This window comes from Drosophila ananassae, assembly GCF_017639315.1.
Source record: "Drosophila ananassae strain 14024-0371.13 chromosome 4 unlocalized genomic scaffold, ASM1763931v2 tig00000240, whole genome shotgun sequence".
NCBI classification, from domain to species: Eukaryota; Metazoa; Arthropoda; class Insecta; order Diptera; family Drosophilidae; genus Drosophila; species Drosophila ananassae.
Window position 1 is genome coordinate 479,197 of NW_025319046.1, and position 72,089 is coordinate 551,285.

The window sequence follows — 72,089 nt, forward strand, 5'->3', positions numbered from 1 at the left end:
TTAGCGGGATCTATGCTTTGAGATACCGCGAATGAATCGCGGTATGACGTGTTGAAACAATCCGATAAGGTAAACCTCGTCATCCCGCTACTTGTTAGCGGGATCTCCGCGGCGGTATGACGTGTTAGCTATAGAAGGAGTGCGTTGTTATTCAAATAATGATTATGCAACAGATCTGTTGAATTGAGCAGGAGTTCTTATTTGCTTTTTGCGCACCGACTACTTGTGTCTCAGTGCTTGGTGTTATCAATTCCCATCCTTCATTCTTTGCTTCACAAGCATTCCAATATTGAGCCAATTCCTTATTATTTTTTACAGAATCTGGCATTTTTTCATGAGGTTTTTTTTCCAATGTATGCTTAATTAGAATCTTACAGCAATCTTTGCATTCAATTGACTTCTCTGCATCATATAATTCAGTAACACAATCTAAAGCGGTATTTCCACCGTAGTGTTCATGTGGGCTATCACTTACCCCCGCTTCTATGAGAGCCTTTAACACATCTGGAGAACGCGTCAAAGCGCAGGCATGTAAATATCCTTTCTCATTTTGCACGTTAGCCCCTGCTTTTATTAAAACTTGCGCTAGATTTGGTAAAGCGTGAGGCTTGTGATTAATAGCAATAGAAAAAAGACTATCTACTGGAAAGCCATCATAGTCTTTCAAATCAAATTTGTGATTAATATCAAAACCTTTTTTTTCCCAAGAAGCATATAAATATTCATAATAGTTTTCTTTGCTTGAAGTTCGCATTCCACTTTCTAGCCTTTCTTTTATTTTTTTTATTATATTACTAGTATCTAAATCGTTATCTTCATCCACTTTGTACAACACATTATACAAAACACTATAAAGCCAAGTTTCTCTATTCATTATAATTTATACCTTAAAACTATTAATATACACTTATGTAGTATATAAACTCTAAATAACATTTTGCAAAATATTAATTGTTAGATAACATAATCAAAGTTTTTATCTTACATTCACCATGGTTAGAGCTATACAAATAAAAAAAACTGGGGGACCAGAAGTATTAGAATTTGTAGATAAGAGTGTAGGTGAGCCAAAAGGCGAGGAAGTCTTAGTGCGTCACACAACTATCGGCTTAAATCGTTATGATTTAGAGCACAGAAAAGGTACACGCAAAATTAAAAATTTACCATCAGTGCTTGGAGTGGAAGCAGTGGGAGTTATTGAAAAGCTTGGTAAAAAAATCAGTGATGGGTTGAAGGTCGGAGATAGAGTTGGATATTGCACAGCTCCTCCAGGGGCATATTGTGAAAAGCGCATTATACACCAGAAATATCTGATAAAAATTCCAGATGACATATCTGATGAAGTTGCTGCTGCAGTGCTGTTTAAAGGTATGACAGCTCACTATTTAGTTAATCAATCTTATAAAGTTAGGCCTGGTGCTTTCGTGCTAGTTCATGGGGCTAATGGTGGCTTAGGACAAATAATATGCCAATGGGCAAAGGATAAAAAAGGTGTAGTGATAGGTTCTGTAAGCTCTGATGAAAAAATGAAGATAGCTTTACAAAGTGGCTGCACATACGCAATAAACTACAATGATAAAGACTTCGTTTCTAAAATTATGGAGATTACGCAAAACAGAGGAGTAGGTGCAGTATATGACCCCATAGGTTACGCTACAAGCAAGCTCTCTTTTGAATCTTTAGGCAGGTTCGGCATATACGTTTCCTATGGGCAGATATCAGGTAACGCTCCTATTAGTTTTTCTTTACTTAGTTCACGTTCATTATTTGCAACTGGAACCTTAATATATCATTATAAGCATGATAGATTCACATTAGTGCTTACCACAATGGAAATCTTCGAGATGATAAGAAAAAAACTTTTAACTGTACGGATCAATAAAAAATATAAATTTGATGAAATAATTCAAGCACATCGTGATATGGAAAATAGAAAAACGAGTGGGTTAAATATTATTAAAATCTCTCAAATAAATTAATAGTTAAAATTAACCATTCATTAAATTATATCAACTAGAATTTCACATATTTAATTCTCCTTTTGGGGGAATTAAAAGCATATAGCTAAACTGACTTAGATTTACCGACAACCGTCATCCCGCTACGTGTTAGCGGAATCTGTAAAAGACAAGATTTGATCTGACAGACAAGAATTAACTGACAGAAGAATTGAGGTAGTCAAAACTAATATCAGGCTCTTGTGTAATGCTACTAATATTTTTCTGAAAAGCAATATATTTGCTATCAAGAAAAGTTTGCATAGGCGTTTTGCCATAGCAATATTTACCCGAGTGAGGTCTTGTCTCATTATAAGAACGCAACCAATGATCAACATCAATCTGTAGATCTTCCAAAGAACTGTAGATTTTCTTTCTAAAGATGATATTGTAACACTCATCTTGCATGGTTCTATGAAACCTTTCACATATGCCATTAGTCTGTGGAGAGTTGGCTTTAGTTCTAGAATGATCGATGTTTTCTATGCCCAAATAAAGCTGATAAGCGTGATTTTCGGGCTTGCCACAGTACTCCGTACCCCTATCAGTTAAAATGCGTAATAATGGAATTTTCTGCTCATCAAAAAATGGAATAACTCTATCGTTGAGAAGATCTGCAGCTGTAATAGCTGTTCTGTCCGTGTAAAGTTTAACCATTGCAACTCTGGAATAAGTATCAACAAAAGTTTGCTGATAAATGCGCCCTATACCTTTGATATTGCCCACATAATAGGTATCTTGAGAACCCAAATAACCTGGATGTTGCGTCTCAATTTCACCATGAGCTTCCCTTTGTTCTTTCACTTTTTCTAAAGCTGCAAGTTGTTCTTCAGTTAAAATGATTCCGTCTTGAGCTACTTTTGTCTCTAGTGCTTTAAGTCTCTTTTTGAGAGTTTCAAGGTCATTTCTTAGCCATACAGACCTTACTCCTCCCTGAGAAATTATTATACCTCTTTTTCTCAGTTCATTTGCAGCTCTTTCTTGCCCATATGCTGGAAATTCTGTTGCTATACCAATCACTGCTCTTTCTATATCGTCGGAAACTCTGTTTGCTAATAGCGGTTTTTTCTTACTTATTTCATGTAATGCTTCCTCTCCTCCATTTTCATATAACTCCTTAAAGCGATAAAATGTATCTCTTGAGTATCCCATCACTTTGCATGCTTGAGACACATTTCCTAGTTGTTTTGCTAGTTCTCTAGCTTTGGTTTTAATATTTTTGTCTGTATTGTACTCATATCTAACACTCCTTTATTTTTATTATTTTTAACTTACTTTTTTAAAGTGTCAGGTCAAGTCTTATTTAATACATCTAAATCCGATAGAGCATTGTTGGCACACCATCAAAAGTTGCCTCAGACCTCTAATGCATCAATGTACAGACTTACACCTTTTAGTTGGTAATACCATTTTAGACGTTTATCATTCGTTTTAGAAAATACTATAGTTGAAATAGCGCAGTTACTCACCCCATAAATTTGGTGCTCTCTTTCAATCAAAGGTGTCTTGCTGCTTGAAATGTTTTCTTTGTAAAAATTTGGCTTATCTTTATATCATCTCATTCAAACAGCATTAACATAACTTATGCCTTTTTTGGATGTAGAAATTTTCTAGGAATTGTCTTTTTGAATTCTATGGTATTTTGTTTAACATTGAAACAAGAGGCCAGTGTCACGCACTGGCATGACACCCATTTGTTCCTATAGTTGTCTTTTCTCGTCTACCTTATTTTGCCACTCTGCTGAACAGATACATAAAGAAAGTGGAAAATTGGACATTCTCAACTCGGCTCCTGCAGATTAAAAATTAAGTTGAATAAAAATTGGATTTGACGCAGTTTTTTCCCATAGTTTAAGAAATTAAAAGTTTAACGATTAGAATTATAATTACAAACCACAATAAAAAATAGACTTTTCCATTTGATTTATTTTTAATTTGGATGTTTTCTAATTTTTTATCAGCTATTAGGTTCAATTTTTCTATAAGGCTAAATATCCCTTGGATTGTTTTTACAGGATAAGAACTTCTAATTTTTTCCCTATACCCTATTTTACTTTCATGTTGACTGCTTATCCACGCTTCAACTACTTTCCACATATTGATTTCTGGGTAGATCTTTCTACATGTCCCTTCCAGTAAAATCATAGTTTTCTGCAGCAATAACAATTGTGTTTGAACTTTCATATCAAAATCACCAGTTATTTTTAATAGCTGAGCAAGTAAACTAGCAAATGAAATCTTCTGTATAGGCTGCCCAATAATGGGTTCACCTATTGCCCTGCAAGCTGTGACAAAATTTCTATGCTGTGATGAAACGTAACCAGCTTTAAAGTGCATTTTTGCAACGTGATCATAATCCCGATTTAAAAAGCCTTTGAGTATCTCTATAACGTAATAGCATGTCTCACGATCTATTCTACCCATGATTCCACAATCCAGAGCAATAATATTGTTATTACTATCAACCATTAGATTTCCAGGATGCATATCAGCATGAAAAAAACAATCCCTGTATACCTGATTACAAAACGATTCTATAAGATTGATAGCTATTTGCTTATGATTATTCAGTTTTTCAACTTCGTATATTGGCGTTGCTTCTATCCATTCTAATGTTAAAACCTTTTTTGCAGTTCTATTCCAATCTATTTCAGGTACATAAAAACCTCTGTCATTTTTTGTGTTTTCCTTTAGTTCCGAAGAGTGAGCAGCTTCAAAACGTAGATCTAACTCTAATCGGCAAATTTCAGCAAAAGTTTTAACTAATTCAATTGGCCTCAGCCTTTTTGATTGTTCGCTAAATTTTTCTGCAATTTCTGCAAGCCAAGAAAGCATTTTTATATCTCTTGAGAATGTTTTCTCAATATTTGGCCTTAAAACCTTCACAGCAACTTCCTTACCCTCAGTTGTAACCGCTCTATGCACCTGAGAAATCGATGCTGCTGCAATTGGCTTTTCAGAAAAGCTTGAAAAAATGTCGCTCAATTTACAATTAAACTCACTTTCTATAGTTTTAACTGCTATTTTATGTGAAAATGATGGCAATCTATCACATATCAATAACAAGTTATTTGTTATATCTTCATTTAAAACATCAGTACGTGATGAGATAGACTGCCCAAACTTAATGAACACCGGACCTAATTTTTCAAGAGCACACTTTAGCTTGTGGCCTTGTATTTTATTTATTGATTTTTTTGATGGTGGAAGTAAATAAGGTAATATATTGTAACGCGTCAGCACCGTAGTTATGTGCAGAAGACGCAGAATATTTTGAATCATTTCGCTGCGTAACTGCTAAATATTTCATTTAGGGTTCTATTTTTCATAATCTCATCAGGCTTGCCTTGGCAATAGATAGTATTATTTATACAAATTATGTAATCTGAGGATGGTAGAGCAGAGTTAAGATCATGAGAAGTCATAAGAATCGATACCAATCGTTTTTTTGCTATTTTATTTATAATATCATAAAATTTAGCCCGCGCGTTAATATCCATTGCACTAACTGGTTCATCTAGAATGATCAAGTCAGGCTCTGCAATTAAACAACGTGCAAGTAGCAATAATTGTGTTTGCCCTGCAGAAATTTCTAACACTTGATTCTTCAAAATGTTACCGATACCAACCAACTCTATCGTTTCTGTAATAATGGATTGATTTTTCTTTAGTCTTTTCAAGGAGCTATTTAAAAGGAAATATTCAACTGTTATTGGCATCAAATTACTAATACTAAAATTTTGCGGCATATAGCCAATTTTTATGTTGTCAGCAAATACGATATTACCGGTACAGCTTTTATTTATGCCAGCAATTGCTTTCACTAAAGAGGTTTTACCTCCACCATTTGGACCAAGTATTGTAATTATGTCTCCTCTTTCCATGAACATATTGATATTGTCAAGGATTCTTTTACCATCATATGCGAGAGCAAGATTTTCTATTTTTAGAACACGATTATTGACATTATTCAATTTATTGACAAAATTTAACTTCTTCTCAACGTTTATATGAGACATTTACTGACTTTTTTTCTATTACTTTCATTTACACTATACTATAATATCGCCTTTTCATCCAATTTAAAAGTTGTAGCTACAATCAAACCTATCCACTCACTTGTAGCTTCTATTACAGAAGGGATTTTAGAACCGGAATTGCTTGGCTATGCAACATCTGCGCATAATTATATATTAAAGCCATCTGATGCGAGTAATTTAGAATCAAGTGACGTTATATTTTATGTTGACGATAACTTAGAGACGTTTGTTCAAACTTTCGCCAAAAATAATAAAGAACTAGTGCAATTGTCAAAGGCAATCAACCTACTTCCTACTCGGCCACATTCATTTTCTAGAAAAATTACTCACATTAAAGATGAAAAAGATTTACACATTTGGCTGAGTCCCGAAAATGCAAAGAGCATGATACTTTCTGTAAGTGCAACATTGTCTAACATAGATAAAGAAAATTCCCATCGATACAACTCTAATGCAACAAAAGCTATAAAAAAAATAGACCAAGAAGTAAAAGAAATTATGAAAGAACTGAATGATTTTAAAAATCAAAAATATATCGTCACTCACGATGCTTATCAATATTTTGAAAAATATTTTGGTTTAAATCACCCAAGTGCCATTCTTTCCATAGAAGAGGATTCTTACATAGGTATGAGGAGTTTAATGAAGCTAAAAAAGATAATGAAGGAAGAAAACGTTAAATGTATATTTGCTCATTCACAGGAAGACAGCATAAAGCCTAATGCTCTTTCTAATGACGCAAAAATGGTAGTTCTTGATCCTATTGGATCAGACATAGAGCCTGGAAAAGATGCATATCTAGCTATAATCAATAACATTGCACAAAATTTTAAGTCTTGTTTTGTTGAGTAATAAGTTCCCTTTTAGCTTACTGTTTTATTGTTCTGCATTTATTTGTCCTTTACATATTATGCAGGTTTAGAATTATGCTTTATTCTTACGTTTATGTCTTGGCCCAATACAATCAATAAGTTAAGCAAGTATTCTAAGGAGAACCCTTCGATTTTTGACCTATTGATTTGAGATACTTTAGGTTGATCAATCTTTAGAGCGTTTGCTGCTTTTTTCTGTGTTGTGTACTTCTTACTCATTAATTGTGCAATGACCTTTATTAATTTCAGTTTTGTATCTTTCACATCCCCCAACTCTATTATTATAGGATAACTTAATTGTAAATTTTGCATAATAATAAAATCCCTTATAAAAAAATTACTTTAGTTTTTCTTCTTTAAATAATACATGCCTTCTGACTACTGGGTCATACTTCCTAAACTCCAGTTTTTTGGTAAGCTTTTTTGGATTACGCTTTTTTACATAAAAATAACCTGTTGATTTTTCTTCACCAGTTTTTGTTGTCTTGATTGCAGTGCTAACTAACTTAACGAGCAAAGAAGCATTTTTTTTCGCCATACTTATAATGATATAATAAATTCTATGCGAGTTTATTACGCAAAACACTAAAAGTCAACCGAATAATGCAGATCGTAAAATTCTTGACAATCAACAGTGCATTAAGTAGCATGAAGTTAACTTCAGAATGAAAAGCAAACGGTAAATAAGTGGTAAATAGTGGTAAAAGGTTATTATTGATAGAAAATTCCACCTGTTCTAATGAGGTAAGAGTTGCCTTGTCAGTTAATAATAAGGTTGTAGAATTTGAACAAGAATTCAAGGAAAAAAAACAATTAAGAGGTAATATATACGTTGCTTATATAAAGCGTATAGAGCCTTCTTTGCAAGCCGTATTTATCGAATATGGAAAAAATAAGCAAGGTTTTTTGTCTTTTTCCGAGATATCTCTAGATTACTTCAATATTCCAGAAAAAGAAAAGGAAACTATCTTTGAGAGCTACTCAAATGACGATTATACAGAAAAAGGGAACGATACCATAGCAAATGTCTCTTCAGATTCTGCAGCTAGTAAGAATGTCAACGAGTCAGGTAGTGGTTTTGTAAGAGAGGTACCTTTATATAAAAAATAAAAATTACAAGATGTTATTTCAGTAAATCAAAAAGTATTGGTTCAGCTAACTAAAGAGGAACGAGGCAATAAAGGAGCTTCATTTACAACATACATAACTTTAGTGGGTAGATACTGTGTTTTCATGCCAAATTCCATGAGTAAAGGTGGAGTGTCTCGCAGAATTGAAGATGCTAATGTCAGAAAGCAGTTAAAGGAGATACTGAGTTCAATAAACTTGCCAAAAAGGTCAGGTTTAATAGTAAGAACTGTTGGTTCAGGAAAAAATAAGAAAGAAATTGAGCAGGATTACAATTACTTATCCTCATTATGGCAGAGCATTCAAAAAAATGCCTTCTCTGTAAACGTTCCATCATTAATTTACAATGAAGCAGATGTAATTATGAGATCTGTTCGTGATTTTTGTAGCGATGGTATAGAAGTTATAGTGTCTGGAAAGGAAGCTTTTGAGGCAGTTAGGCAATATGCTAACAATGCACTAAAAGGTAGTAAGTTGCGCTATAGATTGTATAGAGGTTATGCTCCGATCTTTACTTACTACGGAATCGAAGATCAAATTTCTGAGTTATATAGCAATAGAGTAGAATTGCCATCTGGTGGGTCTTTGATAATAACTTTAACTGAGGCGTTTGTTTCAATAGACGTAAATTCAGGAAAGATGACAGGAGAAGATAGCATAGAAGAAACAGCTTATAGAACCAACATGGAAGCAGTACCTGAAATATCAAGACAGGTGAATCTTAGGGGCCTATCAGGATTAATAGTAGTCGATTTTATTGATATGTTGAAATATCAGTATTGCAGAGCTGTTGAGTCTGCTATAAAGCAAGCGTTTAAAGATGATAAAGCTAAAGTTCAATTTAGCTACATAAATGACTTTGGTTTAATGGTATTTTCAAGACAAAGAATTAAACCAAACATACAAGAAATTAATACTACAGAGTGTTTACACTGCAAAGGTACTGGAAGAGTAAAATCAAACGAAGTAATTGTTTCATCAATACTAAGGGATTTACAACATATTGCTAACAAGAATCGAAATAAGTCTTTTGATTTAGTAGCACACAGTGCAGTTATAGCGCACATTTTTAATAACAAACGCAATACAGTTTCTACAATCGAAAAAGAGTTTAATATTACATTGAACGTTAGTATTGATAACAGTTTAGATGTAAATACATTTGTTTTAAAACAAGGAGATGATGTTAATTTAAACGGTTATAAGCCATTACAGAACTCTGGATACCAAATTGGGGATAGCAGCAATGAAGAAGCTGATAATTCAAATAAACTACGAGGCAATTTTTGGCTGACTAAGTGGCTTTCGCGCCTTTTAAGTTCTAATAACTAATTAGAAACCTAAATTGGGCTTGTAATTAATGAGCCCTATACTTATATATTCTTATATCAGATAATATTTACAATGGGGTACTCATTATGGGAAGAGCAATAGGCATAGATCTCGGAACAACAAATTCTTGTGTTGCAATAATGCAGGGCAAGGATACAAAGGTAATAGAAAATAAAGAAGGGGCAAGAACTACTCCATCTATAGTTGCATTGACTTCTTCAGGAGAAAGGTTGATTGGTGCTCCAGCAAAAAGGCAAGCAACCACCAATGCAAGTAATACCTTTTTTGCTACTAAGAGATTAATAGGCCGTCAATATAGTGATCCTGAGATGAAAAATCTAAGTGTACCATACAAAGTATTTGCAGCAAAAAGTGGTGATGCATGGGTTAAAACAACTGATAATAAAGAATATTCTCCTAGTCAAATTGGTGCATTTATACTACAAAACATGAAAGAGGCAGCAGAAGCTTATCTTGGAGAGGAAGTAAAAGATGCTGTGATAACAGTGCCAGCATACTTCAACGACTCTCAACGTCAAGCAACAAAAGATGCAGGAAAAATTGCCGGATTAAATGTACTCAGAATAGTAAATGAACCGACTGCTGCAGCACTTGCTTATGGTCTTGATAAGAAACATGGGCACACAATAGTAGTATATGACCTTGGTGGTGGTACATTTGACGTTTCAATACTTGAAATAGGTGATGGAGTTTTCGAAGTGAAAGCAACAAACGGTGATACCCATCTTGGAGGTGAAGACTTTGATAATGGAGTAGTGAGTTATTTACTAGATGAATTCAAGAAAAGTAATGGCATTGATTTGAAAAATGATCCAATGGCTATGCAAAGAATCAAAGAAGCTGCTGAAAAAGCGAAAATTGAATTATCAAGTGCAATGGAAACGGAAATAAATCTACCGTTTATTACAGCTGATGCAAGTGGTCCAAAACACTTAAATATGAAATTAACGAGAGCAAAACTTGAAAGCTTAGTGAATGATTTAATCGAAAGAACTATGGCTCCTTGTAAAAAAGCTCTTGAGGATGCTGGTTTATCTGCTAGTCAAATTGGCGAAGTGGTTCTTGTTGGTGGCATGACTCGTATGCCAAAAGTCATAGAGAAAGTTAAAGAATTCTTTGGCAAAGATCCACATAGAGGAGTTAACCCTGATGAAGTTGTAGCAATTGGAGCTGCAATACAGGCGGGGATCATTCAAGGTGATGTAAGAGATGTGTTACTACTTGATGTGACCCCACTTTCTCTTGGTATTGAAACTCTAGGAGGAGTATTCACTCCACTTATTGAGCGTAATACTACAATTCCTACTAAAAAATCTCAGGTGTTTTCAACTGCAGAAGATAACCAAACAGCTGTTACAATTAAGGTGCATCAGGGTGAAAGAAAACTGGCAGTTGATAATAAGCTACTCGGTCAGTTTAGTTTGGAAGGGATACCTCCTGCTCCGCGCGGAAGGCCACAAATTGAAGTGACATTTGATATAGATGCAAATGGAATAGCACACGTTTCTGCAAAAGATAAAGCTACTGGAAAAGAGCAAAAAATACGCATTCAATCTTCAGGTGGTTTATCTGATGATGAAATAAATCGCATGGTAAAAGAAGCTGAAGAAAAAGCGCAAGAAGATGAAAAGCGCAAAAAGTTTATTGAAGTGAAGAATCAAGCGGATAGCTTAGTCCATTCTACAGAAAAGTCTCTGACAGAGTATGGTGATAAAGTTTCACCAGAAGATAGATCTGCTATTGAAAATGCAGTTAACGAATTAAAAGAAGTTAGTAAATCTGATAACATTGATGACGCTGATTCAATACAGCAGAAAGTCACTAATCTTTCTCAATTATCTATGAAACTTGGAGAAGCTATGTATCAAGCATCTCAACAAAATAGTGCTGAAAATGGCTTTTCATCAGAAGGAAATCCAAATGATAAAGAGGAAAAAGTAGTAGATTCTGATTATCAAGACATAGATAATAAAGAAGAGAATAAGTAATTGCGATTGTCATCCAAGTAGCTGATACTGGGATGACAAGAGGAGCATATTGTTGCTTAAAGAAACCATTATGGATATTATTAAAACGATAGAAGAAAAGATACACGATTCGATAGATGTAATTGATATCAACATTATCGATGAATCAGCAAAGCATGCTGATCATTATTTTGCTTCATCTTCAACACTACCTTCACATATCAAGCTAATATTGATATCTGACAGCTTTATCGGAATGAACACTCTCAAAAGGCATAAATTGATCTATGAATTATTAAAGAGTGAGATAGAGCTAATACATGCAATTTCTCTTCACTTGTATACGCAAAACGAGTACAATTTAAAAAATAAATAATAAAAATGTGAAGGAAGAGTCTTTATTAGTTAAAGCAGGAAGAAAATTTAAGGACTATAAAGGTTCTATGAACCCGCCAGTTTATCATTCTTCTACCATATTATTCCCTACTTACAAGGACTACTTAAATGCAGCAAATGGAGAAAGTATATACGATGTAATCAACGATGATGTTGCAAGAGATTACAGCTATAGTAATGTTGGTACTCCCACTGTTCATTATTTTTCAAATGCACTGGCTGAAATTGAAGGGAGTGGACAAGCGCTTATTTTTCCTTCCGGACTATTTGCACTTACTTTTGCTATTTTGACTTTCACTAAAGCAGGTTCTCATGTTTTAATTCAGGATAACAGTTATTACCGACTCAAGAGATTTGCCGAAAATGAGTTACCAAACAGGGGAATAGAAGTAACTTTTTATGATCCAACACAGGATATAACTGATTTAATTCAGAGTAATACTTCATTGATAATGATCGAGACTCCTGGTTCTGTAACGTTTGAGATTTCGAATATAGAGCATATAGTAAAAGTTGCTAAAGAACGTGGAATCGTAACCGTTTGCGACAATTCATGGGCCACTCCTTTGTTATTTAAGCCGCTTGATTATGGAATTGATGTTGCACTATATGCGGTAACAAAGTATCTAGCCGGTCACTCAGATTTATTGATGGGGACTATGATTGCTGAAGGTGAAATTTTTAAATTGCTTTATGAGAGCTATAAAAATTATGGAGTAACCATTCAATCGCACGACTGTTATCTTGCACATAGGGGACTAAGAACACTGCACACACGTATGAAAAAGTACCAAAATACAGCAATGGAAGTGGCAAAGTGGCTAGAAGCACAGCAAAAAGTTAGAAAGGTTTTATATCCAGCACTTCCCTCCCATCCTCAACACGAATTATGGAAAAGTTACTTTAAAGGAGCAAGCGGCGTATTCAGTATAGTATTGGGTAGAGAATATTCATGTGAAGAACTAAGCTGCATGGTTGATCACATGAAAATTTTTGGTATCGGTGCTTCTTGGGGAGGGTGCGACAGTTTGATATTACCAATAGATCGTAGATCTATGTCAAGATCTGTAATGAATTCAGATTATGGTGGAAGTTTTATACGGATATTTTGTGGACTGGAAGATCCTGAAGATTTAATCTTTGACCTTAATGACGCACTAAAAAGGTTACCATGTTTAGACTTTCAAAACGATGAAGTAGGACATGAAACTGAGAGAATTACTGCATAACATTATTGATGTTAACTTTGATATTGAAATCAAAGGCGTCACATGTAATCCCAAGAAAATCAAGGAAGGTTATCTTTTTGTTTGTGTGTCAGAAAGGGATAGGATTTACATAGATCAGATATTATCTTGTGGAGCTAAAGCGATAATTGCAAGTGATTGCATAACAGAAGCTTTAAGCCTTGGTATCATTCCAACGCGTGATGCTGGAATCTGTATCTTCCACCCAAACCCTCAAGAAATATACAGCGAAATAGTCAGCAGGTTTTATCAATTCAAACAGCCAAAATATGTTGCTGCTGTAACAGGCACAAATGGCAAGACTTCAGTAGTAGAATTTTGCCGCCAGATCTGGCAAAACTCTGGCTATAATGCTGCGTCTATTGGAACACTTGGAACATGCATCAATAATGGCAGAAAAGGTAATAGCAACAGCCTTACCACTCCAGGTGCAGAAGACCTTTACGCAACATTGCGTGGTATAAGTGTAGAACACTTAGTGTTGGAATCATCAAGTCATGGGATTGATCAATACAGAATCCATGGATTAAAGTTGAGTGCTGCAGCTTTTACTAATTTCTCGCAAGATCATTTAGATTACCATAAAAGTCTTGGTGGATATTTAGAAACTAAAAAAAGGTTATTTTACGAAGTATTACCAGAAGGAAAAACAGCGATTTTAAATGCGGATATAGATGAATACGGCGCATTGCTTAAAATAGCTGAAAAACGCAGTAATAAAGTTGTGACTTATGGAAAAAAAGGCTCTGATATTACTTTATTAGAGCAAACATCAACCCCTAATGGTCAACATCTTACAGTAAAAATTGATAACCAAATTTACAATACATTTTTCCCAGTTTTAGGAAAATTTCAAGCATATAATCTGCTATGTGCAATTGGTATATCTGGATTAAATTACAGAGAAATATGCGTAGAAAAACTCGTTTCTCCACCAGGAAGAATGGAAAAAGTGAAACCTTTTGCATTCGTGGATTACGCTCATACTCCAAGTGCGCTTAAACAAGCCCTATTGTCTTTAAAATGGCATATCAACAAAAAAATAATTCTAGTTTTTGGATGCGGTGGAAATCGCGATCAGACGAAACGTTCAGAAATGGGCAAAATAGCACAAATGTATGCAGATAAAGTAATAATTACACAGGCCAACAGCAAAAAATCTCCACGCATAATTTCACCTGCTGCATAACCTTTAAGCTCCCCTGAACCAAAGTCCAGAACAAACATAGGTTCTATCACCCACCGTTTCCGCGGTACACCGAAGAGAAGAAATTGATCAAATTTTACCATATATTGAATTATGTAGGCCGTGTAATGGCGATGACCATCATAGTTTCCAGTACATATCATTTTTGAAATGTATGTGTACCAACTAAAATTCAAAAATGGTATCTAGCAGCTACCATATCTTTGGAATACTCATCCAAAGTTGAAATCTCAGATTTTCTACGTTAATTTTTGGTCTTCTATGATTTTTCCCCAAACATTTTTCTATGGAAGATTTTTATTTTCTTATTGAAGTCAGTAGATCATACCATGTTTTAATTTTGGATTTAAGGGATAACTCGAAATAATTTTATTGAATTTATTATAGGTGGTTCAACAATATTTTCTTCATTTAAATTGGAGTTTTTAATCTCATATTTTCAAAAAGTCATGGCTATCTACAACTTCTGTAAAGCTTTACTAAACAAGCTGAACCTGCAATAGATACGTTTTGAATATAGAAACAGTTTTAGATAGCCATGACTTTTTGAAAATATGAGATTAAAAACTCCAATTTAAATGAAGAAAATATTGTTGAACCACCTATAATAAATTCAATAAAATTATTTCGAGTTATCCCTTAAATCCAAAATTAAAACATGGTATGATCTACTGACTTCAATAAGAAAATAAAAATCTTCCATAGAAAAATGTTTGGGGAAAAATCATAGAAGACCAAAAATTAACGTAGAAAATCTGAGATTTCAACTTTGGATGAGTATTCCAAAGATATGGTAGCTGCTAGATACCATTTTTGAATTTTAGTTGGTACACATACATTTCAAAAATGTTATGTACTGGAAACTATGATGGTCATCGCCATTACACGGCCTACATAATTCAATATATGGTAAAATTTGATCAATTTCTTCTCTTCGGTGTACCGCGGAAACGGTGGGTGATAGAACCTATGTTTGTTCTGGACTTTGGTTCAGGGGAGCCTAAAGGTTATGGAGCAGGTAAAATTATGCGTGGAGGAAAAAAAAAGTTGGAAATTGTCGGCCTGTGTTACAGATGATAATTCGCGTGATGAAGATCCGGCAAAAATTCGCCACGATATTTTGCTACATTGCCCTGATGCACTGGAGATAGGAGGTAGGAGAGAAGCTATAGAGAAAGGCGTAGATATTGCCTATAACGAGGGTATGATTCTGCTAGTTGCAGGAAAGGGAAATGAGAAATTTCAAATTATAGGCAACCAAACTTTTGAATTTAGCGATGTTGAGGTTATTAAAAATCATGCCTTAACATACTGATTTTCGCAATGGGCTTACCTCCGCTAATGTGCGAATATTGAAGCAAAAGTGATGTCATCCCAGTGCTTGACACTGGGATGACACCCTCCTTGGCAAACAATGTTCGTACAGCTATGTGCGTGACGCTGGCGCTGGAATCTAGAAAAAAATAGATCCAAGTAGTCAAGCTACTTGGATGATACTGACTGCTAATTTTTTATGCAAGAGGTCCAATCATTCACCGTTCTTGCAAGTGATAGCACTCTCACTTCTTTTGCACCGGAGTTTAAAATTTCCTGAGAGCAAGATCTTACAGTTGCTCCGGTTGTTACCACATCATCAACTAATATCACGATTTTATTTTCGATAATTTTCTTGTTGCTTGTTTTAAAAGCCTTCTTTAAATTTTTTTCACGCTGTTTAAGTGAAAGACCAGCTTGAGGCGCAGTATGGCGAAGGCGTTTTATTGCAAATGGCGTATAGGATAAATTGGATAACTTAGTCAACTCTTTTGCAAGCAGTGCTGCTTGATTATATTTACGTTTAAACAAGCGCATTTTATGTAACGGTATAGGAATTATGATCTCTGCGTTCTGAAATGTATCCTGATTAGCTTGGTGTATCCACTTTGCATAGATTTTTACGTAATTCAAATTATCAAAAAATTTGAAATTTATAATCATGTTTCTACTATGTTGATCATAAGCAAAAACTGATCTTAATACTTTAAACGGTGGAGGATTGATGATGCACTTACCACACGTATAAATATTGTCTGAGATTACTACGCCACAAACATTGCAGTAATGCTTAGTTAGAAAATTGATTTTTTTGTTGCATTCACTACACAGATTAAGATTTTCATCAATGATACATTCGCAACTTACGCATACGCTTGGAAATATGAGATTTGTAGCTTTTTTTAGTAAGAGAAGGTTCACAACTCATTAAATATATTATAAAATAATTTATATAGTATAGCTAAAGTAACTTAAGCTTACACTCTTTCACTTTTTATTCCATTTCAATATAGTTCATGCTGCTGAAAAGCAGAACTTATAACTCAGTTTGTGGTATACCATTGACTGAAGTAGTCTTTGAATTATCCTTAGATAAAAATTGATGTTTTTCTGGCTTCTGTACTTCACTCAACTTACTTTGCACTTTGTCACAAGCCCACACAAGTGGCGTTATGATTGACGCGGCAGCCCAAATGATAGCAGCGCAAGCATAACTTACAATCTTGTTAAATACTCTAGCTACTGCATTAGCACAATCTTGCCCCATTTCTAAAAATATGTTTGAATAATTAACGAATGATTTTGTATCCGTTTTAAAACAATAGTCCCCTGTTATTTTTGACAATAACTTGACTGGAAAGTATGACAAACATGCCACTATCAAAAGTAAAGGTTGCAATATTATGTTGGCTGCTAAAACAGCACCCAGTGTACACAATGAATACACTCTCTCTGCTCTGTGGCCCACGTATTCATATTTATCATTGTTTTTATAATACTTGTTATAATCGTCTTTACTCTCAACTCCACAAATTACATCTTTCACAGATCCTAGCACATTATCAACGTAATGTACGGACTTATAGAAACTATTTTCTGGAACTAGTGTGTTATCTTCTGCTTTCTTAGCAGGTACAACTCCATATTCAACGTACCTTCTAAAGTATCGATATACTGACATTCTTATCTCCAAATCATAAATATGCAACCTAGCCTAATATAATTAAGAAATAGTTTATAATAAATACGTTTTAAGATACCTGCCTGTAACACTTTCTGGAATTTTTACCACTTCTTCTGGAGTTCCAGTAGCAATCACTTCTCCGCCTTTTATTCCGCCCTCTGGTCCGATGTCTATTATATAATCTGCAGTTTTTATAACGTGCAAATTGTGCTCGATAACTATAACAGTGTTTCCCAGATCGACTAATCTATGGAGTATTTTTAGTAAGTTATTTATATCTTCAAAGTGTAATCCAGTTGTTGGTTCATCAAGAATATACAATGTTCTTCCGGTAAATCGTTTTGATAGCTCTTTAGATAGCTTTATTCGTTGTGCTTCCCCCCCAGACAACGTTGTTGACGACTGTCCGAGTTTTATATAGCCAAGTCCCACTTCCTGCAAAGAAACCAACTTTTCTTTTACCATTGGAAGGTTTTCAAAAAAAACACAAGCTTGATCTATCGTCATATCAAGCACATCAGAGATTGATTTTTCTTTATAAGTAACTTCCAATGTTTCCCGATTATACCTTCGCCCTTTACATTGCTCACACTTCACATAAACGTCCGGTAGAAAATGCATCTCTATCTTTAAGTGCCCATCACCTTTACAAGCCTCACACCTTCCCCCTCTGGTATTAAATGAAAACCGGCCTATATTATATCCCCTTGCTTTTGGCTCTGGAAGACCAGCAAACCAATTCCTTATATGAGTGAACATACCAACATATGTTGCTGGATTTGACGCTGGAGTTCTACCAATTGGCGACTGATCAACTTCTATAATTTTATCTACGTATTCAAGACCTTCTATCTTATCGCATTGGCCATACCTTGCAGACGAATGATGTATCTTATGTGCTGAATATTTATATAACGTTTCTATGATTAAACTTGATTTTCCTCCTCCTGATATTCCAGTAACACAAATAAGATTCCCTATAGGAAATTTAACGTTTACATTTTTTAAGTTATTTTCACATGCATTTATTACTTTTATGAACTGAGTTGCTTGCTTTCTTCTCCTTGGAATTAAAATTTTTTTCTCTCCACTCAAATATTGCCCTGTTATGCTCCCTGAATTTCTTTGCACCTGGTCTGGTGTTCCTTCTGCAACAACTTTTCCACCATTTACGCCAGCTCCAGGACCAATATCAATCGCATAATCAGCAGCCATTATTGTATCTTCATCATGCTCAACAACGATTACAGTGTTACCCATGTCTCTTAAGTTTTTTAGTGTGGCAATTAACCGATCATTATCACATTGATGAAGGCCTATCGAGGGTTCATCAAGCACGTACAGCACTCCTGTTAAACCAGAGCCAATTTGTGAAGCAAGTCTGATCCTCTGACTCTCACCGCCAGAGAGAGTGCTAGATTCTCGATCAAGCGTTAGGTAATTCAACCCTACATTCTTTAAAAATGCTAGCCTCTTGATTATTTCATTTAATATTTTACTTGAGATTTGCTTCTGTTGTTCTGTGAGCTTGTCTGGCAAATTTTCAAACCATTTAAGGGATTCATCGATGCTGAGCCCTGATATTTCACCTATATGTTTGCTATCAATTTTTACTGTAAGCGCTTCTTTTCTCAATCTATAGCCAGTGCATTCTCTGCAGTGAGTAACAGAGCAATATCGCTCAACAAGCGTTTCATCATAATCCATCTGGTTTTCTAAGATACTGACCAAACCTTGAAATTTACCGAAGCCAAAGAGTATCATATCTTTTACTTCTTGATCTATGTTCTTCCACGGAACATCAAGGCTAAATTTACAATTTTCAGCCAGTGATAGAATTGCACTTTTTAAAAATCCATAACTTGTGTGCACTTGACGGAACATTGATCCCACTGGCTTTAAAGCGCCTTCAGATATTGAAAGAGTTTCATCTGGCACTATCAGCTTTACATCAACAGCCAGCTTTTTACCAAGCCCATTACACGAACCACATGCACCGTAAGGGCTGTTAAAAGAAAATAATCTTGGTTCTATTTCCTCAAGAGTGAAACCAGACTCGGGGCATGCAAAATTCTCTGAAAAAATCAGAATTTGACCATTTTTATACTCGGAATTATGGTTGTCAGGTAGGTTTACTATTTCTACATACATTAGACCATTACCAAGTTTTAGTGCGGATTCTATACTACTTGGCAGTCGATTTCCTATATCGTCCAATATTGATATTCTATCTGCAACCACAAAAACGTCGTGTTTCTTGTTCTTATCGAGTTTAGGCAAGTCATCTACATTGTACACTTCACCATCTATTTTGAACCTTACGTAACCTTGTCTTTTAATTTCCAATATCTCTTTGAGATGTTCTCCTTTTCTACCACGCACAACAGGGGCAAGTATATATATTTTAGTTTCTAAAGGTAACGCAATTATAGTATCTACAATTTGAGACACCGTTTGTTTTGTTATTGGTAATCCAGTTGCAGGTGAATAAGGAACTCCTATTCGTGCATACACTAAGCGCAAGTAATCGTAAATTTCGGTAACAGTTCCAACGGTTGACCTTGGATTTTTTGAGATAGATTTTTGGTTGATAGATATTGCAGGAGAAAGGCCTGTAATCGACTCAACATCTGGTTTATCCTGAATGTTGAGAAATTGACGTGCGTAAGCTGATAGGCTTTCGACGTACCGGCGTTGGCCTTCCGCATAAATTGTATCAAAAGCAAGGCTAGACTTGCCAGAACCACTAAGCCCAGTTATAACAACCAGCTTATTTTTCGGTATATTGACGTCTACACCTTGCAGATTATGTTCCCTTGCGCCCTTAACTCTGATAAAATCGTCCATATTATACCATATAGCGTATTAACCATTATAGCCTCAAAATACGTGAATTTATAGTGATATATTGATTTTCTATTGATTTTTTCAACTGTTACGGAAAATTAAGCAGCGTTTGATAAATCGTCATTCCGCTACTTGTTAGCGGCTGAGATACCGCGACGGTATGACGGTTAAGTAGGCCAGTGCCCCTATGATGTCATCCCAGTGTCAAGCACATAGCTGTACGAACGTTGTAGTTTAGGAGCAATTCCCACCAGTGGGCCAGTGCCCAGACACTGGTTCTATGCAACTTAATTAAAAACGTTTGTTTTAGCGTAAGACAACTACCTTTAGCTCATCAGCTCAGTTATAAGCAAAATTTCTGGATTCCAGACTGGAATGACACCATTTGCTGTGCAATTTACCTTCAAAAATGAATGTTCGTACAGCTATGTGTCAAGCACTGGGATGACACCATTCTTTTTTCTGGATTCCAGTGTCTGGGCACTGGAATGACACCCCCCTGATAGGCTCAAATCATAGTGTTTGTACAGTTGTGGGTTTAGGCTACCTATAAATTCTAAACTGTTGTTACGTATTAGGACCACCAAATACACCCCCAGGACCCAAAGTCAGTTTAGCTATATCAGAAAACAGGTTATGTGGAAATCTTAAAATACTTCTTGTTCGCCAAGCAAAATAAATACATTCCTACAAACAAGCAGATGCTCAATACTGACACATAAGAAAACTTAAAAATTAAATCTCTAATGTATATTGATAAGCATTTACCTGCAGAAAATTTGTATAGTAATCCAACACATACAACGGCACTATCAACCACTGATGCTATAATTAAAGTAATGAAATTTGCCATATGAAAATTCAACTTGGACTTCAATTTTTCAAAAATAATTATGCTTGAGAGAAGAGATACTAAAATTGCAGTATATGAAATCAATATCATCAAATTAAAACTTTGCCATTTAAAAACACAACATAGCGCTGTACACACTATTAAGTTGTACGTAGCTTTGCTTCTGCCATAAAATTCAACCATTGAATTTACAACTAAAGCAGCTCCCACAAATAAGGCAGCACATATCATCAATATATATCGTCATCGAAGTCGTAACAAGCCTCTGCAGCTTTCTTTAGTTGCCATAGCCTTTCTGGATTATAAGCATCACACCAGCAAAAATTATCGAGCAACGCTAGATGATTTATATTTCCTCCTGCGGCTACATAGTTGCGTATCGCGGTGTCAATTGCACATGCTGCCATGTGGTAGGTGTCAATTTCTCCATAACTTGAGCCAAATCCTTGCGATTTTACAACACCTTTATTTGAAGAAAGAACAGGCCTTGAGACAATAGCTTCGCTGCACATTCTTCCCTTGCCTTGCAGTGGTTTTAACACTGACGATCCTTGAACCTCATGATCATATTGCACCACTATGAACTCTTTACTGCAAATGTTTGGTCTGCTTAACATTTCTTTTAATTCAATTTCTAAAGAAGGCGAACTTGTTGTCATTCCAGCGCGTGGCGCTGGAAGCCCCTTAGACCACGGCTTTGTCTGTAAATGCATTTTAGGATTACCATCATGCAGAAATTCAGTTCCGATATCCATTATTACTGTCCCTTTAGGACATTTAACAACGGCTTTACCACTCTCATTAAACTCTCCAATCACACAAACCTCCACATCATGTTTTTTCATGATTTGCTTGAACATAGGGAGATTTTCTTCTGGCACTGCTAAGGTCATTCTCTCTTGTGATTCTGATATCCATATTTCCCACGGAGCCATACCATCGTTTTTAAGGAGAACCTTGCTCAAATCAACTTCAAATCCGTCTTTTCCCATTTCACCAATAGACGACGACAGCCCACCGGCTCCATTGTCCGTTATTGCATTATAAAGACCAAGATCTCTTGCTTTTATGACGGCATTGGATAGTTTTTTTTGTGTTATGGGGTCACCAATTTGCACAATTGTTGAAGGGCTGTTTCCCGACAAAGCCTCTGAGGAAAACGTTGCGCCGTGAATTCCGTCCCTTCCAACTCTTCCACCAATAATTACGATTTTATCGCCATTTTTTGGTCCTTTAATGTGTGAAGGTGCGTTATTTATGTTGCGCGGAATAATTCCGACACTGCCAACAAAAACTAACGGCTTGCCACAAAATCTATCGTCAAAATATACCGATCCAAGTTGCGTTGGAATACCAGAGCAATTACCAGCAACATTAACACCGTGGATCACTTCTTTCATTATATATTTTGGCGGTAAGATCTCATCAGTGCGCTCTTTGTCCCTATAAAACTTGCCTTTTGCTTCTTTGGCAAAGCAAAAGTAATAGGTATTCATTATAGGCTCCGCGCCTTTCCCGAAACCCACTATATCGCGATTAACTCCAAGCACTCCAGTCATTGCTCCACCAAACGGATCAAGCGCCGAAGGGCTATTGTGAGTTTCAACTTTATCTACAATTAAGTAATCGTCATCAAAAATTATTCCTCCGGCGTTGTCGGAAAAAACTGACACGCATATGTCAGAATTTATCTCACGCGTTGCACGCTTAATATAATGCTCATATAGGCCGTCTTTTATTTCATCAATGGGAGAGGAGAAAATGTTATGCTTGCAATGTTCAGACCAAGTCTGTGCCAGAGACTCAAGTTCAATATCATATGGATTTCTACCGAGTTTTTTAAAGTAATCCTTTATAGCTCTCATTGCTGCCAGCGAGAGCCCTAAAGTGCCGTTACCATCGATTCCATCTCTGCTGATTTTCTCAAGTTCTTGGTCAATTACATTTAAGTTAACAGATTTGGCTTTGCCATTAATGGTGTCATTTGAGTAGCTGACACTGGAATCTACATCTTTTTTCTGGATCCCAGTGTCTGGGCACTGGGATGACAAGTAAGAGAGCGCTGAAGAGTTTGCTTTGTATTTACCATAATATTTCCAGCTATAGTTATTATTTTCTTTACAGATAAGTGTGCAATACTCAGTGATAGGGTTGAATTCTTGTTTTATATCATCTTCAGTTGCTTGACTTAGAATCAATTTTGAACTTCTTGCTTTTATACAAACATTTTCATCAATGTAGTCCTTGTTTATTAAATATTCTCTAACAATTTGTTTCGCTGTGTTGCCTACATTGTCAGCCATGCCAGGTAAAAAGCTTATCTCCAAGCCCCACTTTGCTTGTGGTTCTATGAAGTTATATTGAACTTCTTCAAGGTTTTCATTGTAGGAATAATAACGGCAGTCTTGTATGACTTTATTATAAAATAGCCCACAAATTTCTTCATGTAATTTTGATGGTAATTCTTTGCTTATGTAAATCAAGTAAACATTAACTACCCTTCTGCGGCCAACTTGTTCACATTTATTTAAAACTTCTATTCTGATGTTTGCCATGTAATATTGTGAAAGACTTTAATATATCATAGCATAAGAAACTGCGAGCACATTTATATTTTAAATAATTTCTATACAATAAAAGTATTGTATTAATTGTTACTGTTAGTGGGAAGAGTTTTTACTGTTAATGTGGATGAATCCCTTTTTGATGTGCTGGTTCAGCACATATTTTCTGAATATGAAAGAGAAAAAATTCCCGAGATAAAGGTCATACTTCCTTGCAAGAGGGATGTGATAGCGCTACTCAATGCATTCAAGAATTATAACGCTGAAAAATGCATAATTTTGCCAGAGATAGTTTCGCTAGAGAACATTGATGAGGAAGATTTAATATTAAATCTTGATAGAGTTAAAGTTATAAGTCCAATAAAAAGGACGCTGCTACTCATTCAATTCATATTGGAATGGAATAGAAAAAATAATGATAATTTCCCAATTGATTTAGCTTATAGCCTGCCATCATTGCTTGATAAAATTCAGTATACCCAAATGGCAGAGTTCGATGAACATTCAAAAAAAATAGAAAGTTTCATAAATTTACTTATTGAAACATGGAATAAAATTTTAAAAGATTTAGGAGTAGTAGATATATTAGAACATAAGAGTGATTACATAAACAGTATGATAACCTCTTTACAAAAAGACCAACATATAATCTTTGTTGGAATCGGAAAGGATAAGTCGTTAATTAAGGCTATATATGACCTGCCGTTTGGAGAAATAATTTTGCCTAACCTGAATTTGAAAATTAAAGAGAAAGACTGGAAATTGCTTGATAAAAAACACTATCAATATTGTTTGAAAGATCTGCTCGATTATTTAAATGTAGATAGAAGGGATGTGAGTTTTCTGCCAGAAGCGTGTTCTCCAGTGCTCCGACACTGGGATCCAGAAAACTTAACTTTAAATGAACGCACCAGGTGGCTGTACAATAGAAACTGGATTCCAGTGTCAAGCACTGGAATGACACCATCTACTACTCAAATTACCTGCAAATTACAATGTTCGTACACTAAAAATCAGAGGGCTGGGATGACAGGAAGTCCTGAGCTAGATTATGTCTTTGATACAACTGCCGATCTAAGCAAAGTTAGTAGTGGACATATTGGCAATATTGAAGTCATCACTTGTGATTCCAGAGAGGAAGAAGCACAAGTGACATCATTAATTATAGAAAATGAAGGTTATGAAAACGTTTCTTTGGTTGTCTTTGATAAATTACTTGCAGCTCGTATAGCATGTTTATCAAGGCAACACAGTGCCATACCGGAAAATTATCCTTATATAACGCTTCTACTTTATAGTATCGAAGTTTTGACCTCAAATTGGAGCAGTGTGGCATTACTTTCGCTCCTTAAACATAGGCTAGTGACTTTTGGTTACACTCAAGAAGAGTACTCTCGGATTTTATCTGAATTTGAAATAGAGATATTACGCAACTTTAGTACAAATGGCCTGAGCGATATTATAAATGCTATCAATGCTCATAAAAAGCTAAAACATAAAGAAGATATATTACTTATTATCAGTAAGTTAGAGATTATATTTAATCCTTTACTTAACATTATAAATTGCCCTATTTCTGATGTGGTGGCAACTCATTTGCAGTGTATTAATGTGCTATCTGGTATAAATTTTTCAGAGCTAAATAGTGAAATAGGTAATTTCACCTGTAATTTCTTGAATGCATGTGAGGGTATAGAAATTAAGTGCTCCTTAGAGTTATATAGCCAAATTCTGACCTTATTTTTAGAGAAAGAGTTTTTCTCTGTAGCAAGTGACTTGAATAAATTCAGCTTATATCACAACAAAGTTGTAATACTCGCTGGATTTAATGAAGCGCCAAGCTTTCAAAGTCCGCTTTTGAATGCACTTACGAGAGAAAAATTTAACCTTCCTTCTGCGCAAGAAGAGCAGGGGTATTTTTTTTATACTTTACACAATTTGTTTTGTGCAAGTAAGGTTTATATTACAAGATCGCTAAGCCATAGAAAACCAATTCTATTGCAGCGTTTGGAAATTCTGCTTAAGGAGGGGAAACAGCCGTATCGTGATTGGCTGAGGGTATTAAATACGCCTGAATGTACTGTTCCATGTACTCAGCCTATGCCAAAACCTCAAACCGAAGTTAGAAAAGAAAAAATGCAGGTGATGTCTTGCAGTGCAATAGAAAAGCTAATCCGCAACCCTTATTCATTTTACGTTGAATATATACTGGGCCTTAAACAATTAAGAGACTTGAATTTTAAGCCATCGATATTGGAATTTAGCACTATGGTACACAACATTCTTGCAAGATATTTACGCAACAAAAAATCTCCAATGAGCATTGCACGAGAAGCATTTTCGACTAGTCAGTTTAATTTTTCAAATATGTGGTGGGTAAGACTACAAAAGATAATTCAATCTTTTGTCGAATTTGATGAAACTCGAAGCAATTATGTTGAGTTGGAAAAGAACTTTTCCTGTCCGATATTTCATATTCCAGCGCGTGACACTGGTTCTTGTGATCAGTATGAAACTGCTTGGATGACAAATAGGCCACAAGAAATCTTACTGACAGCAAGATGTGATAGAGTTGAGTATCTACCAAGTGGGCAAGTAGCAATTATAGACTATAAACTTGGTTCACCACCTTCCAATGAAGAAGTGATGTCGGGGTTTTTTCCGCAATTAATTTTGCAAGCTTTAGCGGTAGAGTATGTGACCGGAAGGGAAGTCTCAGAACTTGCTTATTGGAAACTTGATTATGATAAAATAAAAGTTATTTCTTTGCGAGATTATAGACAAAAAATGCAAGAATTTCAGAATGATCTGCCAGATTTTTTATCTAATTACACAGGCCGACAATTTCCAACTTTTTTTTTCCTCCACGCATAATTTTACCTGCTCCATAATCTTTAGGCTCCCCTGAACCAAAGTCCAGAACAAACATAGGTTCTATCACCCACCGTTTCCGCGGTACACCTAAGAGAAGAAATTGATCAAATTTTACCATATATTGAATTATGTAGGCCGTGTAATGGCTATGACCATCATTGTTTCCAGTACATATCATTTTTGAAATGTATGTGTACCAACTAAAATTAAAAAATGGTATCTAGCAGTTACCATATCTTTGGAATACTCATCCAAAGTTGAAATCTCAGATTTTCTACGTTAATTTTTGGTCTTCTATGATTTTTCCCCAAACATTTTTCTATGGAAGATTTTTATTTTCTTATTGAAATCAGTAGATCATACCATGTTTTAATTTTGGATTTAAGGAAAAACTCGAAATAATTTTATTGAATTTAATATAAGTGGTTCAACAATATTTTCTTCAATTAAATTGGAGTTTTTAATCTCATATTTTCAAAAAGTCATGGCTATCTAAAACTGTTTCTATATTCAAAACGTATCTATTGCAGGTTCAGCTTGTTTAGTAAAGCTTTACAGAAGTTGTAGATAGCCATGACTTTTTGAAAATATGAGATTAAAAACTCCAATTTAATTGAAGAAAATATTGTTGAACCACCTATATTAAATTCAATAAAATTATTTCGAGTTTTTCCTTAAATCCAAAATTAAAACATGGTATGATCTACTGATTTCAATAAGAAAATAAAAATCTTCCATAGAAAAATGTTTGGGGAAAAATCATAGAAGACCAAAAATTAACGTAGAAAATCTGAGATTTCAACTTTGGATGAGTATTCCAAAGATATGGTAACTGCTAGATACCATTTTTTAATTTTAGTTGGTACACATACATTTCAAAAATGATATGTACTGGAAACAATGATGGGCATAGCCATTACACGGCCTACATAATTCAATATATGGTAAAATTTGATCAATTTCTTCTCTTAGGTGTACCGCGGAAACGGTGGGTGATAGAACCTATGTTTGTTCTGGACTTTGGTTCAGGGGAGCCTAAAGGTTATGGAGCAGGTAAAATTATGCGTGGAGATTTTTTGCTGTTGGCCTGTGTTATTTAAGTAATTCCACACCCTTTATTGCCTCTCCATATTTTGATAAATTCCTGAGATTTAACAGCTATAAACAGCTAGAAAGGGTAGGAGAGTGGTTGTAAATGGTGTCATCCGAGTAGCTGACACTGGGATCACCGCGAACCGTCATACCGCCACGAACCGTCATATCAACTATGTTTTTTTTAAATTTTTTGAATTTAGTTTTATTACAACTCTTGTTTATAATTTTGTATTTTTATTCAATTAGAAAATGCATTTTTGACAATAAACACCCTAATTTATCATAGAAAAATTTTATATCAAACAACAGTTACTGCTTAGATTTTATGGTTTGTGCTTTAAGTGTGTGTGGACGCACATATTCGTTAACTTATTTCCTATGCAGATTTTTTTAATTCATATTAACTGCTTCTTTAAGCCTGGCATTAGCAATAACCATAATTTTACGCATTAGAGCTTACCATCTTCTTCTTACCACTTTCAATGAGCTTGGAATAAAATGCACCAAGTGCAGATTTGAGCAGCCATTGCAGCCGTTAGTACGAACATTGCTTCTACCGCCTGTTATTCTTCGATAACCAATAGCTTTTCCACTTTCTTTTGGATGCGCCAGCAAGACTTGCTACTTCTTTTCTGTTTAAGTAGCCAAGCTCTGGCATTAAACACAGAAAGTCTTGAGATAACTTTTCCAGGAACTGTTTTAAGGATTTTTTGACGTTGTTGTAACTCACGGCTTTCATCAATAATTTTTTGTATAGTATTATTGAGTTCATCTATTTGACTATTAAAGAATCCGATAGTTTTTTGACAACTTTCTTTTATATGGTCGTTTTCAGGTGCTTCCAGTCTACATTTTTCCTGAGTTCTCATTTGCGTAATGTCATCACGACGTTGACAAAGTGCAACCAAGGTTGATTGTTTTTCAGAAGTGGGGAGAGAGAGTTCCATGACGCATATTGAGCAAGAGCCCTTGCATCTGATTTATCGGACTTTGCTAAAGTTCCGTGTGACAAGATGAAGCTTTTTACTTTACGGGTATTAGCTCGATGTACAGCGATATTCTTGTCAATAAGAAAATGCGATAAACCAATTTCCTGTATTTTCTAAAGTTACTAAAGAATTAGGTAAGATATCTGAAAACTTTTTAAACAATTGTTGCCAACCAGAAGCATTATTATCAAATTCGACAACACTCTTCTGTGTGTGAACCGCAATAACATTTTTAAATTTTCCGATGTCAATACCAATAAAATTTTGATAAGATGTAACCATATTAATAACCTCGATAGTTTATTGATTTAAGATTGTAAACGGGTGCATACATATGTCCCATGCAACTATTCAAACGTATCGAGGGATAGCCTTGATATAAACGGTTGTCAACGCCGCGTCGGTCGCACACGCCCGCTATTCCTATAGTGAGTAGTTCCCTCTTGTTTCTTTTATAACATATTTGTATCCGTTCAGCGGAGTGGCAGAATAAGGTAGACAAGGTGATCTAAAAAGATAATCATAGAGCAAAAGTGAAATAATATGGTAAACCTTTTAGAACTTTGCAAAAATTTACAGCAAAAAATAGAAAGGTTAGAAGCAAAAATAGAAAGATTGGAAAAAGAGAATGAAAGTTTAAAAGCAGAAAATAAGGCTTTAAAGATAGAAAATGCTGAGTTAAGAGAAAGACTCGGTTTAAGCTCAAAAAATTCATCAATACCAAGTTCCAAAGAGTTGTATAAAATAAAAAAGAATAAGCCGAAAAGCGAAAGGAATATTGGCGGTCAGGTTGGTCATAAAGGAAGTTTTCGCGCCAACATGGATGCAGATAAAGTAGTAAAGATAGAGTTGCCTAATACTTGCGAATGCGGAGGAGAAATTGCAATATGTGAAAAACCATATATTCATCAGAAAGTTGATCTTCCAGAAATCAAGCCTTATGTAGTGGAATATCAGTTAGAACATGGCCGTTGTCGGAGATGCGGAAAGAGAAGAAGTAGCAAGTTACCGGAAGGTGTTACGCCAGATACATTTGGTCCAAGGGTTAAGTCAATAATTGCAGCGTTCAGCGGATTCTACAAAAATTCAAAACGCGAAATAGCGAGTGTCGTAAATGATATCTTCAATTTGAACATAAGCGTCGGTAGCATATCAAATACTGAACATAGAGTTGCTTCAAAATGCAAAAAAATGTATGAGCAGATCGAACAAGAGATAAGTAGGAGTAAAGTTCTACATATTGATGAAACGAGCCATTATAACAAAGGTAAACTCGCTTGGTGTTGGATGTTTGCAAGCAATACGGCAAGTTTTGTAAAATTTACAGAGTCAAGAGGAATGAAAGTTTTACAAAATAGTAAATTCTGCAATCGCAATAGCTTGGTAATAACTGACAGGTATGCAGCATACAATTATTTTGCCGATAAAAACAGGCAAATCTGTTGGGCACATTTATCAAGAGATTTTGAAAGATTAGCACATAGTTGGAATATTGAAGTTAAAGTTCTGGGTTGTTACTTGAGAAACGTGGCCACTGAATTATTTGCACTAAAAAAAGCTTTACTAAAAAGTGAGATAGATGTTTTGAGGTTTGTCAGACGTGCCAGAAAATTAAGAAAACGTACAAAGTATTACTTGAAGGAGATATCTCGTTTACCTGAAGCAATTGGAGCCTCTCGAGTTGCAAAAAATGTTCTGAGATCTGAAAGAATGATGTGGAAATTTTTAGATGACCCAGAAAATATTCCGCTGACAAATAACCACGCTGAACGGCAAATTCGGCATTATGTCGTTTATCGCAAAAACTCATATTTTACACAATCAAAGCGGGGAAATACATTCCTTGAGCGGATAATTTCATTATACTTAACTTGGAAACAAAGGGGTCTCAATCCTTTCCAAAATCTCCTATCTATTGTTTCTTAAACCACTCTCCTGAACGGATACCATATTTTACACAATCAAAGCGGGGAAATACATTCCTTGAGCGGATAATTTCATTATACTTAACTTGGAAATAAAGGGGTCTCAATCCTTTCCAAAATCTCCTATCTATTGTTTCTTAAACCACTCTCCTGAACGGATACAAAGCTGTTTTTACGATAAATTACGTACCGTCTAATTTGCCGTTCTGCAAGGTTGTTGGTTGTTTCTATCACTTCAGGTTTTCTTAAAAACTTCCACATCATATCCTCAGACCGTAACATCTTAGCGGCCATTCTTGAAGCTTGAGTGCTATTTACAACCCTCGTCATTTTACGCAAAAAATGTTTTACCCTTTTCCGAATTTTTCGCATCAGTCGATAAAATCTCAAATTATCTATCGAATTGTGTTTTTTTTCCTTGTCTACTACAAACACCTTATTGCTGAGCGATTTTAGTGCTTGGCCAGTTTTGCTCACTTCAACATTTTTACTATGGGCAAATCTCTCAAAATCTCTTGCCAAATGTGTCCAACATATCTGTCTATTTTCACGATTGAAGTAATTGTATACAGCGTATCTATTGCTCACAACTATGCCATCATATTCTGGCAGTAAACTCTTCAACACCTTCTTACCACGAGACTCGCTTACCTTCAAAAGTGTCAACGCTTTGTTCGTTATTACCCAACTCCAGCCTCTCTTTCCTTGATTTCTGTGTCCTGTTTCGTCTATATGCAAATATTCGCTTCCTTGTAACTCTTCCTTCATTTTCTCATATTCAGATGCACACTTCTTCGATGCCCTGCGTTCAGTATTTGAGACTAAACCAAGGCTTATATTTAGATTAAAAATACTGCCTAAAATTTGCTGTACCTCTCTTTTTGAGTTAATAAAAAAGCCGCTAAGGCTGCTTATAATTGTTTTAGCATTAGATCCTAGAAGATCTCTTGCAACACCTTCGGGTAAATTTGCTGTAATTCTTTTATTACATACTCTACAATGTCCTCTTTGCAATCTGTACTCAGTTACAGTTGGCTTAATTTCTGGCAATTCTGCCTTCTGATGAATAATTTCATCTTCTAAAGTAACCTTACCTCCACACATACAAATCGTATCAATTGTGCAGCTCACTACCTCGTCTGCAGCCATTAATTCACGCTTATGCCCCTTATGTCCTGGCTGACCTCCTGGTTTTTTATCACTTTTCTTTTTTGCTTTCTTACGATATATATCTCGTGATGGTGGCAGCGATGAATTTTGCGAATTTAAGCCCAATTTGTCTTGTAATTCAACTATTTTTGCTTTCAAGCTGTCATTTTCTCTGATCAGCGCTTTTATTTCTTCCTTGAGATTAGCGTTTTCTGCTACAATCTTTTCTTGCAGCACTTTTGTCATTTACCCATTCCATATTTAGCTTCCTATTTCTTTACACTTTTATATTTACTTTGTAAATCACCTTATCTCTGTGAGCGATTACGGAAATTCTTGGCTTTTTAGAAGAACCAATTTCTGGCTTGTTTTCTCCAGTATTTGCCCTTTTTAGAAGTGAAGCTCTGCCTAATTCTTGAATAATACCTTCGTTATTAAGACTTTTAGCAATATCTAGTGGCATTTTACCTTTACTATTCTTGATTTGTATTGCTCCATTTTTGACAAGCAGCTTAACTACTTTAGGTTCCTGTTTGCGAACAGCCGCATGTAACGGTGTATTTAACTCATAATTAGCGTCCTGAAAATTAATGTTCGCTCCTTTCTTCAAAAGATCTTCAATGTCGTTTGATTTTTATTTTTCTGAGGTGCTACTCTTAACAATTTTTATCAACTCCTCATTAAGATTGGCTTGACTCATAATATCATTATAGTCAGAAGAATGAGAGCTCCTATGTTTAAAAATATAGCTTACCTCTTGATTTTTAGCTAATTCATATGGCTCTTTACCCTCATTATTTTTGATATCACTTCTTGCTTGTTTATCTAGAAGTAGCGATACAAGTTTTTTGTTATTTCTGGAAACAGCAATATGCAAAGGTGTATCACCTTTATTGTTTTTAGCGTTAACATCTGCCTTCCATTCTTGCAGTAATTTTCTAACTATTTCTTTTTTATCCCTTTCAACAGCATAGTGTAAAGGTGTATTATCTTTATTATTTTTATCAATGATGTTAAGCTTTACTCCTGCTTTTAAAAGATCTTGTACTTTCTGCAGGTTGCCATTTCTTATAGCAGAAAATAGCTCTGTATTTTTCTCTCTTTCACCATCACTATCAAACCTACGATAACGTTTAAGTTCAGAAGATTTATAAGCTTGTCCTATACGTTGTACTTTCTCTAATATTTTGGAAGCTTCTGAATTATTTTTTTCTTTTTCTAAGTAATCTATTGAACGCTCCACTTTGAGCATAAATTCCACTGCCTATTTTATATAGAAACCTATATTAGATTTGATTATATGCTAATGAATAACATTAGCAATGCAAGTAGTTTTTATGCATACCTCTTTAGGTTTTACAGAATAGGCAGTTAGAGTAGAAAAACAAGTTTCAAAATAATATAAGACCTGCTGTAAAGTAAATCAGATTTTTTTTGAAAATAACTACCGTAAAAAACAGCAGCTTTCCTTTTGCAACAGGTCTATAGAAGTTGTAATTATAACAAGTAACAAATTTAACTCTATTTTTAGAGAATCTATTTGGATTCACTCTATTTCTAGGTGTCTTTCAAACTGTGTAACTAACTGCTTTACGTTTACATGTGTAATTAAGAGAGCTTTCACAAGGCTCATGATCAAACTGCTACTTTGCAGGATTTTCTAGAGATCTTTTATTTCTCATAAAGGATGACTGAGCTTGGGAAGCAACTTTTAATGGATTTTTCTTTATACCAACATCTGATTGTGCTGCTATAATGGCACTACTTTTAGCGGGTTGCATACCTACACATTCTCTTGCTTGGTTTTGCTCAAAATTTTCCACTGTTGCTTTTACTTTACTTTTCATCTTGCGATTAACCACTATAACAGGCACCTCCACTTTTGGCACTACTTGTCTATAATCTTGATTCTCAGCTCTTAATGGTACTATCGATTTACTTTTAACTGATTTTTTAAGAACCGCTCCCACTATTTTTGGTTTTGCGCTTATTTTTTGATTGTTATAGCCTAGATTTTTAGACTGTGATGATAACGTAAGTATATCTTTTATCGCTTGTGATTCTTGTTTAACTTCTTGAACGGTAAAGGATGTTTTCTTTTGTATTTCTTATAATTCCAATAGAATTTTTGTATTTGTTCGAACATAGAAAATATTTTGCATGGAGTTTTTTCTATCTTTGGTGATTTTAGTGTTGCTATTTAATTCTAACTTTTGCATAGTACTCTCAATATTTTTATATAGGAGGTACAATGCCAAAAAAGATGGAGCGTCATGCTGCAGTGCTTAGTAAGTTAAAGAGTGTTATTCAACATACAGATTCCAAGGTCATGGCTGAAAGGCGTTCAGCTATTGAAAGATGGGTAAAAACTTACATTAGGCAGGTAGAATATCTTAAAGATGATAAGCTACAATTCTTATACAACATATTTCGCGATGAAAGTTGTTGGTCAGGTACGAGATTGAACAATACAATCTTAGGACAGAGGTTTACTGAAGAAAAAATAGGCGAAATAAAGAACCCTCTTCCTATATATGATATGGCATGTCGATACTGCGTGATAGATAAAATTCCTTTGCTCTTTCAGAAGCAGTTTGAATCTTACAAAAGTAGCTTCTCTTCTGAAGAGATAGATGATGATGGTAAGCCTGCAACTAGCAATAACAAATATGTAAAGAGTGAGTTGTTGGGTTATATGAAGAGTCAAGACCCTGTATTTAGCTTTTGGGTTGATAAAAAATCTGGAGAATTTAAGAAGCATGTCAGCGCAACAGAAGGATTTAAGAAAGCTATAGAACTTAAGTGGAGCGAAGGAGTAGAATATTTTTATAGCCTTCTAAATGAAAAAGAAAGAGAAAGGAAAATTACTGATGCAGTTACTATATTATCCTCTGTTCAATGTGACCATAATGGTGCTGTTACTTTAGACTTTTGTCTTAGTAAAATGAGCGATCAAGCAAAAAACAAGCTGTTTAAAGATTCTGAGCTATCAAAAAAAGATAAAGGAGTGTACTCTCTCTTTAGCGCGTTGATACATCAAGGTTTTTTTGATACGATGCAAGCTATACTTCCGATGTTTAAAGATAAAATACTGGAGGATAAGATACTTTCACCTAGGAGTTATACTCTTCTTCTCTCCTCACTTTCGGACATGATGCTCGAAAATTCTGAGTCAACTATTCAAGCTAGGGAAGCTATAATGAACCTTATAAAGTGTGGTAATTTCAATAATCATGAGGGGCGTGAGGAAAAAGCTGCGGTATTTTTTTCTAATGGAAGGGTTCCGATTAAGCGTGCGCTTGCAGGATTGATTGTCGATTGGCAACTTGGTTGTACAAAAAAGGAAGAGGTGTTAAAGGTACTACAGTTTGCCAAAGAGTTTTGTGCAGTTGAAAGTTTTATGTATTTTAAAAAATCTGTTGTTGATAACCTAAAAATGGTTGGTAGGGATGGTATGAGAAAAAATATAGACTATGGTAAATTAGCAGAAAAGTTGTTTGCTGAATTAGATACGGTATCCGTGCCTAACGGAAGAGGTGATTTTGGTGGAGCTGGTGACCCACAGTCTACACTAGGAAGCACTGAAGTTAGTAGTTTTTCTGGTCGCAATAAGTAGGAGTATTTTATGCATGGGTTAGTTAGAAGTTTAATAAATGGAAATTGTGGAGAATTCACGGAAAAGTTTGAATATTTCTTGGATTCATGTCCATCTTTTCTGCATTCAGTTGGCAAAGATCACTTTTTTCCTGCGTTCTTTTTTGGCATGTTTGCTACTGCACATGATTCTGGTGTTGCAAACAATGATGAAAGAATCTTCTTTCGTTTTGATAATGATCCAGGTAGTCCTGGAAGGGGAAATCTAAAGGTTGCAATTCTAACAACTGATGGAAATAACAGAAGAGTTGTAAGGTGCTATACTATTGCTGACAGAGAGAATAGCTACGGTTCTAGGTTTAGCCAGCAGGAAAGGGAGCAGCTGGAAGGTATCCTGCGAGATGAAGAGCTTGAATGGCAAGAGTATAAAACATTTATATGGGCGGATAATCAAGGTGAAGATGAAGAAGAGGAAGCAGTAAGATGTAGGATATTTCAGGCAGGACAAGGGCCGTTTACTGGAAATCATGCATCTTATTTAACTCGTAGACATAGTTTTCAAGAGATTACCAGAACACCTGGGCTGCAAAATAATTATTTACCGGATTTGATGAATCAGCTAGAAAGTGATGATGCAGATGATGTACACGACACTACTGAGGAAGTGTTTCAGCATATTATTGGTGTCTACGATAGATATAGTCAGGCATTGGACTTCTATGGTAGAGAGTCTGACTATCATGGTTTTGTTTCCGGTGTTTTGATGCATTTTAGATATCGCAATGTAGCCAATATTTACCTTGAGCTGTTTGTAGGTGGTGGATATGCAGATATTACTTCTATTGTACGTGGTACACAGAGGTTAATTAATTCTGTTCCCTGTGTAACTGAACTTAAGGCAGGCAGAAGAGCAGATAGGAATGCTGGCCGTGCATTAGAGCAGGCTGGAAATTATGTTAATGGATGTCCCGTTTCATCCATATCTATTCCAACATTATCACCAAGAGCTGTCTCCGCTGGAGTGAATTTCGATTTTGGTAACCCAGGACGTTTACAGCTTGGTGTGAGGGCTTTTTTAGCAAAAGGTTCTTCTTTAATGGAAAGATTATTTGAACCTGTAGAGGATGAGGAGATTGGAGAAAATGTTAGGGATTATCTACTCCATCCAGCCTTTGGTGTACCTGCTGTACCAGGTATTAGGAATAGGGGTGGTGTTAACGCTAGAGATAGAAGAATATTTCTCTATACAAGTGGATTTGCTTTCGCAAGTATTGCATTTGCAAAAGGAACTGTGCCAATAGAAGGAAATCGTGCAATAGTAGATAAGCACTTGTTTCACTATGACGGTAATGCAAAAATGTTAGATGAGCAAAGATACAATACACAAGTAAATATTGGAGATCGTGCTTTGACTATGGTTTTGCATGTATCACGAGGTAGAGACCAGAAGGAGGAGGTGATCGTATTTCATGTTCGCCACGTATTGGCTAATCAACTTTTTCCGGACAATGGATTGGATCTATCGCGTTGGCCGAATGCTATGGTACATGAAGTGGTGTGTAATTTGACCATAAATAGAAGGACAAGAGGAGTAAATGATAATCTTGGTTTAACTGTTAATGTAGAAACATTTGACTCGCCTGCTGACTACCTGCTTGATAGAGGTAATCAGCCTTTTCAAGGTGAGCTTTTACGAATAGGTGGCGTTAGTAATGTGCATCGCGCTGCAAATGTAATGATGAATACTGGCTGGGAAAATGAAGATCCAGACAGTCATGAACGGTTTTACCAAGCAATTTCCAACGTGCTAAATCCACCCCAGCCAAATAATGCAGGACTCCAATCATTAGCATGGGTAGTGAACAGAGATAATGCTAGAGAAGCTGGGTTTCATGCTGCATTGCATGGATTATTTTACACTTGCGATAATCCTGCTAGGGTAGTTAGTGAATTTCAGGTTGGAGGAGGAGGAAAGTTAGACTTAGTATTGTCACGAGCTATAGGAAGGATGGGAGGTACTTATCCGATTGGAACAGAGCTAAAGTTTGCTGCCACTGAAGCAGACGTACAAAATAGAGAAGAAGAAGCAGATGAACAGGTGGAGGGTTATCTGCAGAGTAGAGGGTTTGATCGCATTACTGATGGAGATAAAATGGTTTTCTCGTATGCCGTATTTAATGATCAAGCGCCAGCACCAGCACAAAATGTCCCAAATACCCTTATAGCAGTTAGTAATGTTCTACGCATAAAAGATAACTTAGGAATTGACACTGTGGACGACTTTCCTTATAGATAAAAGGGATTATTGAGAGTTTAATTGTCTGTCATAAATAGCAGACGCCGTCTTGTCAGTCAACAAAAAATTTATAAAAATTGTCTCATTGCCTAGGCTGTATTGTAAAACTAAAAAATACTTCCAACTCACATCCTGTATAGCGGATACAGATTATAGTTATGTTGATAAGTAAATTTCTGCTGTCTTGTATATATAAAACTAATTTACTTATCAACATACCAATTACATTCAATGAATTTGTGTAAGATGCCATTTTACATAAGATAGAATGGAAGCATTTTTTGATTTTAAAGTACTAAACCTTCAGTTAACCTCCTGGCCCTGTAGTTTTTGATATGGTCAGGATCAAAAGCCTTTTTTGATCTTAAAATACCAAAACAATATGAAGTAACTTACGCATTGCAGACCCAACTATGGCCATATTATGCTTACCCTTTTCCTTTAATCTCTGGCAAAAGCTCATAATAATAGGATTGTGATTCTTAGCTACTATGGCAGGAAAGAAAAGTGCCTTACGTAATGGTTGTGAACCGGATTTACTTAATCTGGGTTTGGCATATACAGATGAACCTGATGTTATATTTCTCGGTATAACTCCTGCATATGCTGCCAATTGTCTGGCATTTCTAAAAACTTCTATGTCAGGAACCTCAGCTAAAATAGCTACTGCTGATTCCTCTCCTATTCCTGGAATAGTCAGTAGAAGTTGAAAATTTTCCAACAACTCTTTGTGTTGCTTTAATAGTTCACGTACGGAGTTTTTTATTGTTTCTATTTTTTGAGCTATATTCATTGCAAGGTCTTCCCAAGCATTTGCAACTTCTTTGGGCAGTCTCTCTTTTTTTTCTAAGTGGTTATTTACTAATATCAATTCATCTTTTAACGCAACCGAGCAACGATAAAGATGTTTTAATTTTTTCAGTTCAGGAGAAGGTGGTGTCCAACGAGTAGGTTCCTGTCTTTGGCAACAATCAGCAATAATTTCTGCATCAGTCTGATCATTTTTTTGCCGTGTAAGCTTACTTCTTGCGTAGGATTTTATGCAATAAGGATTTACAACACTAACAAAATGTCCAGTATTGTGTAGAAATTCAGCCAAAGCTTCACTATAACAACCGGTAGCTTCCATGCAGGCTTTTACTTGTTCTACATTATGTTTTTGTAGAAAGCTCAGTAAACCTTGAAACCCATGATCATCGTTCTTAAAGCTCCTTTTCCTAGTTTCACGTTTTCCTTTTTTACTTATAAATGAGAGAAAAACATCAAAGCGATCTTTTGATACATCTATGCCAAGAAAGTTGTTGATCATATATAACCCCATACGTTACCATTAAAAATGAAAAGTAAGGCTAACCTTGTTAATACAGAATTAGAACCATTTAGGTCTTTCTAAGACGCCGTCCAGCCTATACTTTTGAGAGGGAGCTCTTATCTGCAAAACAGATTTTATATCTAAGGTTTATATCAGAGTTCCTCCCTTCTCCAACTAATGCTTAAGCTTAAAACATTAGATGCTTTTTTCAAGATACAAGGTTTATAGTTAGAATTGGTTGATAGTGTTATATTGACTACTTCATTTTGTAACCAGATCGGCTTTATTGAGTAGTGGATTACAGATGGGCAGGCAAAAAAATCCGTGTAGTAAGTTCAAAATCAATGTCGGAGAATTTTATAGAAGTGTCAAGTTGAAGTTGATGTGGAAGGAAAGAGACTATAAATTCTGCTATGTTGATTGCTTAACACTCTGAATCAAGGTTGCAAGTTTACTATCCTATCAGGCATCTTTATTAGGTTAAAAGAAAGTTTATGTAAACACCTGAACTTACTACAAAAACTCAAAAATTGCAAAATAATAAAAATATTATATTAAAATCAGCTTGACTCATATTATATATTGTACATAATATATCAAGCTAGGAGGAAAATATGGTTATTGCTGAAGCTATCAACGGGCAAAGTAAACAAGCGAGCAAAAAGCTAGAAGAGAAATTAAGTCCTGGACAAGAGTGGTCAGAAACAGACAAACTATTGGATGAAGAGTACGAGTTAATTAAAAAATATTTATGGGTTCCATCTGAATTAAATGGAGGTAGATCTCTAGTTGATGGTCAATGTTCATTTGAGGAGCTGGTGTGTATATGGCTTGCTCATACAACAAATTTGAACGAGAATCAAAAAAAGTTAAATAAAGAATTACTAAAAACTCTTAAGGGTATAGGTTCTTATCTTCATGAGTACGATACTAAAAAACTTGAAAATTTTTTAAAAAATAACAAGGACGATCAAGATTTAAAAGTTGTTCTTAACCTTAAAAGGGGAGAGTCAGGATTAACGTTATTGCATGCTGCTTCAAGACTCAATGATGATCAGAGCGGTCCTACTTTAGTCAATTTACTTCTACAAGCAGGGGCTGATCCTAATATAGAAAGCAATGAAGGGAAAACACCTTTACATTATGCTGCTGATAGTAACTATAGGTATCTCACTATAAATCTACTCTTGGAGGGAAAAGCTGATCCTAACATACGGGACAATAAACGAAAAACCCCATTACAAACTGCTATTGATAATAATAACTGCCACATTTTAGAATGCTTCTTAACTGACAATCAGAAAAAGTTGAGTAAAGAGCTGTATGATATACTTTTAGGTATACTCTCGCCTGAATATTATAAAAAACCTCATGTTATAGGTGAAGTTTTTAATCGTCAGGCTATTGAAAATTTAGGCAAGTTTCTGGATAAACATAAGAATAGTCAGGATCTCAAAATGATTTTCATTGTTCAGGATAGAGTAGGTATGTCAAAAGTACTTAGTTATGCTAGAGCTACTTGCAAAGAAGCAGTGGATTTACTTCTAAAGGCAGGAGCAACTGATCCTAAAAAAGATGCAAATATGTGCAATAAGAAGAAAAAGTGTTTGCTTCCACCTAGGACTTTATGGAGTATCCCAAACCAACAGATAGTGCTAGGTGGATTTTTAAATGACATATCTCAAGTTGAAAGTATGGATCAACTGGAAAAAGTTGTAGATAGAGCTATAGATTTCGGAGTAATGTTAAATTTCGCTAAAAAATCTTCTCAAGGTGAAAAGTACAACTTTACAGATTATGTAATAAAAGAAATTAGTAGATTAGAAAAGAATCCTAAAGTTGCAAGTGATATAGTATGTAAGTTGGTATCGTGGGGAGCAGCGTGCTATACTAAAAACAGTATAGATGTAATTGGCGAACTGGAATTAGAATTTAAAGATCACAAAGCTAATATGATAAAAGCTCATGAAAAGTATGTTAATTGTACTCAGAAATTCCTGAAAATCGCAAAAAATGCGACCAACGGCAAGTTAAATCGTGCAAAAATGGATAACGCTACTTTTTACTTAGAATATTCAGAGGACAGTACAATAGATGTTGCACAAATTACAGATGGAACAAGGGATTTAGGGCTAACCCATGGAGATGTAAAGTGTGGAAGAAATATAGTAAAGATCGGTAATAGTGAAGTAGAGATTATCACAAAAGATGGTGTAAGGAATTACACAGATCTTACAGAAGGTGGTGATATAGTATTAACTTTCTATACCATTCAGGGGGAACTAGAGGTCAGGTTATATCCTGATACACAAAATAAAGATCTAATAAGAGTAGAGGTGAACGATCAAGATTTACTGGAGGAATTAAAAAATTGTAACGAAAAAATAGGTAAGAATTGCTTACTAGGGGGGTTACCAGTTGATCAAGCCATAGAACGAGGTTTCTTTACTAGATCAGGAAAACTTTGTCAATATTCCGAAACAGTTAGTTCAGCTGCTCAAACTGTAAATGAAAAGCAACAACTATTACAGGATTTACGCTATATTGAGTCTAATATTGTAAAAAAGGAGAAGAATTTTGACATAAAAACTCACCTGGTAGAAATCTTTAAAACTTTATCTAGATTCTGTGAAGAAAAAGGGGATATTTCTAAAACAGACTTAGCTAAAGCAGCAGAAAAGGAAAGTAAAAAATTGGGGTTAGAAGGTAAATATAACTGGAGTAAGATTTTTGGTTTAGAGAAAGGAGTTATTGAAAAAGCAGAAAAACAAGGTGATAAAGAACAAAAATCAAACATACCTGATAATTTCTATTTAGGACAAGCAATTGAAGATGGAAACTGTTTTTTTGATTCGTTTAGACAAGAACTAGAACAACAATTAGGGATAAAAGCTACTGTTGAGCAATTGCGACAATATTGTAAAGAGTTTGCACGAAATAACCCACCAGAATGGTTCATAAATGCTATTACTAACAGTCATGATAATAATGGCGTGGTGCGTAGGGAAACTCCAGATTTTTATGCAAAAAATATTCTAAATAACAATAGATGGGGTGATCCTGAGGTTGAAGGTAGAATACTTTGCGGAAAGTATGGTGTAAAATTGCATGTTGTAGAGAGTAATCCATTACATGCTACTGATGAACAACAAGATCCATCCTTGCATCAACTAATAGATAGTTTAGGATCAAGAAGTACAGGTGAGTATAATAGGATAGATTATGATGACAATAATGTCTTACATATAGTAAATAAGGGACATGATCATTTTGAACCACTGTTTAATAGTAATAAAATCTTGGCAAAATGCTATTCAAGCTTACCAAGGTGTAGTATGGACGAGTTAAAGATAGAATCTCACCAACATAAGTCACTACTTGTAAGTGGATCATAGCTCCGTATATGACTTGTTACACAGCAATGATGGAGGAAGTTTATTTAGATGGTTAAAAAAGAATTTACTTAGCACTTATGAATTTTCAAGTACGCTTTCAGGTTCAAAGGAAGCTGTAGATTAGTCCACATGTACTACTTTCTCGAGTTGTATGCTGGGATTTAGAGTATTGTACGTTGCATTTTTCGATTTCTATAGAATTTTTCCCCAGATCTATTATTAAAATGTGCAGCTAAAATTCGATACATTTTCTGCCATTGTCGTATCTAGCATGCTAAAATCTTCGTCATTTATATTGATATTTTTGCATAATTGAGTGTCAGCTTTTATAACATTGATTTGCTTTTTTACATCAATCTTGACTTCCTCAACATCTTTTGGAATGGCCCTTCGTATCAGCTCCTTCTGGCACGTACTCTTTCTGTTACTTTTGTAAATTAAGACGCCATTCCTTACAATTTTTCCATCTGCTCACTCCACAACACCGGTATTTCTCTCAAATCAACTAATTTCAAATTTCTTGGCTGCCTCCCATTTACTATATCTTCTTTAATCTTTGGTGCTAAATAATTTCACCTTTTCTTTCCCTATTAAGAACTTCACAAACTCAAGATTTTCATGGTTATAACTGACAGCATGGTGCACAGCCATCTTCTCGACGTACATAATTAACATTAGCCCCTTTATCAAGTTGAGCTTCTACTCCACTGCGGTCTTTTCTCTTGACAGCATCAAGAAGTAATTCATTTCTTAGTAAACTTTCAACTTCTTCATGTCCTCCATCATTTGCAAGTTCCAATGGTGATCTATTATTGGAATTTTTAATATCAATTCTTGCTCCTTTTTCTATGAGAAACTCTACAGCTGATAAATGTCCTTCCTTGGCAGCATAGTAGACTGATCTGTGGTTTTAGAATTAATAAATGATTCTTGTTGTTGCTTTTATATTAGAAGCTTTACAATCCCTAGATATCCTTTATTGGTAGCATAATGCAAAGGAGTCCAATTGTTTTTACCTTTTGTACCAACTTCTACTCCCTTATTAAGAGAAAACTTTACAATATCGATATTTCAAAAATCAGCTGCAATATGAATAGGCTTGTTTTCGTCATTAGTTTTAGCGTTAAAACTTACACCTTTATTATTTACTAAAAATTTTGTTACTTCTAAGCTATCAAACTTAGCTGGATGGTGCACAGCCACCTTGACCAAAAAATCATCCCCCTATCGCGTTCTTATCATTATGCCTTATACCCTGTATTACACCTTCAGATATAGTCATTTCTAACCTCCAACATCCTTGCTAATAGACCCTCACTAAAACTGCCGAAAAGACTTTATAAGTTAATATTCTAAATCTCAATATTTTATGGTGCAGGTTTTTATTTTTAAAACATTATACTTTGTGTAGGGTATAACTACACGCATCAAAGTGAAAGAAAAGCAAAATGATGAAGAAAATGAAAGTTTAAGTTTTCTTCAACGACTCAAGGAGAGAATTTATGCTTTAAAGCCTGTATTAGCAAGAGCCTTAATCACTAAATGAACAATGTCACGCAGAGTTTCATCCTCAATTTTTCTATATTCCCTCACTAGCCTTGATATTTCTTCGCTGCCTACATCGCTATGGAAGGCCTTATCATGTAAGTCTTCAGAGGCTTTGGTAAAAAAATACGACATATCAACCGATAGTACTTCTGCTAATTTATATAACCTATCAACTACAAGCCTAATCTCTCCGCTTTCATATCCTTGTACATGCTGAAATGAAATTTCAAGCTTTTTTCCTAAGTCTCTTTGACTAAAACCACACATTAGCCTTCTTTTCCTTATTCTTTCACCTATTTGTTTATCGATAGGATGTTGTATAGTCATTTTACGTATCAGGTAATATTAACTATGTATTATCACTTTGAGAAAAAGATTTTACCAATATATAAACTGCACTACGTAACCTTTTGCTCTTAATTTCGTTATATCCTTTGACTAACTTTAGTATTTCTTCATCATAAGCTTCATGTGAGTCAGTGTGCATATCAGTAAAAAAGTTAGCAACATCTATCGATAGTGCTTTTGCTAAATCATATAATCTACTGGCCAAAACACAATTTGAACCATTTTCGTACTTTTGTATCTGTCTATACGAAACACCTATTCTCTTTCCCAATTCGGTCTGTGTCAAAGCACGATCTAACCTAAGTTGTTTTATTTTTTTACCTAATTGCACTTTTCACCTCTTATTCAAATTTACAACAAATTTTATGAAGTGGAAAAAAAGCTAGCAAAGTAATTGCTTTAATAATTTCTGCCTCTCGCTAATTAAATCGTTTGGCCTTACGTATTTTTTCTCAATTTCCCTCATCTCTTTTTCTCGTTCTGCAATGCTATTTCGTATTACTTCAGCCGAGTATCTGCTTTTGCCACTTGCAAACTCTGATCTTAATCTTCTAACCTTGTATTCGAGCTCAGCAAATCTTTCGTGTTGCTCAAGAAGTTCTATCATATGACTAATTTCAGAGTTTAGCTTTTTTTCCTCAACATCTCTTACAATAAAAGAAAGTAGAAGCTTATCTATTTGGTAATCAATATTTGGTTGAGCAGCAAATAGATCAATTATGGCTTTTACGTCAGTAGGATTTGTAACTAGTAAGTTAAAATTACTACATAAAAAACTATAGAACTTTATCGTCTTCTCAAGATAATTTTTCATATCTTGTGATAATTGCAATTCTTTGTGAATTCCTGACAGCAATATTTTCAATTCTTCCAAGTATTTCGTGTCAAAATTACTTACTTCTGTAGGTGAAAGGATCATTAGCAGCTTTTTTACAAGCTCAACATCATTTAACTTTACTGCATTATAAAGAGCTTTTTCTTTATCTTCTTTTAAATCATAAAGCTCTGATGAGTTATCTATGCTGAATAGATATTCAGTATTTCCTTGAGGAGAGTAGATTAAAATGTCCACTTCTCTTAGCGGGTGATCATCATTAAACTTTTCTAGTAACTGCTTATCGGTAGTTTCCTCTATTGCTACAACTGCTTTGCTTACCTCTTTCAACTTTGCAATATCATCTCTTGAGTTTTCAAGTATATCTTTAGCCTTGTCTAGCAGCTGCTCATATAGAACTATTTTTTCTTCATCATCAAGTAGCTGACAATGCTTTTTCAGCTTTTCAGTAGAGTAAGATAGGATATCCATTTTTTTCAATTTTACGATTACGATACCCCATTTTTGTTGAAACTGAAATAATTTTTATAGGATGTGTTTTTCTAGTGTAGATGCCCGCAAAACTTGTTATTATAATATATAGTAAATCAATAAGTCGTATAATATTAACAATTAAATAATATTTATCACGATATGATCGAATAGTAATGAAATTAAATGAGGGTTACAATGAAAAAAATAAATGGTAAAAAATTGTCTAGTAAAATGTTAAAAGCGGTAGAGCGAATAGCAAAAGAAGGGTTATTACCTAATTTTATAAAAGCTGCTCCAACAGCAAATAAAAAGATTAGTAAATTACCTGTCTTAACATATCCTGAGGAGCTCAATCCATTTCGATCAGCTTTATGCAAGATAAGGCTAAGTGAATATGAAAATGTGAAATTAAATGAATTCTTGGAAAAAGCTATTGCAGCTGAAAATCTAGACAAATTAAGTAAAATCGTCGATGAAGCTTTGGATTTAGGAATAAGAGTAAACGCTCGCAACGAAGATGGCTTTAGCTTCACTAACGTTACAATGTTTAAGATGTATCGTGATGAATTCAAAGAAAATAAACAAGAAGATATAATCAGAAAGTTAGCCTTACATGGAGCAGATTTTAATGTACAAGTTGATAAGAAAATAGCTGAAATGTATCAAAAAGTGCAAAAAGAAATTGAGCCACAAATATATAGTAGGCTCAAGAAACTTAGGGAAGTTGGAGAAGACGCTACTATAGAAGGAACTGTTGAAGATGTAGAAATCGATAATAAGACCTTCTATATTGAATTTTCACATAGCTGCATAGTTGATGTTGCCAAAGTTGTAGAAGGTGCAAAAAATTTGGGCTTAAGTAAAGGAGACTTAAACCTTGGCGGTAGTATCATAAAAATAGGTGATGGTGAAGTTGAGGTCAAAACTGGGAAAGACGGTAAAAGAAATTACGTAGATATATCCGATAACAGCGCTTTTACAGTAACACTTTGCACTAGCCTAGGAGAGCTAAATTTAATGGTATATCATGACACAGAAGACTATCATCAAGTACAAGTTGAGGTAGAAGATGAAGAAATGTGGAACGAGTTGCAAGAAATAGGAGAAATCGTAGGAAAGGGTTGTTTATTTGGTGGAATGTCTGTTAAAGAAGTAGTGGAAAAAGGCAGCTTTACTAGATGTGGAAGGTGGGGCGACCAAAATTCTAAAAGTAGTGAGACCTTTTCTTGGGTGAGCAAATTAAAAGATACCAAAACGACATCTGTAGGACGTTCTTGATTGGTGGCTATGTTTTTACATAGCCATAATTATTGCAAAGTAAAGTAGTTCTTGAAATTTAATCAAAATTACCATAAAAAATTTACCTTAACTAGCATTGCTTGTAGAAGTGGATTGAAGATATATTCAGGCAATATTATTTATTGGCAAGCGCTTTTATCACTGAATGCACAATATCACGCAACGTTTCATCCTTAATTTTCCTGTATTCCCTCACTAGCCTTGATATTTCTTCACTACCCACATCGCTACAAAAGGCCTTATCGTGTAAGTCTTCAGAAGCTTTGGTAAAAAAATATGACATATCAACGGACAAAGCTTCTGCCAAATTATACAATCTATCAATTACAAGCCTTACCTCTCCAGTTTCATATCCTTGTATATGCTGAAATGAAATTCCGAGCTTTTTTCCTAAGTCTCTTTGGCTAAAACCGCATATTAACCTTCTCTTCCTTATTCTTTCACCTATTTGTTTATCAATAGGATGTTGTTCATCTTGTACAATCATTTATTAATATATTAACTGAGGTATTGAAGCAATACTAACTCTCATTGTAACTTTGAGAAAAAGATTTTACCAATATATAAACTACGCTACGTAACCTTTTGCTTTTAATTTCATTATATCCTTTGACTAATTTTAGTATTTCTTCATCATAAGTTTCATGTGAGTCGACATGCACATCAGTAAAAAAATCAGCCACATTAATCGATAGTGCTTTTGCTAAGTCGTATAGCCTACTGGCCAAAATTTGGTTTGAACTATTTTCGTACCTTTGTATTTGTCTATACGAAACGCCTATTTTCTTTCCCAACTCAGTTTGTGTTAAACCACAGTATAATCTAAGTTCTTTTATTTTTTTGCCTAATTCCACCTTTCATTACTAATTTTAGCTGCTCAAGCTTATATTGAATTTTTTAATTTATGAAGTAGAAAAAAAGAAGGAAAGTTGGAGAACTTTCCTTCCGGTCTACAGATTACAATAAACCACTATCATAAAAACTAAAGTGGCTCTTCTGTGTTACGATTATGTGATCTATTAATTTCATTCCTACATTTTCGCAGGTTGCAGCTAATGTAAGTGTGTTATCCTCATCCTCCTTTGATGGTTCTGTATCTCCACTTGGATGATTATGTGAAATTGCAATAGATGATGCATCGATCAGTAATCCCTGTTTGATTATTTCTCTCACATATAGAGGTACTCTGTCTATAGTTCCACAGTCTTGAATATACTCGTATATCAAATGACCACTTCGATCTAAGTATATTACTCGCAAGCTTTCCTTTCGTGACTGCCCTATTGCTGTTTTAAAGTATTTTAGTAGCTCTTCTCTGTTATCAAGAATCGACAGCTTTTTTAACTTACCTTTCAGTATCCTATCGAAAATCTCTTTCAGACAAAAGATACTTGCTATTGCTCCATCATTCATTCCTGTAACATTTTTTAGCTCATGAAAGTCAGCGTTAATTACCCTTCCTAAACTACTAAAGAGCTCTATTAGCTTTTTGGCCACTTCTCTTCCTTCTTCACATTCAGATAGAGTACGTTCCAGTAGCTCATGGTCAAGTAAAGACCTTCCTCTACTTGATAAAATGCGAGTTTCCAATTTTTCTTTTCTCTCACTATTATTCATAAAAACCTCCAAGGTCAACATTATATACAAATTCAACGCCAGCTTTCTGACGCAGTAGTTCTCGAGGAATAACCCTTTTGAACTCTAAATTTGCAATGTTGTCCTTGTTGCTTTAAAAGCTGGAATACCATTTGCCATATGAATTTGTGCATTGACATTTACTGTGCTAATTCCCTGAAGCGCAACGGTATTTATATTTGCAATCATAATATATTATATAAAATTGTTAATATAATATATTAAAGAAGCGATGAAGTAAAGGCTACAGCAATTAAAGATGGCTTAACTTAGCAAAAAAGTGTAGTATTCTATCACTTTGCTGATTACAAATGTTTATAAGGATAATCACTTTTTTCTTACTATATTCAAGTACGGCTTTTTGTAGTGATTGTAATTTTAATTTACCATACTGTGGGCTCAGTTGTAATCTAGATCTATCATATAGAAATTTAAGTAATATAAAAAAATTATTGAATAACGACGATAAGTTTGTTGCGCTTACGTTTGATGATGGACCTTCCAACAATAGAATAAACGATATTATTAATGTTCTGGAAAGCTATGAAGCAAAAGCAACATTTTTTGTGCTTGGTGAACGTATAAATGAAAAAACGTCTGAAATAGTAAAGAAAATTCATGAATCAGGTCATGAGTTAGGCAATCACTCTTGGTCGCATAGGAAGTTGACATCACTTTCAAGTGAGGAACAATTGCAAGAATTGGAAAAGACAAATACAGCAATTAAAAATGCAATAAAACAAGATGTAAAATGGTTTCGTCCGCCATATGGATGTTATGACGATAATCTGATTGAAAATACTGATCAATTAAATATGTATTCAATATTATGGACAGTTGATTCGCTAGATTGGCAAGGTGATAAGCCAGAAACTTTAGTTGAAAGAGTTTTAAGTAATGTACATAATGGAGCAGTTATACTGTTTCATGATCACAATAACAGGTCAAACACAATTGAAGCTTTACCTCATATTATTAAAATACTAAAAAAATCAGGTTATAAGTTTGTGACCTTAAGTGAGTGGGAAAAAAGGGTTTGTAATACGGTAAAAGCCAGAAGTGTAACAATAAAAGAGGGGAAAAAAGTGCGTTTTGAAGGAATGTTATGTGGACAAAAAATAAAGTCTTTAACCGCAGAGCATTCATATTAGGTGGTATTCAGCTTACCATTTCCGCGGTTTTTAGTTGCAGGTTATATAATTTACAAATACGAAACAGACAAAAGTACGAAGCACTATCTAATAGTAATAGAATAAGAGTTGCTACTATTATGCCTAAGCGGAGCAAAATTTTAGATAGGAATAGCATTGAACTTGCGGTAAACAAAATTTCGTATGTTGTTTTGTTTGATGGTTCTGGTAAGGAAGTTGATTTGCAGACATTATCAGAAGTCGAGTCTAAAATAGCAAAATCGTCAGAAAAAATAACTGCTCTTTATAAACGTTATTACCCGTTTGGTTCAATGTGTTCTCATGTAATCGGATATACAAAAAGACAGCAAGGCATAAGCGAAGTAGGAATCAGCGGTATTGAATATACATATGATCATATATTGAAAGGCAAGTCAGGAAAATCTGAGCAGGAAATAAATTCTAAAAAACGCGTCATAAAAGAATTATCAAGCATACCACAACAAGACGGACAAGATGTACAACTGACAATTGATATTAATCTGCAAGAGAAAACCGCAGAGGTATTTAAAGATCACCAAGGCTCCGCAGTGGTAATTGATGTAAATAATGGAGAAATTTTAGCATTATATAATTCACCTTCTTACGATAATAATCTTTTTGCTAGCAGGCTATCAAATGAGACTTGGGAGAGCTTGAATGCTCCTTCATTACCGCTTGTGAATCGTGCGTTATCATATCAAATTCCACCTGGTTCAATATTTAAAGTAATAGTTGCGCTTGCGGGTTTAAAAGACGGGATAATAACACCAGAAGAGAAATTCTCGTGCAAGGGCTATATGAAAATAGGTGAGCGGAAATTTCGTTGTCTGAAAAGCAAAGTCCATGGGTATGTATCTTTAAATGAGGCAATGGCATTATCATGCAACACTTACTTTTATAATATAGGGAAAAAAATAAGTGTAGACTCTCTAGTAGAAATGGCCAGAAAATTTGGTATTGGAAGTGGGCCACTGATTGGAACGTTTAAAGAAGAAGCTCCAGGGTTGTTGCCAGATAGAGATTGGCGTACACGAAAGCTATATTCGCAGTGGTATTTAGGTGACACTATCAACTTAGTTATAGGACAAGGGTATATGCTTACAACACCACTACAGCTTGCAGTTCTTGCAGCGAGGATTGCAACAGGAAAAGAGGTAATTCCCCGCATTAAGATGAATGAAACGATACAAGATTTTCCCGATATTGATGTGGATTGTGAGCATCTTAGCATAGTTCGAAAAGCTATGTTTGATGTGGTGAATTCTAAAACTGGAACCTAAGAAAGGGCTAAGCGGTATACAAATTGCCGGTAAAACCGGTACACCAGAGATAAACTCTAAGGGTGAAAGTCATAAGTTATTTATCGCTTATGGCCCTTACCATAACCCGCGCTATGCAATCTCTGTGTTTATAGAACACGGCAAAGCCCCACGCCAAGATGTTGCTATAGCTAATGAAATATTTCAGTATATGCTTGAAACTATGAGTATTAAACTTCTTGCATAACCATATAACAAACTTTTATTGGGAATAGAAACGAAAAAACTTACTTGACACCCTTCGCCAGCGCCCTTATCATGATAGTGAAGCTATTGTATTTGCTTTCGCCAATCTGCAGATTAAAAGGTAAGGATTACTTAATGTATCGGCGTCTTATGTTCAATTTTTTGCAGTATATAGATACTGTATGTCTTTACAAAACTTCATCTACATCTAGATTTTTATCTAAATAAGCTGAACGCGCTTATAAAGCGTTACAAGACATCAAAAAATGCCAATACTCGACAGAGATAGTAAAAGACTAGCTAACTCGGGGATTCTTTGTCTTTTTTTCTGCTTAGTAAACTTCTTAAACATTTGCAGCGTAAGTTAGTTGCAATTAAAAGCAGCTTAATCTTGCTTGTCAAGCGTTTAAAACATAAAAAACGCCAATATTTTAAAGCGGATAATAACCCCAGGGCTTCTTTTGCCTTTTTTTTCATTTAGTAAATTCCTTAATATTTATAGCTAAACAACAACCGTCATCCCGCTACGTGTTAGCGGGATCTATGCTTTGAGATACCGCGAATGAATCGCGGTATGACGGTGTAGATGATGGTTAAGTAATTCGTCATCCCGCTGATTGTTAGCGGCTAAGAGATACCGCGAATGAATCGCGGTATGACGGTGTAATGATGGTTAAGTAATTCGTCATCCCGCTGCTTGTTAGCGGGATCTATGTTAAGGTATAGTAGGGGATCTATGTTAAGAGATACCGCGAATGAATCGCGGTATGACGGTGTAATGATGGTTAAGTAATTCGTCATCCCGCTGCTTGTTAGCGGGATCTATGTTAAGGTATAGTAGGGGATCTATGTTAAGAGATACCGCGAATGAATCGCGGTATGACGGTGTAATGATGGTTAAGTAATTCGTCATCCCGCTGCTTGTTAGCGGGATCTATGTTAAGGTATAGTAGGGGATCTATGTTAAGAGATACCGCGAATGAATCGCGGTATGACGGTTAAGTAGGGTGTCATTCCAGTGCTCCTTTTTTTGTCATCCCAGCGTCACGCGTTGGTTTCAACATTATATCATGAACTTTCTAAAATTCATTGAGTTATGCTTTCAAACGGTAGTGCCGGGGTGTGAGTATAACGATTATCAGTATATAAAAGTCATAGCAGACAGGCTGGAAGCAGCGAGCGCTGGTGAAGTGAAACGAATAATATTCAATATGCCTCCGCGTTCAATGAAATCCCTGTGCGCTAGTGTTGCGTGGCCCGCATGGATACTGGGAAACCAACCAACTGCGAGAATAATAGTTGCAAGTTATTCTCAGCGGCTCAGCGAAAAGCACTCGCTCGACACCAGGTGCGTGATGCAGTCTAGTTGGTATAGAGCGCTATTTCCAGAGATAGAACTATCCAAAGACCAGAATACCAAATATAAATTTCAAACAGTGCAGAGAGGATACAGAATCGCAACATCAGTTGGTGGAACACTAACTGGTGAAGGTGGTGATTTTATCATTGTGGACGATCCGCTCAGTTCTGCTCAAGCTTTGAGTGAAACGCTTAGAAAGCGTGCCACAAACTGGTTTGATCAGACTTTAGTAACCAGGCTGAACGATAGAAAAAAAGGAGTCATCGTTCTTGTAATGCACAGGCTACACCAGGAGGACTTAACTGGACACCTTCTCTCCAAGCCAAAAAACATATGGCATCATATTTGTTTGCCAATGATTTCTGAAAATAAGCAGGTTATTTATTCAATCAAAAAGCCAATACCTCCCGTTCCTATCATCCGAGTAGCTCAGCACTGTGCGACCAGGCGATTATATAATAAACCAGCGTCACCTGTAAGGATATTATATTCAAGAGAAGAAGGTCAGTTGTTATATCCCCTCGATGGAGGAAAAGAAGAAGTTGAGATAATAAAAGCTGAACTTGGGAGTTACGCTTTTGCTGCTCAATATCAACAAAACCCTCTGCCGCTTTCAAGTGGTATAATTAAACCAGAGTGGTTGAAACGCTATAAAAAATTTCCTGATAATCTCTCGCATATAACACAAAGTTGGGATACTGCGGTTTCAACAAGTAACATGAGCAACTTTAGTGTCTGCACCACCTGGGCAAAAATAGATAATAAATTCTATTTACTCGACGTATATCGCGCAAAGCTTGAGTATCCAAAGCTTAAAGAACAGGTTTTGTCACTAGCTGCAAGATGGACGCCACACGCAATTTTAATCGAAGCAAAAACAAGTGGTCAACAATTGGTGCAAGAGCTAAAGACAAACAGTGATTTACCGATTATTGAAATAGTGCCACATGATGACAAGCTCACTCGATTCCACCGGATTGCTCCGATGATAGAGTCTGGCAAGGTTTTTCTGCCACATCAAGCAGTATGGCTGAACGATTTTGAGTATGAGATTTTAATGTTTCCTGAAACGCGCCACGACGACCAAGTGGACAGTACCGTGCAATATTTGCAGTGGGTGAGAAACAGTACCTCCAGGGTTGCAGCTATACGAGCATTGTGATTTGAGTCTACCAGTACTGGGATGACAGCTAGGAGACAACCGTCATCCCGCTGCTTGTTAGCGGGATCTAGAGATACCGCGAATGAATCGCGGTATGACGGTTCGTGGTGGTATGACAGTTCGTGGCGGTATGACGGTTCGCGGCAGCATGACGATAAGCTCGTCATCCCGCTACGTGTTAGCGGGATCTATGCTAAAAGATACCACGGCGGTATGACGTAGAACTGCTGCTTGTTAGCTGATGAGATACCGCGAATGAATCGCGGTATGACGGTTCGCGGCGGCATGACAATAAGCTCGTCATTCCGCTACTCGTTAGCGGAATCTATGCTGAGATATCGCGGCGGTATGATGTAGGGAAACCTTTCTTGGGTTAGCTATATCAATAGCATTGCTTTAAAAAGAGTGCCCATATTTTCAGTCAACCTTAAGAATTCACTAAAGATCCTATTCTTTTGTTCATCACTTGCGCTTTTCATTAAAGCCTGGGTTCTTTCTTTTATGCCAAAAAGATATAAAAATTCCCTTTGAGTTAAAATCTCACAATCTACATGCTTTAATGAATCTCTTAACGCTTGAAAGTTCACAAGTGCGGTAATATCACTATTACCAACATTCTCAAGAAAATTAGCATACTTATGTTGTTTTATCGATTGCAAAGTGCTCTTATATGCGGGGTATACATAACCGTAATCTACAATCAAAGCAGCTCCTTTATTATTATATATCTTCTTCTCAAGTTTTTTTAATATTTCAACCCCAACTGAACATATTTCCACCACTGCACCATTAAAAAATTTTCCATTTGTCATCTGAGTAGCTGACACTGGAATCCATGATTCTTTTTTTCTGGATTCCAGTGTCACGCACTGGCATGACACCAAGAGACTGCCATCATCTTGTTTTGTCACCATATTTTCATACCACCCCTCATCATGATATACAAACTGATCTATCGGAAGAGCGTCAAAGAACTCATTTGCTAAAAAAATGGTTGGTTGTTCTGGTAGGTTGTCAATATTTTTGTGCCAATTAACATCTAAGCTTTTTAATTTTTCCTTTTGTATCTTCCGTAAAGTAGGGCTTATTTCAACTAAGTGGATCAACATTGAATTAAAAAAGCTGCTGTACTTTTTAGTGACTCTTATTATATCGTGAATGAGTGTTCCTTTGCCTGGCCCAAGTTCAACTAGAGAAAATTTTGATGGCTTTCCTAATTTTTCCCATGTATGCATTATCCAAACTGCAATTACTTCACCAAATAATTGGCTGATCTCAGGTGCGGTAGTAAAATCACCATCCTTACCAAGCGGTAATTTACTTGTATAATAGCCGTATTTTTCATGGTACAAAACGGCATTCATGAAATCACTGATGGATATTGATCCTTGACTTTTGTCAATTAATTCGTGTATATAAGTGAGCATGTTATTAATAAATGTTTAACTATAGCGTGCCATAATATAAAATAGTAGAGTATTTATATATATAGTATAAACTTAAGTTTGTGAGTAATAGTGCTTCAGTTATGGACGACAAAAACACCGATTATGTTGCCCTTATACCTCAAGATGATAGTATTGAATACAAATTTGAAGAAGCTGTCAATTTTATAGAAAACAAGGTTATAAATGCTGATGGGCTAACTTTAGCGGAAGTGTTTCAAGTGCTAGTTCAAATGCTAAATGGTGATCTAGAATTGGTAAAAAAAGTACTAGCATGTGCTAATATTATGGCAAAGCATGGAATGAAGGTAGCAAAAGAGTCGCAATTAAGCAGAGCTGATGTTCGCCGAGCTTTGGAAGGTAGAGAAAGTGTTGTCAATAGACAAGATTTTATAAAGAAACCACCTCTTCCACCTGCTATAAAATCGACCAAAAAGAAAAGTAGAGGTCTTTAGATGGCTGAATCTATAAAAAAATTTACTGTACAATGTGACTTCAAAGGACAAAGTTCACCTTTTGCAATATACATAGGAAATCCAAAAAGTGATGCTCATCCAATTCATCATCAAGATTCCTGGCTTGTAAAAGAACGTGGAGGGAATATTCCTAATAAAGTAAAAGAAAGTCTACAAAAATTATATAAACTATCTCAAGAAAATGGAGTCTCTTTCTCAGAGTTATGCGCTTATGCCATTACTGTGGTTAGTAATAATGATAAAAAAAGTGACGACAAGCAGTGAGATAGTTTAATCCCTCAATATTTCATTTATAGAGATTTTCGATCTCGTCTTTTCATCCACTTTTTTTACTATGACTGCACAATAGGTTGAAATATTATTTTTAGATGGAATAGACCCTGGTACCACTACAGAATAAGGTGGCACTTCGCCGTAAAATACCTTGCTAGTTTCTCTATCAATAATCTTTGTTGATGCCCCAATAAACACGCCTATGCCAAGGACTGATCCTTCTCTCACTACCACACCCTCGGCCACTTCGCTACGTGCTCCAATAAAGCAATTATCTTCTATAATGACAGGTGAAGCTTGAATAGGCTCAAGAACTCCACCTATTCCCACTCCACCGGAAATATGACAGTTTTTTCCTATTTGCGCACAGCTACCAATCGTTGACCAGGTATCTATCATTGTTCCTGAATCAACATATGCACCAACGTTGATAAAACTTGGCATTAGAACAACATTTGTACCTATATAAGCAGATCGGCGAACAAAACACCCAGGAACTGCTCTAATTTTTAACCGGCGAAATTTCTCCTCATTCCATTCACTAAACTTGTTACCGATCTTATCAAACCAGCAATTAGTATTATCTATTATTTTATTTTCTTCGGTGAGAAAATGTAATAATATTGCCTGCTTTATCCACTTATGTACTACCCATTCTCCACTTGATAGCTTTTCTGCTACTCTAATTTTGCCACTATCAAGGAGCTCAATTACCTCTTTAATTGCTATTCTTGCTGTTTTCTTTAGATTACAGTCATTAAATTTTTCTCTATTTTTCCAAATATCTTTTATCTCACTCTGTGTTTTTTTTAGTTGCAAACCTTCCATTTGTTATATATATATTGATATTAAATTTGTAGCTCTGTATCATTTAAGCTTGTTACTACTTTATACGTAAGTACTATGAAAATACAATGTTATAATTGTACTAAGACTTACTTAGTATCTCCTAAGCAAATTGGTGCGTCTGGAAGAAAGGTAAAATGTACGCACTGCAATCACATATGGCATGAATATCTAGAAGAAGTGTCAAACAAATCGCACTCTGCTAATATACAGGAAAAAAAAGTTAGTGGAAGGAATTTTTTACAAAATCTAGCATTTACCACTCTAGCTTTTGCAACAGCTACAGGGTTATGCATTGTAATTGCTAATGGCATCTTTCCTAGAGAGATGAACAAAGCATACAAAACGATCAGTTCATATAAGGATTCAATAAGCTATAAATTAGGGTACAAAAAAGAACAAACAGAAAGTCCAAATGTAAAAAAACTTGCTGTAAATAAGTTTTATCAAGACTACCTTTTTTTATCTAATTTAAGATCTAGTTAAATAGGCATACCGATATCAGTATCCAGTTTCTATAGCTACTCAGATGGTGCGCATAGTATTAGGGTGACAGAGTTTTAAAAATAAGTTATTTTTTAGCAAAAAAGGCAGCTCATGAGTATTAAAATTGCACCTTCTATACTTTCAGCAGATTTTGCAAAATTAGGGGAAGAAGTAAGAAAAATTAGCGATTTAGGTGTGGATTACATACACATAGACGTTATGGATGGGAATTTCGTTCCAAATATTACAATTGGTCCTAGCGTTGTTTCTGCAATACGTAAATATAGCAATCTTCCTTTTGATGTGCATTTAATGGTCACATCTCCTGGTAACCACATTGAAAGCTTTATAAATGCTGGTGCTGATATTATCACTGTACATGCAGAAGCAGAGATACACCTTGAGAGGTTGATAAGAAAGATAAAGTCATACAAAAATGTAAACGACGAAAAAAAACCGATTCAAGTTGGAGTTTCAATTGTTCCTTCAACTTCTCCAAGTGTGCTTGAATACATAATACATGAGCTAGATATTGTGCTGATTATGACAGTCAACCCTGGCTTTGGAGGACAGGAATTCATTCATTCACAGTTGAACAAGATATCTACTATAAAAAAAATGATACAGGAGCGTAATCTTAAAACACAAATTTCAGTAGATGGTGGAATTAACTTTTCTAACGCAGCTGATATAATAAAAGCAGGTGCTGATATTTTAGTTGCGGGATCGGCGATATTCAAGGCTGAAGATATTAAGAAGGCCGTAAACGATCTTAAAAATCTATTGTTGTGACCCTATATAGCTAAAGTGGCTTAGGTTTACCTACAATTTGAAAAACAACAAATTCGTCATTCCGCTACTCGTTAGCGGAATCTATGCTGAGATACCGCGGCGGTATGACGTAGAAAAACCTTTCTTGGGTTGTATCCGTTCAGCTAAGCGGTGTGAGAGATGATAGATAAGAGGTTTTGGAAAGCCCATTTGTTTCCATGTCAAGTATAATGAAATTATCCGTTCAAGTTCCCCGCTTCGATTGGGTAAAATATGAATTTTTGCGATAAACGACATAATGCCGTATCTGCTGTTCAGCATGGTTGTTTGTCAGCGGAATGTTTTCTGGGTCATCTAAAAAATTCCACATTATTCTTTCAGATTTCAAAATATTTTTTGCAACTCGAGAAGCTCCAATTGCTTCAGGTAAACGGCTTCAAGTAATACCTTGTACGTTTTCGCAATTTTCTGGCACGTCTGGTAAATCTAAAAACATCTATCTCATTTTTTAGCAAGGCCTTTTTTAGTGCAAATAATTCAGTGGCTACGTTTCTTAAGTAACAGCCCAGAACTTTAACTTCAACTATGTGCTAATCTTTCAAAATCTCTTGATAAATGTGCCCAACAGATTTGCCTGTTCTTATCGGCAAAGTAGTTGTATGCTGCGTACCTGTCGTAAGCTATTGCGATTGCAGAACTTACTATTTTGTAAAACCTTCATTCCTCTTGACTCTGTCAATTTTATAAAACTTGCTGTATTACTGGCAAACATCCAGCACCAACCAAGTTTACCTTTGTTATAATGGCTCGTTTCATCGATATGCAGAACTTCACTTTTACTTACTTCTTGCTCGATTTGCTCATATGCTTCTTGGCATTTTTCTGCAACTCTAGCCTCGCTATTTGACACGCTACCAACACTGATGTCCAGGTTGAAAATATTTTTTATAATATTTGCTACTTCTCTTTTCGAGTTCTTGTAAAATCCGCTCAGCGCCGCGATTGTTGACTTAACTTTTGGACCAAATGTATCCGCAGTAACACCTTCTGGTAGCCTGCTACTTTTTCTTTTTCCACACTTGCAACAGCGGCCATTCTGTAATTGGTATTCCACAATATAAGGCTTAATTTCTGGCAAATCAACTTTTTGATGAATGTATGGCTCTTTCGATATCGCAATTTCTCCTCCGCACTCGCAAGAACTCTATTTTCACCACTTCATCTGCTTCCATTTTAGGGCGATACTTTCCTTCATGCCCAATCTGTGCCCCTATTTTCCTGTCACTTTTTTTCTTTTTCTTCTTTAGCTTGTATAACTCTTTTGAGCTCGGTATCGATGAATTTTGTGAATTCAGACCTAGTCTTTCTTTCAATTCAGCATTTTCGATTCTTAGCGCCTTATTCTCAGATCTAAAATTTTCGTTTTCTATCTCTAACCTCTTTATCTCTGCTTTTAGTTGCTCTATCTCTATTTTAAAGCTTTCACAGAGCTTGAGAAGACTAGCTAGTAGATCAGACATATTTACCACACATACTACTTGTGATATTATGTTTTTAGCACTCCTTGTCTACTTTTTATTTTACCGCTCCGCTGAACGGATACCTTTTTTTTACTGTTTGAGTATGTAAGGATTATGACGACCTATCCCAAACCTCAACTATATCCTCACTAAACTCTATTATCTTTGTTTTTTTAAACTGATAACAGTTGTTAATGAATTGAATCCCTAAATCTCCTACAAAAGGAGTGGCATCATTGCCTAAAATTTTACCACTGCGGCATATTATCAACCTGTCGATTAAATTACACTTTAATAGTTCTGTGATTAACACTCCTCCACCTTCAACTAATAATCTTGTTATACCAATTTCTGAAACAAGTTTTAATGCCATGTCCTTTAGGCAAACCTTACCTGCGTTGCTTGAATTAACTACTAAGTAGTTAATGTTTTTTATTTTTTTCTCTACTTCTTTATTTGTGATGACCCAAGTTATTACTTTGTCTGCAGTCTTTGCAATGTTATGCTCTTCCTTTAATCTCCCTTGGCTATCTATAATTAGCCTTATTGGCGATCTACTTCCAAGTCCTGGTAATCTGCAAGTTAAGAGTGGATCATCATTAATAAGAGTATTGCTGCCGATCATAATTGCATCATATTTCGTTCTGAGCTCATGCACCCAGTTTCTCGTATTTTCACTTGTTATCCATTTGCTATCGCCTGTAAATGTTGCGATTTTTCCGTCAAGAGTTGTTGCGACTTTGCAAGCTATAAATGGTCTATGTAATTCTTTAGTGGTGAAAAAACCGACATTCAGTTCTTTTGCCTCTTTTTGCATAATACCTTGCTCAACTTCAATTCCTGCTTCTTTCAGAGCTTTCATGCCTCTGCCTGAAACTCTACTATCTGGGTCAATAGTTGCAATTACTACTCTTTTTATGCTAGCTTTTATGATTTTTGCAGTGCAAGGCCCCGTGACTCCGTGATGACAACATGGCTCAAGAGTGATATATATAGTTGCGCCATGAGTTGAATCTTTAGCGTTTTGCAAAGCGACTACCTCCGCATGCGGACGCCCACCAATCCCTGTGTATCCCTCACTAACAATTGTACCATCCTTTACAATAACACACCCGACAGCAGGATTTGGTGCAACATTTCCAAGATTTTTTTCTGCAAGCCTTAATGCAATTGACATGAAATGATCATCAGTCATTAGAAAGAAGTCATTTCGTATGAGGTATCAAAAATTCTTCTGTGCTCGTGTATAGCAAATCTATCTGTCATACCTGAGATATAGTCACATATTATTACTGAACGCTGAGATTCACAAGCGAGTTTGCTCCACTCTGTGGGAAGTAATCCTGGGTTTTCATAAAAACATTGAAAGAGTTCCTGTATTATGCGTTTTGCTTTGTTCATCGTTCTACTCAGTTTATAGCTTCTGTATATTTTCTCCATGTTGAATCTTTTCATTTCTTTTGTAGCACTCGCAACTTCTGGTGAAAATGTGACTAGCATTTTATTTAGACTTCTTACGTCTTCTACGCTTTTTATTTTGTGATCTTCAATATTTCTTTCAGTCTGAGAAACAACATCACTTATCATAGTTCCTATAGTTCCACTCAGTGATTCATGTATGAGTTTGCTCTGAGGCAATTCTGAATATCTGCTCCTTATGTCTTTAAACATTTTTTCAATTAAAGGAACATTCAGCAAATCTTCGATGGTTACTAAATTCGCCCTGAGTGCATCATCAAGATCGTGAACACTGTAAGCAATATCATCGGCAATTGAAGCAACTTGCGCTTCAATGCTTGAAAATTCTTCAAGTTTTAGATCATATTTTTTGTTGTATTCTAATAACAGCTGATTACTTGTAGAAGACTCCGCGTTTTGACCAAGCAAGGGACCGTTATGTTTTGCAACTCCTTCAATCACCTCCCAACTTAGATTCATACCATCAAAATCAGCATGTTTTTGTTCAAGATAAGTTAAAATCCTTATAGCTTGAACATTATGATCAAACTCATACTTCTCATTATCAAGATTCAAATCTTGAACTGATTTCTTTAGAGCATCTTCACCTGCATGACCAAATGGAGGATGACCAAGATCATGTGCGAGCGCTATGCATTCAGTGATATCCTCATTTAAGCCAAGTCTACGCGCAATGGACCTTGCAATTTGTGCAACTTCAAGGCTATGAGTAAGCCGAGTGCGATAGTAGTCGTGCTCATAATTGATAAAAACTTGTGTTTTGTACTCCAATTTTCTAAACGCATTAGAGTGAATGATACGGTCCCTATCACGCTGAAAGCAGCTGCGATTCTCATCTTCTGGCTCTTTGAAGTATCTCCCTTTTGTTTTGCTTGGAAAACATGCATAATTTAATAGAAAATTATTGTTTGACATGTAAAATTTCTACTATAATAAGTTATCAATAATAAACGGTGGTTACTATGTCAACAAATTACAACATCAACTTAACTGATAATGCACTAAAAAAAATTCACTCTCTTGCAGAGCAGGAAGGGGATAAGAGTTCCATTTTACGGGTTGCAGTTTCAGGTGGTGGATGTTCTGGCTTCAAATACAATTTTCTTATGGATCAAATGAATAAAAATCTATCTTTGGATGATGAAGACGATGATTACGATGATGAGTTTGATGACGAAGACGAAGATGATGACTATGACTATGAAGAAAGTGAGGACTATAGAAGCCACTCCAGTTTTAGCGAAAAAGGTAAAGATATAGTAATTAATGATGAAAATGGAAACCCTGTATTAATGGTTGATAATTGTTCAGCAAAATTTTTAAATAACTCAGTTATAGATTATACTGAGGATCTCAGTGGTTCTGGTTTTCAAATAAAGAATGCCTTTGCTAAGTCTCAATGTGGTTGTGGTAACAGTTTTTCGGTTTAATTATTACTAAAACTTAGATGCCTTCTGGATCTTTTAAACATGGGTGGTAATGTAGCACTAGAACTAACTTCCGTAGATAAAAGCTTCAAGAACAATTCTGCTGTTGTAAAGGATATCAACTTAAGTGTCACAAGAGGGCAAGTAGTAGCGCTGATTGGCGATTCAGGTGCAGGGAAAACAACTATATTGCAAATCGCAGGCTTGTTGGACAAGCCAACTTCAGGTATAGTTACGATAGATGGAATAAATTGCACACAAGCCAGTAATAAGCATAAAACTCATGTAAGAAGAAATTTTCTTAGTTTTGTTTATCAATTTCACTATTTGTTACAAGAGTTATCGGTGTTGGAAAATATTATGCTTCCTCAACTCATTGCAGGAAAAAGCAAAGCTGAAGCAAAAAAAAATTCGCAAGCAATGTTGGAAAAATTTGGTCTGGAAAACAAAGCAAGTAGCATGGTATCTGAAGTTTCGGGTGGGGAAAGGCAGAGAGTTGCAATTGCAAGAAGCATTGTAAATTCTCCAAAGCTTTTACTTGCAGATGAGCCAACAGGAAATTTAGATCCAACAAATTCTTTTAAGGTGTTTTTACTGCTACATTCATACGTAAAGGAAAATAACAGCTCTATGCTTATAGTAACACACAATCATCTCCTTGCAGAAAAGGCAGACTGCATTTTCCAATTGAGAGATCGATCATTAGTGAAGTTGTGAATAGGAAAAATAGCACAATTTCTATGCCTTATACTTATCTAACCAATGATCATTAACAGAGTACAACTCGCATGAAATGCTTTCATTGCTTTTTATACACGGACTTTTTAACTTACGCTGTTTACTTAGGGAACACCCCGATAACATAAACACAGCTAAAACAAAAAATAATAGCTTTTTAAACATAACAAAACCTTTTCATTTATATTACTACACTCATTTCTCTTGTTTGTAAAGATTAGGCATATTCTTTTACCCTTACCTCTTTTTTGACCTTTTGAGAAGAAATAGTTGCACTATTCAAGCGCAGTTTTATATAATTGTCCACGATTTGAGTCACTTCCTCTTCTTTATCCTTTAGAAAGTGATTAGTATCATCTATTATATGGTATTTCATGTGATCACTTCTTACTGAATTTATCAACCTTTTTGCTAATTCTGTTACATCGCTTTCTTCTGAGATTGTATCATTACTGCTTTGTATTATAAGCCCAGAAACTGGACAGGGAGAAAGAAAAGAAAAATCGTACTTAGTTACCGGAAGAGAAAGAGCAATAAAACCCACTATCTCAGGGCGGCGCATTGTTAGCTGCATAGCCACCCATGCTCCAAAAGAAAAACCAGCGATCCAAATTGGAACATTGCTAGGATTATGTTCCTGAAGCCAATCAATGGCTACCGCAGCGTCAGTTAATTCTCCTATACCCTTATCAAAAGTTCCGGTAGATTTTCCCACACCACGAAAGTTAATCTTCAATGCAGAAAAATTGTTATCGATAAAAGACGTATATGTACTATGTACAATTTTACTATCCATATGACCACCATATTGAGGATGATGATGTAAAACCAGCACAACCGGCGCGTTGGCATCTTTGCTTTGGTGGTATTCACCTTCTATCTTTCTTGTTGCATTATTCAAAAAAACTTCAACCATGGTAACCCCTAATAAGAACCCGCTTGACAGGTATTAATGACGTGAGTTATTAATTATGTATTAATTTCGCTGTTTTTGCAATAAATTTTTTATCGTGTTAAAGCTAACGTACATAGTTATGGCTATAGTTGATGGTAAACTTATTTAAGTGACAGATGAGTCCATTCTCTTTAGAAAATAGTGGTTGCGTATATGCTGATTACAATGCAACTGCTCCAATTAGTGAAAATGTAAAAAAAAGTATATTTGAGGTCTTGTTAAAACAAACGCTCAATCCATCATCACTACATAAAAGAGGACAAGAAGCGAGGAAGATTCTTCAGGATGCAAGAGATAACGTACGTGGTGCTATTGGCGTCTCAAGTGATAAAGAAATAGTTTTCACGTCTGGTGCAACCGAAGCGAATAACCTTGTTATGAGAGGAATAGCAGGCTACCTGCATGTAATTTCAGCTATAGAGCATCCTTCAATTCTTAATTCTGCATGTAATCCATACATAATACCCGTTAATCAGGAGGGCATTGTTGACTTTTTAGAGCTAGAAAAAATTCTAAGCGAACTTAAAGGAAACAAAGCAATAGTTTCAGTTATGATGGCAAATAACGAAACCGGAGTTATTCAACCTATTGAGGAAATAGCTGAAATAGCCCACAAATTTGGAGCAATTTGCCACACTGACACTGCTCAAAGTGTTGGGAAAATTAAAGTTAATATGGAAGATTTAGGAGTGGATTTACTCACTTTATCCGCCCATAAATTTGGCGGTGTAGCAGGAAGTGGAGTTTTAATATTCAATAAAGAACTTGCGATAGAACCGATTATAATAGGTGGTGGACAAGAGAAGGGATTTCGTGGTGGTACGGAAAATATTGTTGCGATTGCAGGCCTTTCTGCTGCACTGCAAAATATTCCAGACCTTCTATCAAAAATGGATGAAGTAAAGGAGCTACGTGATCAATTAGAGTGTGAATTATTAAATTTTGCCAGTGACATAAGAATCTTCGGTAAAAACTCTAAGAGGCTGCCAAACACAAGTTTTATTTATATGCCAGGAGTAAAGAGTGATGTGCAGCTCATGCATTTTGACTTGAATTATATTGCAGTTAGTAATGGCTCCGCATGTTCTTCTGGAAAAGTTGAGCCTTCCCATGTTTTGCTTGCAATGGGGGCAACAAAAGAGCAAGCAGAGTGTTCAATTAGAATCAGTATAGGTCCAGAAACTAAACCACAAGACATAAAAAAAATAGTGGATTGTTGGTATAATATCTACAAGCAGAACACCTTGGTATAGATAATACGTGATATCATGCAGGGAGCTATAAATTAGATGTAAAAAATTCCTTTACAAGTTTCGCCAGCCCCCTTATCATAACAGTGAAGCTATTTATTTATCTTCGCAATCTGTGCAGGTTAATGACAAAAAACTTAGGGTATTTGGCGTCTCATGTTTAATTTTTCGCACTACGTGCATCGCATGTCTTTAAAAATTTTTAGGTTTTTACCTATATAAGCCGAAACGCGCTTACAAAGCGTTTAAGACAGCAAAAAACGTCAAATTGACAAGGGAGAATTTGAATGCTAGCTACTACGGGGTTTCTTTGCCTTTTTTCCTGCTTAGTAAATTTCTTAAACACTTGCGGTGTAGGTTAGTTGCAAGTTAAAAGCAGCTAAATCGCTCTTAATCAAGCGTTTTAGAATAAAAAAAACGCCGATATTTTAGTACATAGTAAATAGCCAACCACCACGGGGCTTCTTTTGCCTTTTTTTTATTTAGTAAATTTCTTAAATATTTATGGCTAAAGCAATTTAAGAGACCGAAAATGGTGTCATTTCAGTGCCCCTGTAATGTCATCCCAGTGCCCTGACTACTTGGATCCAGGAATTTTATTAAGTTGGTGAGCATAAAAATAGCTGTTTTACGTTAAAATACAATGTTTTGATGATTATGGAAAGGCTGGATTCCAGTGCCAAGCACTGGAATGACATCCTCCCTTATGGAAATTGCTCTCAAATCACAATGTTCGTACAGCTATGGAATGAATCGCGGTATGACGGTTATCAGTAAACATGAATTACTTTAGCTATGCAATCAGGCTTCCTAAAAACACTTTGTAGCCAATCAATTCTTGAGTATAAAAAGAATTCCTTTAATAATAAGGTATGCTAATCAGGAATTTAATAAAACAAGCAACTCAAGTAGGAAGCAGTGAAAATGCAATACGGTATGTCGAATATCTCTATCAATTTGAGAAGTTTAGAAACACATTAAACCTCACTTTATCACTAATAAAGCAAAATAGGCTCTCATTTGAAATATACCAAGAGGGATTAGTGGATATGGAAGAGGGAGTGTGTAAGACAATCAGGTCTTCCAGTGTAAATAGATATGTTATTGTACTGAGGAAGTCAAACCCATACATTATAGTGCATGAACTTTCACACATGGTTGAAAATGAACTGAACTTAAATTTGGAGCAGGAATTCCTCCATAAAGTTTACCAGGATATTGAGCAGAACCTAAAGCAAGCAAATATTCTTGTGCAGAAAATTATCGGCCAAGTTATATTTAAGGAGATACAGGCTTATCAAACTGCAAAATCACGTGCATCTGAATTATTTGCACGCTATTTTGAGCTATTTGCTTGGGCGCAGGAGGTTTACCCTAAAGATAAAGAATACTTAATCCGCACTCAAGACTTAAACAAAGTGTTCCTTGCTACTGGCCAATGGAAAAAGAGCTACCTTGATTCACAAATGATGGAGAGAATAGATAAGGAAATCAAGGAATACAGCAATAAAACTGCCACTAAAGACGTAACCAAAGTGCAAAGCAGTTGGACTAATAAATTTTCTCCTGGGGGCAAAAAAATTAGCTCTATATTTGGAGATGATGATTAGCTTATAGTGCAGGTTTTCCTACGTCATCCCGCGATTCATTCCACGACTGTACGAACGTCTAGTTTAGTGATAAAATGTATATAACTATTGATGTCATTCGAGCATTTACATTTGTTACATCAGCACTCACATTTGTCATCTCAGTCTCCTCTTCCTGTCATCCCAGTGCGTGACACTGGGATGACACCATCATAAAGGAATCAGTGTCAGCTACTTTCATGACACCATTCTTTTTTCTGGATCCAAGTAGTCAGGGCACTGGGATGACGAAAGAGGAGACCTGGAATAACAAGAAAGTGCTCCATCTCAATAGCGCAATGTTCATACGATTGTAGATTCATTCGCGGTATAGATCCCGCTAACACGTAGCGGGATGACGGTTGTCGGTAAATCTTTTAGCTGTAGAAGTTAACTTTGCAGTTAACTTCTACAGCGTTTCAAGATATAGTTTTGATAATAAAGTGCTCGAATATACATGAAAACCATTTTAGCTGTTGAAACAAGCTGCGACGAAACTGCAGTAGCGATTGTAAATAGTGACAAGCAAGTCCTTGCTCACGAAATTCTCTCCCAAGCAGAACACAAAAAACGTGGTGGGGTGATCCCTGAAATAGCTTCACGTGCTCATATGGAGCATTTAAGTGGTCTAATAAAAAGCGCCGTGGAAAAATCTAACCTTAACTTTTGTGACCTCAATGCAATTGCAGCAACATCAGGACCAGGACTCATAGGTGGATTAATAGTTGGTACAATGATGGCTAAAGCAATTGCGCATGTAGCACAAAAACCATTCATTGCAGTGAATCACTTAGAAGCGCATGCATTGGTTATTAGGTTACTGCATGAGGTAAAATTTCCATTTTTAGTCCTACTAATATCAGGTGGTCACTGTCAATTTTTAATTGCACAGGATGTAGGTAAATACATTAAACTTGGAGAAACGCTCGATGATTCACTAGGAGAAGCATTTGATAAAGTTGCTAAGATGCTGGGTTTAAGCTATCCCGGAGGGCCATTAATTGAAAAGTTAGCTAAAAAAGGCAATGGTGCAAGATTTAAATTGCCAAGGGCAATGATAAAACGTTATGGATGTAACTTTTCGTTTTCTGGAATTAAAACAGCAGTAAAAAACTTAGTGCAAGAACTTAAAATGAGCGAGCAAGATGTGTGTGATGTATGTGCTTCGTTTCAAGAGTGTATTAGTGACATACTGCTGGACAGGGTTAGTAATGCGATTATTATGGCCGAATCTTTAAATATCAAAATCAATGACTTTGTGATTACCGGCGGAGTTGCAGCAAATAATTTCTTGAGAGAAAAATTAAAACAACACATAAACTTAAACATATTTTTTCCCCCTAACGACCTATGTACAGACAATGCAATTATGGTTGGATGGACAGGAATTGAAAGGTTACAGAAAAATTATATAGATCCACTTAATTTTGCACCAAGACCTAAGTGGGAGTTAGAGAGTTATTAAAAGCTCTCAATTCTGAATTATAGCTAAAGTGACTTAGGTTCTCTAATTGCACATAAGTCAACAATAATTTTCACACAAATCAAAACAGCATATCTTCTCCATAATCCTTGGTAATTTTACATAAGTTAAAATGTAAAAGACAAGATTTGATCTGACAGACAAGAATTAACTGACAGAAGAATTGAGGTAGTCAAAACTAATATCAGGCTCTTGTGTAATGCTACTAATATTTTTCTGAAAAGCAATATATTTGCTATCAAGAAAAGTTTGCATAGGCGTTTTGCCATAGCAATATTTACCCGAGTGAGGTCTTGTCTCATTATAAGAACGCAACCAATGATCAACATCAATCTGTAGATCTTCCAAAGAACTGTAGATTTTCTTTCTAAAGATGATATTGTAACACTCATCTTGCATGGTTCTATGAAACCTTTCACATATGCCATTAGTCTGTGGAGAGTTGGCTTTAGTTCTAGAATGATCGATGTTTTCTATGCCCAAATAAAGCTGATAAGCGTGATTTTCGGGCTTGCCACAGTACTCCGTACCCCTATCAGTTAAAATGCGTAATAATGGAATTTTCTGCTCATCAAAAAATGGAATAACTCTATCGTTGAGAAGATCTGCAGCTGTAATAGCTGTTCTGTCCGTGTAAAGTTTAACCATTGCAACTCTGGAATAAGTATCAACAAAAGTTTGCTGATAAATGCGCCCTATACCTTTGATATTGCCCACATAATAGGTATCTTGAGAACCCAAATAACCTGGATGTTGCGTCTCAATTTCACCATGAGCTTCCCTTTGTTCTTTCACTTTTTCTAAAGCTGCAAGTTGTTCTTCAGTTAAAATGATTCCGTCTTGAGCTACTTTTGTCTCTAGTGCTTTAAGTCTCTTTTTGAGAGTTTCAAGGTCATTTCTTAGCCATACAGACCTTACTCCTCCCTGAGAAATTATTATACCTCTTTTTCTCAGTTCATTTGCAGCTCTTTCTTGCCCATATGCTGGAAATTCTGTTGCTATACCAATCACTGCTCTTTCTATATCGTCGGAAACTCTGTTTGCTAATAGCGGTTTTTTCTTACTTATTTCATGTAATGCTTCCTCTCCTCCATTTTCATATAACTCCTTAAAGCGATAAAATGTATCTCTTGAGTATCCCATCACTTTGCATGCTTGAGACACATTTCCTAGTTGTTTTGCTAGTTCTCTAGCTTTGGTTTTAATATTTTTGTCTGTATTGTACTCATATCTAACACTCCTTTATTTTTAACTTACTTTTTTAAAGTGTCAGGTCAAGTCTTATTTAATACAGTCAAGCCGCATTATACTTGTTAGGTGGAAGTGGACGGCAACATATTTACCACGAAGTCTAACTAAGTTCTTGCTTGTCCCTTCCATCGGCATTGCTATCTTTATTTTCAATAAAATTATTGTCCTATGCTCTTTTGATGTTTATTGATAATAAAATTCTGTTTTATCAACCAACATCCTATGCATAATTACAGCTAATTTTCTTGCTACTGCTACAATTGCTTTTTTCATTCCTTTTTTCTTCGCAACCCCAGTTTTTTAATTTAAATGTCCTCTTGGTAACTGTAAGCATTGTTTGTGCAGCTTCATATAACATACTTCTACATTCCGCTGGTCCCATCTTTGATATGCTGCCATGCCGATCAACTTCTCCAGAAGAATATTGCCTTGGTGTCAACCATATATATGCTCCAACTGTATCAGATTTCTCAAACCTATGTGGGTTATCAATTGCAGCTTTATACGTCATTGCTACTATAATCCCCACTCCTGGAACAGTAGTTAACAATTTACAATCATCGTCTTTTTCACCTTGTTCTGAAAGCATTTTGTCAAGCTTTCTTAATGACTTTTCTATTGCTTCCAAACTACAAACTAACGCTTCAATTGAACTCCTACTGATTTCATCCAAATTATTTATTGCCTCTTGTATTCTTAAAGCGAAAGTTTCAAATTTTGATCCTTTATCGACCATGTATCTTCAACAACCCTCTTATTGTTCCAATAACCTGCTGTTTGCTACACATTAGCTGTCTTCTGCTTCCAAGCGCTATTTTAATTTGACAACTGATTTTACTAACACTTCTCATCATCTGCGCTATACCCCTCGCATCGTTTTTATCATTCTTATTGATTCTTGCAGACAACGCTGCTGCCATATGCCTTGCATCTACACAAATTACTGGTAATCCAAAACTCCTTAACTCTTTGCACATTGATATTGACAACTATCCACTTTCTATTCCTATGGGTTCGTATTTTTTGCCTTGGCTAATCTGCTATTACCTTACTTTCGCTTGCAACAACTTCTTCCTTAACAACTTTTCCTTTCTCATCAACGATACTTATAAAAGTTTCTTTTAATGAGATCGCTATAATATTTCATGACCTACTGTAAAAGTTTAAATTATTTTTGAAGAACCAATTCATTGAATTTGTTACTTCGTGCTAAAATAATGGAGTATGTCTCTCCATCATTCAATAGCAATTACAGTATGTTTAGCTATAATTTGAAAAACAAAAATTCGTCATTCCGCTACTAGTTAGCGGGATCTAGAGATACCGCGGCGGCATGACGTAGGATTGCTGTCATCCCGCTGCTTGTTAGCGGCTAAGAGATACTGTGAATAAATCACGGTATGACGGTTAAGTATCCCGCTACGTGTTAGCGGCTGAGATAACGCGAATAAATCGCGGGATGACGTGTTGCTTGGGTCAGCTATAGAAGCAAAACTCATCATTTTGAAAGAGGAAGAGATTTTTCCGGACCCTCAGCGGAGATTGATTTTGGATCTGATAATTCTGTATTTACCTTGATTGGCTCTAATGGAGTTTTCTGCTCTTCTGGTTTATCGTCTGGAATTGGAACAGGCCAATCCATAATGTTTTGCGGTATAACTTCTGCTTCTTTAGCTTCTTTTTGACCTGTTGAAGATGATGCATCAACGCCTGCATTTTTGGTAACTTCTTGTTTTAGTTGTTTATTTTCTTCTTGCAGTTGCTTTAAATTTTTCTTTAACTCGTCAATCTCTCTTATTTTTTGTTTTAATTGTTCAGATATAGTTAGTTTGTCTCTAGTCAATTTTTTGTTTTCTTGTCTTAACCCACTAGCTATTCTGCTTGAGTTGTTGTTTACAGCTTGTATACCTTGGTCTTGCTGCTGCATGCTTGTTCCTCTACTTTCATATTCAACTTCAGTTTGAGTTGCCTGACCTTTTTCCTGCTGTAATATGTTCTGCAGTTGCTCTAGACTCTCTTTGACAGATGCCAGCTCTTCCTGTGTACACGTTAACATCCCTTCCTTTTCCTTAAGTTGATATTGAAGTTTTTCTATTTCCCTCTTCGTATTTTCTTCGCTTAGCTCATCTGCAAGTGATTTTCCAGGTTCAAGTTGTCGAATTTCCCTCTCTAAATCTTCCTTGTATCTTGAAAAAAGCATCTAGTGTTTTTAAGCTTAAGCATTAGGTGGAGAAGGGAAGAACTCTGGAAGATTCCTTAGATATAAAATCTGTAGAAAAGAAAAGAGTTCCCTTCTCAAAAGTAGAGGCTGGACGGTATCGTAGAAAGGCCTAAATGGTTCTAATTCTGTATTCACAAGGTAAGCCTTACTTTTCATTTTTAATAGTAGTATATGGAGTTATATATGATCAACAACTTTTTAGGTATAGATGTTTCAAAAGAACGCTTTGATGTTTCTCTCTCATTCATAAGTAAAAAAGGAAAGCGTGAAACTAGGAAAAGGAAATTTAAAAATGATGATACTGGGTTTCAAGGTCTACTGAACTTTCTACAAAAACATAACGTAGAAGAAGTAAAAGCTTGCATGGAATCCACTGGTTGTTATAGCGAAGCTTTGGCTGAGTT

At 35.5% G+C, this 72,089-nt stretch overlaps 3 protein-coding genes across 3 annotated transcripts; 2 read left to right on the plus strand and 1 right to left on the minus strand.

Annotated features, from left to right (window-relative positions):
- The first annotated feature begins 9,299 nt into the window (after positions 1–9,299).
- Positions 9,300–11,570, plus strand: LOC123258016 (chaperone protein DnaK). The gene has a single exon (XM_044717941.1). The coding sequence runs from the start codon at positions 9,456–9,458 to the stop codon at positions 11,376–11,378; it is 1,923 nt and encodes a 640-aa protein (XP_044573876.1). The 5' UTR covers positions 9,300–9,455; the 3' UTR covers positions 11,379–11,570.
- Positions 11,571–13,145: 1,575 nt separating this feature from the next.
- LOC123258018 (UDP-N-acetylmuramoyl-L-alanyl-D-glutamate--2,6-diaminopimelate ligase-like) lies at positions 13,146–15,540 on the plus strand (the record flags this gene model as incomplete). The annotated part of the gene is made up of 3 exons (XM_044717943.1): positions 13,146–13,619; positions 13,974–14,134; positions 15,273–15,540. Coding segments are annotated over 3 exons (885 nt in total), but the record flags the coding sequence as incomplete, so codon positions are not given.
- A 42,862-nt stretch (positions 15,541–58,402) lies between these two features.
- On the minus strand, positions 58,403–60,640 carry LOC123258012 (riboflavin biosynthesis protein RibD-like). Its single transcript, XM_044717938.1, has one exon. The coding sequence runs from the start codon at positions 60,446–60,448 to the stop codon at positions 59,366–59,368; it is 1,083 nt and encodes a 360-aa protein (XP_044573873.1). The 5' UTR covers positions 60,449–60,640; the 3' UTR covers positions 58,403–59,365.
- Positions 60,641–72,089: the final 11,449 nt, after the last annotated feature.

Excerpts from the sequence above, each read along its gene's own strand:
- LOC123258016 (XM_044717941.1), top strand. The coding sequence starts at position 9,456 with ATGGGAAGAGCAATAGGCATAGATCTCGGAACAACAAATTCTTGTGTT.
- LOC123258012 (XM_044717938.1), bottom strand. The coding sequence starts at position 60,448 with ATGACTGATGATCATTTCATGTCAATTGCATTAAGGCTTGCAGAAAAA.